The following is a 72,089-nucleotide window of genomic DNA, read 5'->3' as shown; positions in this document are numbered from 1 at the left end:
AGAAAATTATAAAAGAAAATATACAGAATAGCACGGCAAAGAAGCAGGAAGTAGGAGGATGTTAAAAACACAAAATATACATTTGCTACGATGACCTTTGGTCTCTTGGACACAGGCATGGGCCTTGCAGCACTGTGAAGTTGGGGACGGGAGTAGCACACATGGCTATTAGGCTAGGATTACTGCATGAGTACTGCAGGGATTAGTTAATTTTTTAAAAAATTACAGTACAAAATACTTAGCATTCATTTAGTGCTCTCTGCAGTTCCCTTCAGAATCAACTTACTGTAGAATAGTTTCTGTGTAGTGTACGCTACCTCATTTTCATTTCCTCCATAAGCCACTTTATTCTTACATTTCTCTGCCATCATCAGAGACCTGGCACCCTCATTTCTACTCTAGGAGAAAGACTTTTCTACAGGAGGATTCACAGCCCCTGTTCCACTTTTATATACATTTCAACAATGTGTATATTCATTGGAGACAATTTAGAAAATACAGAAATCAAAGCAAAATTTTAAAATTACCTTTAGTTCCTCTACCTAGATATAAATACTGGTGATATTTTAGTGTTTTTCCTTTCTGGAGATTTTTTTTATACATACAGATAGGTACATATAGATATACATTTAAAAAATAATAATTGGGATTGAACTATATACATTATATTACCATTTGCTGTTTTCCTTCAACAGTGTATTATTACCACTTTCTTATGTCATAATATTATTTTAATTATCTCAAAAATCCTTTGTCTAAAGTACCACAGTTTATTTAAATCATTCACTAGTATGGATATTTTTGTCACCTACAGTGTTACCTACAAAAAGAAAAGTATATTGTGAATTTATGTATATTTGTGTTTGTATATATATAGCATGTGTGTATCTTCTAGTAAGGTGAAATGCTACTTAGCTTAGATAACTATATTGGAGTAACTAGTTGCTTTAATAAAGGAAAACTAAAATTGCAATGACTTAACAATATAGAGTTTTCTTTTTTGATCCTGTAGCTGTCCAATGAGGGATTCCTGGTCAGGGATGACTTTCCTCAATGGAGTGATTTAAGGATTCAGGCTCTTCCATCTCATGGCTAGGAATTATCTAGTGCCTCATCATTGAATCCATCTGGCAGGGATACAGGGAAAAGATAAGCATGATGGAGGCACAATTTCATGTTTCATCAGGTGGAACTCAGTCACATGGTTGACTGAACTACAAGGGAATATGGGGAAATATAGTCAGGAACTGCTGCCATGGTGACCAAAATGGATAAACCTGGGTAGATTAATATAGCAGATTCATGGAATAAAAAGCCCCGTGCTGACTTTATTGACAGAAGAGACCAGTTACAGTCATTAACAATGACATTCCCATGTGCACATTGAAGTTGAAATTTTGTATTTTAATTAGGGCAATTTAACTTCTCTGAAGGCTTTCCACCCAGGTATTTGCAAATAAATAATAGGACTTTTTTATACTAATTTTATACTTAAGAATATCTTTCCTTTCAATATATTACATTTATGTGATAATGAAAAGATGTTAAATGCCTAGTTAAAATAATTAATCCTGTATAGAACATGACTTTTCATTTGACAACACTCAGTTCATTTATCTACTGTGTTGCCTAGAATAATACTCAGGCAGGTAAATTGTCAGGTTCGTTGAACATCTATGAAAGCTGTCCTTAGATTTCTTAGATGTGTTTCCTTTTGTTCTCTTGTAGAAGACAACCCATTGCTTGACAATGATATATTTAAGGCCAACTTGTTGAAGTTTGAATGGCTTTATATTTTTCCTCCTTTTGCATTAAGTGAAAGTTCAATAGTGTGCCAATATGATTGTTAAATAATCTTGGAAATACCTTTTAGGAGATCCAGTGAGATTTTCATAGAATTTGCAATACCAAACCTACTCTTCCCAGAGAAGAGATATTCTCAGCTTCAGCATATTCTGATTACATTGGAAGACTTAGGAAGAATGGAGTACAATTTCAAGAGACAAAACATTGATTCTTTCTCTAAGAGTCTCTTGCTTCACTTATTATGCCATTTTGTATACCCAAGCTGAACTATGGTAGACAGAGAAAAGACAGTTTAGCTTTCCTTCAGATCTTTAAGTGTGTCAAATAGAAGGAGCTACTTAAATTCAAAGCATGATTTTGAGTTATTTTGTGGCACATGGTAATATATGTGTATTAAATGCCATGGTGTTCATTGAGAGCTTTGTTATTATTTTGTGAGCAACAACAATGTTGCTCAACCATGGAATAGACATTGATGTTTGATTCATTGAAAGCAAAGGAGGCTCTGATAATAAACCCTTCAATAGGGTTATTGCCTGAACATTAAACAATAGGTAAAGAGAAGAGCTGACCCCCACTGGGAAACTTGGAGCCGGTATTACACTATTACTAATAGAGAAAGAGTCTTATCATGGCTTTCAGATCTTCAACAAACATGCTGAGCAGCCATGCACCAACAAGCTCCATAAATATGAATAGATAGTTGGAATAAGGTTAGAATAAGGAAGATAAAGAAAGACAAATAAAAATGAGGTGAGAAAGAATGTACTAAGATATTTTAATGCATTTTGAGGGATAAATGAGGTTAAAAGAAAAAGAAGTCCTTCCCAAAACTACTGCTGAGATGTTAAAAACAAACCTTTTCATCTTCTCACCCTGGTTGCAAGCCTCCAATTCTTTTCCCCTCAAAAAATGTTTTATTTCTGGCACTTTAAACAAAACAGCCTCTTGATACACATAAGTGGCCCACTCTACATACATTCCAGAAAATAGTCACCTCTCCCCAAATCCTTGTTGTTGTTGTTAATTCAGTGTTAAACTGTGATACACATCAGACTGAATTGTTTTACAAAAGTTATGCCTTAACTGCTTAGCAGGATTCCTGAAAGCACAAACTTCTATCTGGACCTGTCTTGAGTGTTACCTGGGATTGAAAATCCTTTTATATTTTAAATGGTAAAAGACTTTCAGTGATTGCTAATAAGCAGTTACACACTGAGGAGAGATATGTAACAAGAATGCATTAATACTATGAAACCCTTCAGCTTTACACTGAAACACATCATAAAACTAATTCTGAGATTAGTTTTATGATGTGTTTAAAACCATATTTCATGCTTTATGATTTTGAAAGATGCCTTAGAGCTTCTTGGCTTGGAATTTGTGGCTTTTCCTCATAAATTCAATATTCTGTATCTGTTCACTCTCTCCCTGTTCTGCAAGCTGTAATTCTGCATCCCTCCCTTTGGTTTAATTGTCTAGACCAGAACTAGAATATAGCACCCTGGTAGCTATCTGTTATTATGGTTTTCAAAGCACAAGTTGAGTCTCATATCCTCAGCCTGATCTGATGATTCCATGATGATCCTTCTCTGACTTTTAATTTTCTTTCTTCATTCATCAAATATTTATTGAATGCCTACTATGAGACAGACACTATTTTCAGCCTTGGAGATACAGCAGTAAACAAACAGGTACTGCATACATCTCCCTAAAGATGACAACCTGAAACAAAATGCAGAACCCTGGCTCACAAAAAGCCATCTTTGCCAAGACTTCTTGTTTAATGGCCTTACCCATTCAAGAAAGGCATTCTCAGGCCCATGGAATGGAGTGTGCACACCTGAAGCATTGGCCCCTGTGCCCTCCTGCAGTTGTTTATTCATTCCTTCTAATTGGCCCCTAATAGTGGAGGCTCAAATGTACCCTGGCAGAGGCAGCTGAGAAGGTGGTGACTGCTTAATGGGTCATTGCATATTCTAGGAGATATTTTCCATGGTTGCACTGGTGACGGTTTTTGAGGTTGAGTGGGCTGGACTCACTATTGCTGATGACCAACTTGCTGTCAAGAGAGGAGCTTGATGGCTATTGGCTTTTCTCTCTGAATGTGTCTTTACTCTCCTTTTCAACTCTTCTTTCAACTGCTATTTCTTTTGCATTCTTATTTTCCTAAGAGAGAGTGTTTTTCACTCTGTTAGTTGCTTTCTAGTATATATTGTCCCAGTTGGGTTGATTTTGGAGCAGGGCCACCTCAACCTATAAACTGGTTGCCTTTGGTCAGTGAACCAGTTTTTGTTTCATTTCAGCTCTGGTCACATGACACAAAGCATGTCAAGATATATTAAAAGATCCACCTTTTGTTACTCTGCTCAGAAGGAACCAGGATCCTGTAAGGTATTTAGAGTGTTAGTCTTTTGTTACACAGGACTTCCAGCTTCTCTCTCAGAGGGTGGGTTCAGGATAGCAAAATAGAAACAGGCATATTCTTGTACATTAAGGAGTTGAATTAATAAATGCATCTTTTATGAGATTTGTGAAGATCCTTAATAAATAGTAGGGCCTTGATGGGTGTAAGATAAAATGAAAGAGCTGGAAATATCTAATGATATTACTGTGGAACAATACTTATCCCCAAAACCCTCTTTTAAATCAATCGAATATGTACACATGATTTTTGAATGGGAACAGAAGTAGCAAAAGACTTAAAGGTCTAGAATACCACAGAAATGATCGTCCCCAAAAGAAGCAATAAGATGCTGCCCCACTGAACCATTCTTTATCCTGTGCTTGTGATCTTCCAGCTGTGTCTTTTGTTTGTTGCAGTTCATACTGCTATTTCTGTATTTATCAATGCTAGACATTATTGGATTTGTATTATGGTATGTGGGAATCGATTCCTCTTAGTCTTTCTTTTGATTGGGGAGTTATATTAAATTCAACCATCCTTAAAGAACTTCAAATATTAAATTGCTGTAAGCCATTAAAACTTTAATATGCATGAGCCCTTCAAGTCTTTCCATATTCGACGGCTAGTTGAGAGCATTTTGGAGAAAGTTTGACATTCTCATAGAAAATAAGCCTAGCAGAGAGACACAGTAGAAATGAGAGGAAAATATGGTGATTTCTACTCTTTCATCTGATTGTTTTGGTGTTTACTGCCAAATCTCTAAATAACCTGTCACAATCTTGGACATAGTCGCAAGATCATAGTTAACTATAATAGGGGATAGGAAATACAGTTGTTAGCTGGTCACGTCACTCGGAATAAAATCTTGGTTCTACAGGAATGGAAGGAGAGAGTGCCAATTGAATAAGTGACCAGTGGTCACTTCCATGTCTGCGTAATTAAAAATTTTTTTCCTATTTTTAAAAATAATGGCATCTGATTTTTTAAAAGAAAAATGTTGGAGAATGCTAAAGAGATTGGAAAATGAAGATTTCTTTTTTGAACAAAATAGCTCTAGATTTCCTTTAAGAAAAACATTTTTTACATATGTAGAATACTACTTCTAGTTATATACTTATAAAGAGCTATAACACTTCAAAGTTGTTTCAGAAAATGTTATATAAGTTGATGGTCCTCACAGTCCTGGATTGTAGATTGGTGGGACAGAGATTGTGACCTTTATTATACAGATGATGAAACCCAAAAAACCCATTTGCCAACTGAATACCACTGAGTGAAAGAGTAAGTGTCTTCCCCAGGGTCACATGGCAATGCATTCTAATTCATTCTCTGGTTTTCCCATGTCATCACCATGTGCGAGCATTGTGGAAAGCAGCCACTCTTCCTGAAGGGCCTTGGCTGTGTTGGATTAGGGAAGAAAGTTGGGATGGTGCATGCATACATGGCAAATGTCAAAGTTGTTTGTTTTCTTCAGATGGTCTTCCTCTGAATCACTGCATGTTTGCCAAATAAGGCTGGAATCTGTTCACCTGCTATTTGGGACTCCCATTCACTGTAGTGTAGCAATAAATCTTGGCATCAAATCCTGTTGTACAGGTACTGTATGTTTTTGGGATCCACCATAAGGCTCGGCACCAACTTTGTAGTTATGGGCATTTGGCCATATAATTAGTAATGTAAAAGTTCAGGGCCTGGCCTCTGTGTTTTTACACATAAAGAGAGATCAACGAAGATCAAATTATTAAGAGTTGCAGATTGTTCAGTAATAGACCCAGTGAATACAAAAGTAAGTGGTTATGCAGAGTTTAGGGAAACTAAAAATACTGTGTACATTTTACACATTCAAGAGCCCTGCAATTCCTGTTTTCATTTAGTTGCTCACTTGAGTTGCATTTGCATTAGAGACCTTTTGGAAGACAGATCTAAAAAAGAACCAGTTCAGTCATAGTATTATGTCTAAAGGAAAATGTTTCCTAAAGCATGTTAATTTTTAACCCAAAACACCTAACTATTTACTTGGAAGAATTTTACCACTGTAACTATTTAAAAGTAAATTTTAAAGCCACACATCAAGCATCCAATTGACGTTTGTGCTGTACTAGGTTTTGACCACTAAACTAAAATTATTGACAATTTTCAAATATAAGACATCAGTAAATTTATACCATAAACACAATTGCACACCAGTAATCTAAGGAAATGAATCTTTGTCCTTCCAGTTCTAAATACATATGTTCCTATATACAACAGCAATTTATTTAGTCTCTCAATGTTTAATATCAGTAAAAGTACACCAAACACATAGTGCCAGAGGTATTTCCAGTGGTCTTTTCTTTCATGTTACATAGCTTTTGTATAAAATAAAACTTAACCTCTTTAAAAATAACTTTATTTTTATTGATAATTTCAAACATATATGAAAATAGGATAATACAATAGACACCCATGCACCTATCACCTAGCTCCAACAATGATAAATTCATGGCTTATCCTGTTTTACCTATACCTTTATCCCCTCCTCGTTCCAATTACTTTGAAGTAAATCCCAGACATCATGCCTTTCATCTGTAAATATTTTTAAAATCTAAAAGATAAGGGATGTCCCTTAAAAAATATAACCCCTATGGTAGATTACAGATGACCCCATATTTTTTACCACTCCTTCCATTGAGAAGTAGAGCCTAATCACCAATCATCTTTATTATTTCATAATTTTAAAAATATTTTGTTTTATGCAAGATCTAAAAAAGGCCCATACATGGCCATTAATTTTATATCTTGAATCTCAGTTGGCCATAGTGATTTGCTTGACCAGTAGTATGTGGCAGAAGTATCTTCCTGGTATCTATCAAGGTTAGGTCTTCAGAAGTCTTGCAGCTTCTATCTGAGTCTCTTGGGACACATTCTCTGAGAGCTCTGAGCTCCCATGTAAAGTCTGACAGCTTTGAAACTGCCACTCTGAACAGGCCATACATAGGTGCCCTGATCAAAAGTCTCAACTGAGCCCAGCTTGCTGTTCTGCCTCTGTAAGGCACCAAACATATAAATAAAATCATCTTGGACCCTCCTGATTTGCCCATTTGCCAACTGAATACCACTGAGTGATTTCAGATGGTGCCACATGGATCAGAAGAATGATACAGCTGAGGCTTGTCCAAATTCCTGGCCCCCAAAGTTGTAAAAGATTTAATACAAGAAAATCATTCTAAAATTCATATGGAACCACAAAAGACCCTGAATATCCAAAGCAATCCTGAGAAGGAAGAATAAAGCAGGGGGGATCTTGCTTCCCAACCTCAAGCTCTACTACAAAGCCACAGTGATCAAGACAATTTGGTACTGGCACAAGAACAGACCCATAGACCAATGGAACAGACTAGAAAGCCCTGATATAAACCCAAACATATATGGGCAATTAATATATGATAAAGGAGCCATGGACAGACAATGGGGAAACGACAGCCTCTTCAACAACTGGTGTTGGCAAAACTGGACAGCTACATGCAAGAGAATGAAACTGGATTATTGTTTAAACCCATACACAAAAGTAAACTTGAAATGGATCAAAGACCTGAATGTAAGTCATAAAACCATAAAACTCCTAGAAGACAACATAGGCAAAAATCTCCTGAACATAAGCATGAGCAACTTCTTCCTGAACGCATCTCCTCAAGCAAGGGAAACAAAAGGAAAAATGAACTCATGGGGCTACATCAAACTAAAAAGTTTCTGTATGGCAAAGGACACCATCAACAGAACAAAAAGGCATCCTACAGTATGGGAGAATGTATTTGTAAGTGACATATCCAACAAGGGGTTAACATTCAAAATATATTAAGAACTTACACACCTCAACAACCAAAAAGCAAATAACCCAATTAAAAAATGGGCAGAGGATATGAAAAGACAGTTCTCTAAAGAAGAAATTCAAATGGCCAACAGACACATGAAAAGATGCTCCGCATCACTAATCATCAGGGAAATGCAAATTAAAACCACAATCAGATATCACCTCACACCAGTAAGGATGGCCAGCATCGAAAAGACTAAGAACAACAAATGCTGGCGAGGATGCAGAGAAAGGGGAACCCTCCTACACTGCTGGTGGGAATGTAAGTTAGTTCAACCACTGTGGAAAGCAGTATGGATGTTCCTCAAAAAACTCAAAATAGAAATACCATTTGACCTGGGAATCTCACTCGTTGGAATTTACCCAAAGAATACAACTTCTCAGATTCAAAAAGACATATGCACCCCTATGTTTATTGAAGCACTTTTTACAATAGCCAAGATATGGAAGCAACCTAAGTGTCCATCAGTAGATGAATGGATAAAGAAGAGGTGGAACATATACACAATGGAATACTATTCAGCTATAAGAAAGAAACAAATCCTATCATTTGCAACAATATGGATGGAGCTGGAGGATATTCTGCTCAGTGAGATAAGCCATGCAGAGAAAGACAAGTGCCAAATGATTTCCCTCATTTGTGGAGTATAACAATGAAGAAAAACTGAAGGAACAAAATAGCAGCAGACTCAGAGAGACTCCAAGAAGGGACTAGTGGTTACCAAAGGGGAGGGGTGCGGGAGGGCGGGTGGGGAGGGAGGGAGAAGGGGATTGTGGGGTATTATGTTTAGTACACATGGTGTGGGAGATCACGGGAAGAACAGTGTAGCACAGAGAAGGCACATAGTAGATCTGTGGCATCTTACTACACTGATGGATAGTGACTGCATTGGGGTATGGGTGGGGACTTGATAATATGGGTAAATGTAGTAACCACATTGTTTTTTCATGTGAAACCTTCATAAGAGTGTATACCAATAATACCTTAATAAAAAAAAGATTTAATACAATGTTTGAAGTCACTAAGTTTGGTGTTATTTATTAAGCTGCCATAGACAAATGGGGAACGATCACAAGAATATTATCACTCCTAAAATAATTAGCAATAATTCCTTAAAATATAAACTTTCCAGTGTCCAAATCACAAATCACCTTTATTGCCTCATAATGTTTTAAATGTTTTGTTTTAACCAAGATCTAAATAAGGTCCATACATTATAATTAATTTTTATATCTCTAAATTTCTTTGAATCTATTAGTTACCTCTTCCTTTTAAATTATTTTTTTAAGAAACTGGATCATTGTCCTCAGAGTTTCCCACAATGTTGATTTTAGTATTGCTTAATATGCTCTTCTATCAGCCGAGTTTTCTGTAAATTGGTACTTAGATCTAGAGGCTTGATCAGTTTCAGGTTTGATGTGTGGGTAAGGCTGTCTCATAGGTCGTGGTGTATGCTTCCATCAGGAGGCATGTAATATCAGGTCATCTCTGATTTTGTAATATCAGCAGTCATTGACAATCATTGCCTCGATCCATTAGTTAATTTGTCTTTGCAAACTGGAGATTCTATCAGTTAGCTATTACTATATAAGAAAGGACCAAGGAATTTCAGTAGTATATAATAGCAAGTATTTATTTAGCTTGTTTACCATTGCTTTCACTTCATCTTGTTCACCAAAGCAAGTCATATGGCCAAAGGGACACTGAAGTCATGCCTTCAGGAAGAGTGAAGAGTCATGCTCCAGGCCAAAATCCTGTGTGTGACCTTTCAGGAGTGACCATAAGCAACTACAGGGCTTTTTCTGGAAAGCCTCACAGGAAGAAGCTGTGCTCCCTCCCCCTGCTAGAATTGGTGCAAGATACATTACAGACTCTGGAGATGTAGTTAAGGACTGAGGCCCTCCTCCCGCACCAGCCATGTTCTTACACATATCTACATTCCTAGCCCTGGAGCCTCCATTCAGAGTTCTTACTAATGGGGACCTCAGCTTGGGCACTTCCCAGGTGTATCCTCCAAGACCTCCTTATCAGGGCTTGGGCTGAGGCATTTTCCTCCACTTTGACTCAGCATTTTGTACTCTGATCCCTTCTTTCTTTCCTTCTTACCAGTTCCAGGGTCACAACAAGGCAGAGAAGTCTTTTGTTCAGGGTCCTTTAGAGATGTAATGATTTTCCCATCTGCAATGCATCCACCTGATCCTAGTTTAGTGCTACTTCATGGGGAACACTGGAACACTAGGGAGCTGGTGCCCTTATCTTTTGCCTCTTGCATGCATTGTTGCAGAAAGTGAAAAAGGCTTTATTGTTGATTTTAGTTTGGCTGTTGTCCTAATTGGTTGTTGTCCACCTTGACACCTGGTGGCTCAGAAGGAGGGCATCGCAAAATTACATAGAAAAGGGTGTGGATGCTGCAAGGAGCAAAGAATTGGTTCCGTAACACAAGAGTGATATTCCATTATTATTCTTCCCTTATTAATGAGCCAGAATACTTCTATAAAAGGAAATTTACTCATTTTTCAAAATAGTTGACACCTAGAAATTTGTAAAAAGTAATAAATTAGTTTTGTAAGATTTTTGAAAATTAAAAATAGATTTCACACGTTTTGTAATTCAAAATTGATTGCAATTACTATTCTAATTTTGCTCCAGTAATCCCATATTTTGCTAGTAGGAACTCTGTGATGTGCACCTGAATGCGTATTGTAAGTGCATATTATCCTGGATCATAGTCTAATTCTCCCTGCCTTTACCTTGTTTCCCCAGCTTGACTGTATAAGCAGGGAATATATTTTATTTTTCTCAAACAAATATCTATTGAATACATACATGTGCAAGTCCTGTGCTGTAGCACTGAAGATAGAGATGAATCCTATTCATTAAGAATTTGTTACTGGTCTAAATAATTGAAGAAGAATCAATTCCTTGATGTAGATGACTTAAAAATTTAATCCTTAAGAGTAGAATTTCAGCCTATGTAATTGTCCAGTAGACAAGATGTTTTTTTAGTCAGTTTCATTCCCTGTCATCTCAGATGACCCCTTGTGTTCAGGCACTATGCTACCCACGATGTGTAATGCCAAAGCTGAAAAGTGAGTGGATCTCCACCCAACTGTTCATCTGTTTCTCTACCCTCTCATATTCCTGGCCATTAAGAGCAGTGGTGAGCACACAGTCATTTTAGATTGGGTGGGTTTGGGAAAATTTATGTGAGGAGAAGACTGGGAACAACTCAGGAACATGTTCCAGGGAAAGGGAATGGCAAATGCAAAGGCTCTGTGGCAGGAAGGGCTAGGGATGATGGTGGGGCTACAGGAAATGGTGTGGCTGCAAACCTGTGAGGTGAAGGAAATGGCAGGAGATGTAGGTAGGAGTCAGTGTATTTAGGGCTTTGTAAGCCTCAATAAGAATACTGGATTGTTCAGTGGGATGGGAACTCTAGGCTGGTTTTGAATATGGGAGTGATGTGATTTGATTTCTTTCTTTGGATCATTCTAAGTGCAGTTTGGAAAAAAGACCATATAGGGCAAGCATTGAGGCAGATCCATAGGGGCACAGTTTTGGTAGTCAAGGTGACTGGTGGGTGCAGTTTGGACTATGATATAGGAGTAGAGTTTGTGGAGAGTGGCTAAACTCAAGACATACTCTGAATGTGGAGCTGGCAGAACTTGTTGATATACTTGGGCGTGAAGAAAAGAGGTGAATAAAGATTAACATTGCTCCACCCTCCAGGGGGACTGGTAGTCCCATTTACCGAGATGGTGAAAGTCTGGGAAAGGAGGAGATTTGGCACCCACTAATATTTGTTGAATGATCTAATGCATCAAATAATCAATAGCACTGCAAAACTGGGAATGATGAGTAGGCTATTTCTTTACTATAATGAGATGGTAAGAGTATATAATAGTTGGGAACTACTCTAGGTGATCATAGTCTCTAGGGTTTCAGGAATTAGGGGTATAGAAGCCTTTGAAGAAACACAGAGTATTTAGTAGTGCCACAGCAGAAGAAAAACTAGTGGTCTAAAGGACTAAAGGTCAAAAATTTTTAAAGGCTTGAGATAAGGGATGGAAAAAAGAGAATTAGACATTTTCCCCCAAGGCCTCTGACTTTTACCTTGACCATCTTCCTCCATTTATCTACTGCTTTAGAGATTCAAAGGGGAATGGAAAAGTAAATCTGTCCTTGACATCAGAGGAATAAGCAATGGACACCATTTCTTTAGCTGGAACGGGGAGGGAGAGAATCTCTCCATCCCAGTAGGCTTTCATACAAATGTAAGTTTGGGATATGCTGTCTAAGAAGAAAAGCACAACACTTCCTTAATTGGCTTAATTCCATCTCTAACATGAGCCTTACTGTAGCCACATAAGTAAGTCATGTTTATAGCAGATGGCAAAGGTATAATTTCCATTCAAAGAACCTGTCTTTCACTCTTTTTTTCTGTATGCATTCAAGCAACTGCCAAACCTAAGTTAATCTGCCTCAATATGTAACTTTTAAACTATTTATTTTGAAAACTTTAAACTTATAAAACAATTGCCAGGAATTGTACGATGAACTCTCATACACTCTTCCTCTAGATTATCTAATTGTTAGCAGTCTGCTATATTTACTTTATTATCTTCTCATTATATCTATATATCCATACATATGTATATACACATATATTATTATTACTACTATTTGTGTTGTTGAACTTTTTAAGTGTAAAGTGCATTCTCTTACATAACCAAACTGACCAAATCCAGTAAATATAACTTTGATACCTTATTACTATCTGATGAGTAGTCCATATTCAAATTGCACAGCTGTCTCAACAATAGCCTTTTATAGCCTATTTTTCTTCTGATCCATTGCATTGTTTGTCATCTTATGACATATATGATGCTCCCCCTCTCTTCCTATCTTTATAGTTGGAACCTTTATGTTAAGAAATGGGTCTCTCCTTATTTAAGTCACTAAGCACCAATTATTTAGCACCTGTTAAGTGGTTAGCATTATATTAGGCCATGGGAGGATATAAAAGAACTGGAGAAGAAATTTTCTATGGTGTCATCTCTTGGGAAGATAATATTTTCATTAATGAAGAGAGTAGACAATAGCTTCAAAGCTATACATAGTCAAGTATGAAATAAGGTGTATGTAAGTGCTCAAGGAATTTAGAGAAGGAAGGGAGAGAGAGAGAAGCACTGTAGAGTTGGGGTTAGCCTCCAGTTGTCTCTGTTTCGCTCTGCATTTCTCTACTGAATACTGAAGTAGGAGGTAATCTGGTCATGAAAGGTTTTTAAACTTCCCATGTGATTCTACTCTGGTCCCTAGGTTAAGAATCATTATAATAGAACCTGAAAACATAACAGTAAGCAAAGCCAGCTGTTCATCCTTGTGCATTCTTCTGATGTTGGCTGGACCTATTTCTGTTTGCAGATCTGAAATGTCTGCATTAACCTCAAAACACTTCATTCTAAGTGAGGATTCCCAGTAGATGGAATCCACCTGGGAGGATTTAGCTTACTGTTCAGTAGATCGGTGAGTAACACATTTCTACTCATTAGATGAAGGTATCTCAACCTCAGCACTACTGACATCTTTGTGTTGGGGCTCCTTTTGGCACTCTGGATATTCTTTGTTAGGGGGCTGTCCTGTGCATTAAAGGTGTTTAGCAGCATCCTTTGCCTCTACCTGTTAAGTACCAGTAGCACCTCCCCCAGAATGACAACCAAAAAATATCTCCAGACATTGCCAAATGTCATTTCCAAAATCAGCCTATTGACAATCACTGCATTAGACTGAGCTCCTTAGGGATAGGGGCCATTTCTGATTTACCTGTTATCGTATGGCAAGCACCATACCTGGCACAGAGAAGGTATGTTATAAAAAGCAAGCTAATGAATCAAAGCATGACATTTCTGCTGATTTGCTCCATATCCCTGCTATGTTTATACTGAGTTATCTCCACTACAGATTTTCCCAGGGATTGAACAAGGAAGGGTTGGGTTCACTATGTAATCTTTATGATGAAACTACATTTCAGCCAAAGTTTAAAGCCCTAGTTGGCCCATTGTAAAGCATAGACAGATAAATCCAACACAGTAAGTACTTACAGATCTTCCCCATTTATGATGGTGTTACCTCCCTATAAACCATTGCAAGTAAAATATCCTTAATCAAAATGCATTTAATACAGCTAACCTCCCAAACACCATCACCTAGCCTAGCCTACCTTACACATGCTCAGAACACTGACATTACTCTGCAGTTGGACACAATCATCTAATACAAAGCCTATTTTGTAATAACTTATTGAATACTGTATGTATACTGAACTGAAAGTGAAAAACAGAATGGCTGTATGGGTACAAAGTGGTTGTATCAGCTGTTGATGCCCGTCACGCAGCTCACTGCCACTGCCCAGCATCGCAAGAGAGGATCCTGCCACCTATGGCTGCCCTGCACAGAATCACAAGATTGTCATACCAGAGATCGCTAGCCCAGGAAAAGATCCAAATTCAAAGTGAGGTTTCTACTGAATGCATATCTCCTTCATACCATCATAAAGCTGAAAAATCAAAAGTCAAACTGTGGTAATAAGGTGGGGACTGTGGGTAGTTTCAGAAGACTTATTCATTTATTTAAGGGAAAAGATCACTGACAGTTTAAGTCTGGCAGGGAAGACAAAACTCACTGAAAACAGGAAAAGCCTGTGTGGAAGAGGGACTGGTTTAAATGCCCCTGAGGGAGTGACTGACTTGGTCTGTAAGAAAATTGAAGGAACAATCATGCTAAACTATCAAAGACTCCCTCTTAGCTGCAACAAATGTACATCGTGAAAAACAATCATAATGTATTTTTTTTCAGACAAGAGAGGCATGGGAAAATTGTGTTTGTAAAATCACCACATTTAAAATACTATCTTAATCTGGTGTGGAATGTTGGTAGAGGGGGAGGCTGTGTACAGTGGTTGGGGAGCAGGGGATGTATAGGAACTCTATACTTTTCACTCTTTCTGTGAACCTAAAACTACACTAAAAAAATAGTCTATTAAAGATTATTTTAACATTGGCTAAGATACTGATGCTGAGTAGTTCTCTGTTAGGGATAGTTCATCCCTCTAGGTTGCCCTAGTGGATACAGTCACTCTTAAGAAACCCAGTATGGCTCCTTCCTATGGGGTTCATTTCTGGTCCTTGAGAAACTCATCTTCATTTGCTCCTCCTGGAAGTACAGGCCATTTCCCTCTGAAATCTCTTCTTATCCTGCAGTCAGTGCAGCGAGCCTCCTGTGGGCTCTAGTGGAGTCCTCTCACCCTCAGACTCAGGCATCAATCCTTGTGATCTCTAAACTTGAGAGAACATGTTCCAAGACCTTGGAATGCTCACTTGAGTTGCCTGCCTCCCACCTTGCTTGGCTTGAGTTGGGGAGAAGCACACCTCCCAAATCCCTGTGGAAATGCTAATGGGAATATTTAGATCACATGACAATGCTCTTCAAACAAATTTTGAGTCCTCTTGTGGATCTTAGTCTACATATACAGCCTGGACACGAGTGGTATGCTGATGGGAAAATTGGATTAGGACATCTCCTCCATAAGTCCCTATAGTCTAAGACATCAACTTAGAATGTGACTGTCTTTGATACCTACTATTTGTTCTGTGTTTTGGGGCTTTTGCTTAAAGCAGGAGACAACAGGAAGTGTCACATCTAACCACCTGCTATATGTACCACAGCTTCAGTCTAAAATTTTTCAAATTTTCTCACTTGGGAGTTGAGGCAATCTAGGCTATACAGGAGCCACATGGGCTGAGGAGGGGTTTCAGAGACTCTGAGACTCAGGCTGGGTTGTTTACTTAGTGCCTAGAAGCAGATGGGAGCTTGGGTGTTGGTGCAAATGATAAGAGAGGAAAAGAGGCAAGTTGTATTAGGTAAGTAGTTTGGGTGTTAAGTATCAGGAGCAGAGGACAAGCCAAAGATGGGAGATAAGAGAACAAGTTGGAAGCTGAGGAGGTCAAGATCATGTTGGGAAGTGGATGTGGCTATCAGTCAGCTCCTCATTACCATGCTCTAGCCTGCTGGCATGGGCTGCTCAGCTGGCAGGGGGCTAGTCAGCTGGTTGAAGTCCCAGGGTGGATATGGATAGTGACACTGAAAATTCCTCAGGATCAGTTAGATGGGCCTTTTATTTTTTATCTAGTTCCTTGCCAAGCATGCTTTCAACAGTTACGATATAAAAGGAAATAGTATTTAAGTGAGAACATTTTCAAAATGAGCATCAATTTGGTGGACAACACAGTACAGAGCACTAAGGGGATACAAGCAAAGTGCATTTGGTATCAGTATTCTTTAGCTTAGCAAATACTCTAATTAGATAAGCAGTTTTGTCTGTAACATGATTTCCTTGAAGGCAGACTCTACGTCTTATGCAGTGTCCCCACAATACCACCACACTGGTAGACATCAAGTGGACACTCAATAATTTGTGATTTACTAAAAGTGGTTCTCTCTTATTTAAGAGCACCTAGGTTTCATCACATACAAAATAAAAGTCCAAACTTTGGCCTAGTTTTCAGAGCAGGCTGCAGCTTTCTCAGAACTTGCTTAATCTGTCTTATTTCCCATTGCTTCTCTACATACATGCTGTGCTCTGCCAAATCAGTGTTAGAGCTTCCTCTGGACACACCTTTTTCTGTCACTCATCTGGGGACCAGAATATGCCACTCCAAAAATGCCACTTTGGCATAAGGATTATTCTGAGCTTCAGGTAAATAGAGAACCAATAAATGGAGGTGAGCCTTTCCTTATCTGACTAAAAGCAGAAACTTCTGAAAAATGAGGACAGCCATAAATCCCCCTCTCTGGGGAACTTTTATGGCCATGAAAAAGTTAGAAGTTTATGGCACTTAAAGAGTGCATTCAAAGGTCTTGGCACATGCACTCTTGAATTTAAGGAGCATGAGGACTGGTGCCTAAGTCTGAGAGTGAAAGGATGAAGCTAGAGCCCACAGAAGGCTTGCTACTCTGAGTGCAGGATAAGAAATGCCAAGATGGACCTCCACAAATAAACCCATATTCCATCAGTTTCCCTCATATATTTACTTTTCCACACATTGTTGCTCTTGAAAGCCTAAAGGTCTTTTCCTTTATTTTGTTACTTCTCTACAAATAATTGCTGTTTTGTTAAGATGCTATATTACTCAAGTTCTAACCACCCCTTTGAGCTGCTCTTCATTGAGGTCTCTCCCAAATGATGTGTGCTGTACTCCTTAATACACTGCCTCCAGTTAATCTGTCTTTTGTCACTTTAATTTTACAGAGCCCTAGCAGGCTAAAAGGAAAAAGAATTCCCTATACTCATATTCTTTTACTTTCAGAAAAAAATCATTTCTCTCCCTAGCCCTATCAAAATCCCACCCATCCTTAAAATGAAGTTCAGATTCCACTGTTTCTAAAGCCTTCTCTGTCTACATCTACCTGAAGAGATCACACCCTTGGAACTCTGGTCCACACCCTCAAGGGCATGGTGAATGACCATCGATAGGCACTGTCTCAAGATACCTATTCTGAGATGTTGGGAACTTTTATTCAAATCTGTTATTTTGCTCCTCTAACCTGCCTATAAATTCTTTGAAATAGAGAACTCAAAGGCATGCAATAAACCCATAGTATCTTAGATATCTCAGAAACTTTCAAATGTATGACTTCCACTATCACATTTGATTTATCCCATAAAATGCAGTAAGGGTCACATTCAAAAGAAGTCTTTTATGTAATTTTTTTAAAAATTGTGAACCTCAATCCATTAAACCATGTTTTAGAAGCAAATAAAATTTATTGGGCTATGTGCCCAGCATTCTGATAGGTACTGCAGAGAATATGACAACACACAGTATACTTTGCAAGAGACAGAATATACTAAGGGACAATGGCCAGAACATATATAACATATAGAACATAGAACTCTGACCCACAACTTCTGCAGTAATCTGTCCAGAAAGGCAACCACAATTTCTCTGGCCAGGATGTGATCAGTAACTTTCAGTTTCCTTAGATTTTATTTTTTTATTTTTTTATTTTGGTCTTGTTAATATACAATCACACGAGCACCATTGTGGTTACTAGATTCTCCCCATTATCAAGTCCCCACCACATACTCCATTACAGTCACTGTCCATCAGTGTAGTAAGATGCTATAGTGTCACTACTTGTCTTCTCTGTGCTATACTGCCCTCTCAGATTCCTTAGTTTTGCTCCATTTCCAACTGAGGACCATCTAGAGAAAGGCAAACACTCACCCATAATAAACCAAGTATGATGCCTTACTTCTAGTTAGTCTTTCTCTAGCATCCCCATCCCAACAACCTCCAATCCAGTCATACTTGAAGGCTTTGCTTTTTGCTAAAGCTTTTTCATGCCCTTGCCTGCTTTTGAGTATGCCAAATACAAACAATGGTGGCTTACTGCCCTACTGTATATAGCAAGCTCTGAACAAGTATCCTTTGCTTGTTCTCACTGGGTGTTCATTTATTTGGGATTTACATAATTATTATAGGTTGTTTCAACTGTTAACTAATGATATAGTCATTCGTAATTTTACTAGGGCTTGAACCAGAATTGTGATCTTTGAGACTGGTGTACAGGAGAGTTAGATAGTAACTGTTCTGTACACACACACATGCAAATTTGATTTCATATTCATATTGTGGTATATGTACTTTACTGGGGAAATTATATTCTCTACATTTGGAATATTTTATTGAAGGCATCAAACAATAATGTCTGATGAGTCATAAGGGTCTTCTATAGAGAGATCTCAAAAGGACTTGAAGAGTGATCAGTTTTGAAGAGTAAAATGTAAATTAATAAACGATCAACCTTTTAAGCCTGGGAGACTAGAATAATAGTGGTATCAAGAAATGGAGACATGAGGAAGGAATTAGGTATAAGAAAAATCCTTGTTCTTGTGGAATTTATACTTGAAAATGTAGACAGTTGCAGTTTGGTGGGGATGAAAAGGTAAAGATAACTTACTTATAAGACTTATTCACCACATAGAGATAAGAGTTCAATTTATAAGATCAGAAGGCAGTTTTCCAAGACTTTGAAATTACTGAGCTCGGAATTAGCTTTGGGCAAGATATATACATGGGGACAAAAGAAAGGAATGCCTGAGGTCAGGATGTGCTACCACACAGAAACTACACCAGATTCTGCTATCATGGAGCAGTCCCGTGGAATTTCCTTTAAAGAGTACTGACAAAAAATGTTAGGGAGGATTAACCTAGTTGAAGACAATTGGCCTTGAATTGCTTCATTTATCACAGTATCACAGCATTGTTCTTGAGCAGGTACTCTTTAGCAGGAAATAGGTAGTAATAACGGTTAATTTGTATTTACATTAATTTACAAGGTATTATCATTTGCATTATTTAATTAAGAAATAGGTAACATGGCCACACATTTTTTATAGATGGAGAAATGGGGCAAAATTAAATAGAATAATCCTCAAGATTACAAATCGCAGTCAGATTTAGAACCCAGTTTTCCTGACCCTTAGATCCTGAGAGGTATTTATACTGTATTATTTTTTCAGTCTATGTACCATATATGTAGCATAAAATGTAGCTTACTGTGAGTCTGCAACCCTAAAGAACATAAAAGAAAGAAAAAATAATAAAACCAGTGCTGGAATATATTGATTAATAATCTGCAACTAAATTTTCCCTACATACTAATTTCAAGTACATAGCCATACTTTCAAGAAAAAAAGAGTCTACACACATTAACAAAATTAAATGAGAAAGGAAAAATCACTGCCGACACCACAGAAATACAAAGAACTATGAGAGAATACTATGAAAAATTATATGCTAACAAACTAGATAACCTAGAAGAAATGGACAACTTTCTAGAAAAATACAACCTTCCAAAGCTGACCCAGGAAGAAACAGAAAATATGAATAGACCAATTATCACCAACGAAATTGAACTGGTAATCAAAAAACTACCTAAGAACAAAATGCTGGTACCATAAAGTTTCACTGCTGAATTTTATCAAACATTTAGTGAAGACCTAATACCCATCCTCCTTAAAGTTTTCCAAAAAGTTGAAGGGAATACTCCCAAACTCATTCTACAAGGCAAGCATCACTCTATTACCTAAACCAGGCAAAGACACCACACACACACAAAAAAGAAAATTACAGACCAATATTCCTGATGGACATAGATGCAAAAATAATCAACAAAATATTAGCAAATCAAAATAAAAAATACATCAAAAAGATCATCCATTATGACAAAGTAGAATTTATTCCAGGGATGCAAGGATGGTACAACATTCGAAAATCCATCAACATCATTCACCACATCAACAAAAAGAAGGACAAAAACAATATGATCATCATAGATGCTGAAAAAGCATTCGACAAAATTCAACATCCACTCATTATAAAAACCCTCAACAAAATGGTTATAGAGGGCAAGTACCTCAACATAATAAAGGCCATATACGACAAACCCACAGCCAAGATTATACTTAACAGTGAGAAGCTGAAAGCTTATGCTTTAAGATTGGGAACAACACAAGGATGCCTACTCTCCCCACTTTTATTCAACATAGTTCTGGAGGTCCTAGTCACAGCAATCAGACAACACAAAGAAATAAAAGGCATCCAGATTGGTAAAGAAGAAGTTAAACTGGCCCTGTTTGCAGATGACATGATATTGTACATAAAAAAACCCTAAATAATCCACTCCAAAACTGCTAGATCTAATATCTGAATGGAGCAAAGTTGCAGGATACAAAATTAATACACAGAAATCTGTTGCATTCCTATACACTAACAATGAAATCGCAGAAAGAGAAATCAGGAAAACAATTCCATTCACAAATGCACCAAAAAGAATAAAAAACCTAGAAATAAACCTAACCAAGGAAGTGAAAGACCTATACTCTGAAAACTACAAGACACTCATGAGAGAAATTAAAGAAGATACAATAAATGGAAACATATCCCGTGCTCATGGATAGGAAGAATTAATATTGTCAAAATGACCATCCTGCTTAAAGCAATCTACAGAAGCAATTCCTATCAAAATACCATCAGCTTCAATGAACTAGAGAAAATAGTTCTAAAATTCATATAGAACCACAAAAGACCCCGAATAGCCAAAGCAATCCTGAGAAGGAAGAATAAAGCTGGGGGGATCTCGCTTCCCAACTTCAAGCTCTACTACAAAGCCACAGTGATCAAGACAATTTGGTACTGGCATAAAAACAGACCCATAGACCAATGGATCAGACTTGAGAGCCCAGATATAAACCCAAGCATATATGGTCAATTAATATATGATAAAGGAGCCATGGATATACAACGGGGAAATGACAGCCTCTTCAACAGCTGGTGTTGGCAAAACTGGACAGCTACATGCAAGAGAATGAAACTGGATTACTGTTTAACTGCAGACACAAAAGTAAACTCAAAATGGATCAAAGATCTAAATGTAAGTCATAAAACCATAAAACTCTTAGAAGAAAACATAGGCAAAAATCTCTTAAATATAAACATGAGCAACTTTTTCCTGAACACATCTCCTTGAGCAAGGGAAACTAAATATAAAATGAACAAATAGGACTACATCATACTAAAAAGTTTCTGTAGCGCAAAGAACACCATCAGTAGAACAAAAAGGCATCCTATAGTATGGGAGAATATATTTGTAAATGACATATCTGACAAGGGGTTGACATCCAAAATATATAAAGAACTCACATGCCTCAACACTCAAAAAGCAAATAACCATATTAAAAAATGGTCAGAGGATATGAACAGACATTTCTCCAAAGAAGAAATTCAGACAGCCGAGAGGCACATGAAAAGATGCTCCACATCACTAATTATCAGGGAAATGAAAATTAAAACTACAATGAGATACCACCTCACACCAGTTAGGATGGCCAACATAGAAAAGACTGGGAACAACAAATGCTGGTGAGGATGTGGAGAAAGGGGAGCCCTCCTACACTGCTGGTGGGAATGTGAACTAGTTCAACCACTGTGGAAAGCAGTATGGATGTTCCTCAAAAAACTAAATAGAAATACCATTTGACCCAGGAATTCCACTCTTAGGAATTTACCCTAAGAATGCAGGAGCCCAGTTTCAAAAAGACATGCACCCCTATGTTTATCACAGCACTATTTACAATAGCCAATAAATGGAAGAAACCTAAGTGTCCATCAGTAGATGAATGGATAAAGAAGATGTGGTACATATACACAATAGAATATTATACAGGCATAAGAAGAAAACAAATCCTACCATTTGCAATAACATGGATGGAGCTAGAGGGTATTATGCTCAGTGAAATAAGCCAGGCAGAGAAAGATAAGTATCAAATGACTTCACTCATCTGTGGAGCATAAGAACAAAGCAAAAACTGAAGGAACAAAACAGCAGCAGAACCCAAGAATGGACTAACGGTTGCCAAAGGGAAAGGGACTGGGGACGATGGGTGGGAAGGGAGGGAGAAAAGGGGAAAAAGGGGGCATTACGATTAGCACACATAATGTAGGGGGAACACGGGGAAGGCAGTATAGCACAGAGAAGACAAGGAGTGACTCCATAGCATCTTACTATGCTAATGGACAGTGACTGTAATGGGGTATGTGGTGGAGACTTGATAAGTGGGGGGAATCTAGTAACCACAATGTTGCTCATGTGATTGTATATTAATGATACCAAAATAAAAATAAATAAATAAATAAATGCATTGGTGGTAGACAGCATGATTTAAATTAAAGAACTCTAGTCTTTTTGTTTTCTAAATACAAATCAGGATATTTAGCCAAGCCCGTTTTTTATGGGCTATTCAAAAGTGAAAAAAACATAGTTTTAATAATAACTAACATTTGCGGAGCTCTTACTATATGATATGAATTAATCTAAATAAACCCTTCATATTTGTAAACTGTAATCCCGGTATATATATTTTTAAAAAGCAGATGAAGCTGGTACCGTTAATTTTTTAGATAAGCGCCAGGGGTGTGAAGTAGCTTTCCCTGCGGACACAGCTCTCATCTACACCAAAAAGTTTCCAGAAAGCAAAGGTTCTCCCAAGCCACTTTATTTTTTGGTCTCCCAAGAAAGGGACATCGAGCGTTTCGCGGCCCAGCTGTGAGAAATGGGAGTAGGTAGCTTTTGTTCTGGCGCGGGGCCACCTGGTGGCTGCCTCACCCCCCTCATCCTTCGCTCCGCTCCTGCCTCCTACGCCCGCTTCCCTTTTCCTCCACCGAGCCCTGCTTCACTTCTCCAGGCCTCCGCTCCTCCCGGAGTCACTACGCAGACTCCTAGCTCAGTGCCCTAAACCCGGCAGCACCTAGCCGGACGCGATTGAGTCTCCCTGGAAACGCGCCCACTCCGATCCACCGTCGTGCCGACGTGACGTAACCCGCGCGCCGCGACGGCGGGCTGACGGGCGGGGCCTCTTGGAAGGTTGGCCGGCCGGGAGGCCGGCCGGGGGTGGGGCCTAGTCTATGGTCCAAGCTCCGGGCCTCCGCGGCCATCGTTTTCTGCGCGGTCGGTTCCCCTCGCGGGCTCCACGCCCTCCCGGGCCGAGTGGAGCTGGGTGGCGTCGACAGCCTCGCCCCGAGGGGCACCGCGGCTGCAGGGGCTGGCCTTCCAGCGCAACGCAATGTCAGGCGTCGCCTCAGCTCTGTGAGTCCGAGGCCGCGGCCGTGGCGCGGGGCGGCGGCGGGTCCGGGCCTGATCCGCTCATGGTGCCGCCACGACACCATCGCGGGGCAGGAAGGCCAGGTAGGCAAGCAGGGGAGGGAGCCAGAACCGGGGCCGGGTGCCCTCGAACAGCTCCACCCCCAGCCCTTGGTGACAGCCGAGGTGCCTTGAAGGAACCGGTACGGTCTCTAGGAGCGGAGGGGTCCTGAAGGCTGACAGGGGCGTGCGAGGCAGTAGTGGAAGCTGCTCTAGCGCCGCCGCCTCTGGGTTTATCTCACTTCCACTCCGGGCGAGGCGTCACGGGCTTCATTTTTTTTTTCTTCCAAAGAAAGGAGAAGGAATCCCTCTAACAGCTGTTTTTCCCGCCCGCCTCCTTAATTACTACTATTCGATCTACAGCAACTAGATGTAGTGACGGGGGGCGGTGAGGTGTGGGGCCGTGGAGTATCCTTTCCCATTACCACGTGAGGTGATGGAAATGTGCCTCGAAGACTCACAACAAATCACTAACCTCAAAAAATCAAACTCTACCGGAGGAGGTCAGGGACACAAAAGACCCTTAGAAAACTAGGCTCGCGTCTAGGCACTGGCCCCGGGGATGGATATATGTTTTCTTTGATGCTGAATTTGTGCCAATTCAAGTTGCAACTAAAAGGATACCCTTTTTGTTGTTTCAGACAGTTTTCCTGTATATTTTAGGGAGGGAGAGGCGAATGGAGTTCTGTATTTAGGAAACTCGCAGGAGCTATCTTCCAGTAAACTACTCTTAATTATGCAGTTTGCTGAATTTATTTCCTGTGCCGTGTACTTTACTCTGAGCATAATCTGAAGCCTACAATGGGTAACATGAGAGTTTAGAGAAAAGTGTTGATTGTATTGAACACACTTTGATATTTTACTTTAATTTACGTTCATTTTAAAGATGATTAAAGATGTGATAAATCTTATTTTGAGTGGTCGATGTTTCCATAGGCAACATTTTGGGCTTGTTTTTAGGTGTGCTGAGTGCTTCACCTCCTTTTAGACTCAGATCTGCCAAGTTTTTAGGCATCGCTCTTGAAGATCTCAGAAAGGCCTTTAATATAAGGTAAATGTCATAACTTTTTATTTACTGCGTGACTTTCAAACTAAACCTTAGCTAACAAATGCCAGATGTTTCTGTTACATTAATTTTCTCACTTTTTTATGGTAATTTTTCAAAAATCCTCTCTAATGTGATCTGTATTTTCCAAAAAACAGACTGCAGATGGTGTGTGTATTTATCATGAACCGAATGAATTCCCAGAGCAGTGGTTTTGCTCAGCGCAGACGAATGATTCTTGGAATTGTTATTCTCCTACTTGTTGATGTGATATGGGTCGCATCCTCAGAACTTACTTCGGTATGTAATTCTTATTTAGGAATGATGTTGCATTAAAGTAATGTTACTGTTAATCTCCACTATCTCTAGTCATTATTATCCTGCTTCCTTAAAGCAGTATTTCTAATGTTGTTGAATTATTTATATTTTCTTTGATCCTGAATTTGTGCCAATTCAAGTTGCAACTAAAAGGATACCCTTTTTGTTGTTTCAGACAATTTTCCTGTATATTTTAGGGAGGGTTATTTAAAAAGCTGGACTATATGGGTATTTTCTTAAGCAAGTGTTTCTGTTGTCTTTTCCCTAAATTCAATTTCTTTTGCTATAAATACTGTTTTCTAGTGGAACAACCATTTAGGATGCAAAACCATTTGTTACCAGTTAGCAGAAAGTAAAAATGCTTTTGAACACATGAGCGAAAGTCATCAGAGTTTTCATGTACATGTCACTATTATGAACATGCATGGCTACATGCATATTTGTATGTTTGTTCATTCAAGCATTGTGAGTACAAGGTGATTGGTTTCAGTTAAATTTTATTTTGTCTTTATCAGGGACCTTTTGTAGTGTATTATTTTGAGTTCACAAGCTAGTTTTTCTTTCTATTTGTAAGGTTACTTTGATTAAATTATCTCTAAAAAGACAAGCAATTTTATTTTCAGAAACTACTGCTTTACAATTTACATGTTGCAACCTTAAGGCTAATAAAAGGAAACTAGCTTTTATTACATGAATTTAAGTGTCAGAAGAAATAGTGTGGTAACTGTTGGTCATCTCACATGATAGCTGAGTAGTAAATAGTTGATAGTGTCATTGTATCTAATGAATCAGTATACTTTTAGCTTTTTGGAATTAGGCTCTGGAATACAAAAGGACATTTTTTCACTCTTCTATAATCTTTTTTTTAGATTACCATTTTTTATTTTAGCCACAAAGAAATTTCTTTAATGTTGACAGGGAAATAAGCCTATATTTAAATTTTTATTTTAGTTTTCAATAGATAGTTTGGTTTTTATTTATCAGGTAATGAAATTCAGGACAAAAGATGACCTGATCAAATTATAATTTAGTAATCCATATCTAAGCAAAGTTAAAAAGAAAAACTTGTTCCTATTTTTGAAAAAAGTAAAATCTGTTAGGGAATATTTTATAATTTTTGTTTTCCAGCAGTGTATGTAATGTGCCTAATTATTGAGCAAATATGCTCATCAAGCTTTTGAAATAAATTACTTTTCAAAAAGAAAATTTATGGAAATTTTCTGACATACAAATTGGAGAAAATGGTATAATGAATCTTCATCTACCTAATAGTTACCAAATTTTGTCAATCTTATCAACCTCTCCCCATACATTTTTATTCTGGAGTATTTTAAAGTATATTCTAGCTATTTGACATGTCACTTACAGATTCTTTAATATTCACCTCAAACTGAAAAGGACTGTTCTAAAAATATAATCAATCATGCCATTAATTTATCTAACACAATTAATTGTAATTTCTTAAAATCATCTTTTACCTAGCCCAAATTCAAATTTATCTTTTAAGTCATATTTATTCAAGTATTTCCCTTTTCCCCTTATCATGCTATTGATTTGTTGGAGAAACTGGATCATTTTTCTTGTAGGATGTATAACGCTGTGCTAGTCCATTCAGGCTGCTATGAAAAGACCATCTAGACTGGGTGGCTCAAACAACAGACATTTATTTCTCACAGTCTGGGGCTGAAAAGTCCACGATGAAGTCTTTGGCAGATTTGGTGTCTGGTGAGGACCCACTTCTGGGATTTCATGCCGCCATCTTGTAGCAGCAACCTCACAAGGCAAAAGAGGCAGGAGAGCTCTCTGGGGTCTCTTTATAAAAGCACTAATTCCTTTCACGAGGCTTCTATCAACATGACCTAATCATCTTCCAAAGGCCCCACTCATAGTACATCACTTTGGGGATTAGGATTTTAGCATATGAATTTTAGGGGTACCCAAACATTCAGTCCATAATATACTCATTCTGGATTTGGCTAATTGCTTCCTTGAGGTGTCACTTAACTTGTTCTTCTTTTTCTCTTCATTCCTGTAAAATGGTAATTAGGTATAAAGTCTTGATTTGATTCAGGTTCAGTTTTGGGAAAAAATACCTTGGTAGTACTGGGTACTTCCTGTAACATCACAATATGACGCACGTAATGGCTGCACATCTTGCTTAGTCTGATGCCAATCCAAACACCATAAAGTTCTTCATCAACCTTTGGGTAATAGTGGGATATACCTATGATTTTTGTCAAGACAGAGTATTACATAGGGGTTGTAAAACGTTTTTTCTAAGGGTCATTCTTTCAGCAATTATTAGCTGGAATCCTTTAAAAGAGCTTTTCTGTTAACTGCTGTTTAGTTATCTTGAACCATGGTTCTAATAAGAAAGGTTGGATAAGTCTTGATTCTTTTCCTTTATTCATTTTACAGTAATATTGCTTAGCAACCTCCAGTAGTAACCATTGGATATCATTATACATTCTTGGACTTTTTTGGACTTTTGTATCTTTGATGTGTTTCAAACAATTGTAGTTATTCCTTTTGATGCTTAAGGACTATCTTTGACCAGTGGGAGCCCTTTCAGTTGACTGTAGGGTCCTTTCAGTATGACAGCTTTAATGTTTAGCGTACCTTTGCTTTCTGGCACAAGGTTCCCCAGGCTTGTCTGGTACTTTACCTGCTGTATACTTGGATCTGGCCATTTCTTTAAGAACCCATGGTTTCTTTTGGTGCAAAATGGTATGGACCACCATCTGGATTCTAGAGGTGCTCATTCCTCCTGTGTTATCATTTTTTCTAGGCCTTTCAGTGTACCTAACTAGATTTTTTTTTAAGGAATCAAAAATCTTAAGTTCATGCTGATTTTTCCAGTTTAAATAAAGATTACAGGTTTTTGTATAACTTCCTAATAACATTCAAAGTCATGCAGTTTTATCCAGCCTCTCCTCATGCTGTTTCTTCTCTTTGGGCTTTTTTTAGCCCTTTACATACAGCTCACGGATAGCTTCTCTTGAGGAAACTTTGATAACCTTCAAAATGGTCTGTCTCCCTTTGGTACTCCCATGGTCACCCCATATACCTCTATTATAGTACTTAGCACATATACTGGGTATTCTTCATATATATCTCCTCTCAAGAAAGTCTGTCTTATTTTGCCTTAGCCCCTAGCACAGTACTGCTGCACAATAGGTAGGTTTTTAATGAATGCTGAACAATATTTTTGTTCAGGTTTTGTTTGGGAATATTATCCTTTTATGCAAGCAAATACAATATTCAGAAATGATTCTAAAATATTTTTATAGTTTCTTTTGATCTTTCCCTTCCAAATGAACTTATTGAGTTAAAAATCATCTAATGGCTTTATTTTACGGGAGCTGAGTAATAAGGTTTAAAGTCATCTCATAGTTTCTGTAACTTTTTCCTCCACAGTATGTTTTTACTCAGTACAACAAACCATTCTTCAGCACCTTTGCAAAAACATCTATGTTTGTTCTATACCTTTTGGGCTTTATTATTTGGAAACCATGGAGACAACAGTGTACAAGAGGATTTCGAGGAAAGCATGCTGCTTTTGTAAGTTTTAAATTTTAAGTGTTTATTGGACATGTGTTTTTTTTTTCAAAGTTTAAAAATGGATTCGTTTCTTGGAAGGACAGTCAGATTTTAACTTATTTAAGTGAGTGAAGATACCATGATAATAAGAAGAACCTGCTCTTGTCCAAATTTTTAACTTTATTCTTCCAGTTAAGTTGGTATCAGAATATCCTATAAGGCATCAAAGTTACATAATCACTTTGTTTCCCTTACCTGATAACATCCTGAGTTGTTAAAAATTATTGAACTAGTTCAAACCAATCAATGTGGAGAAGTGAAAGTGAGAAATAAGAAATATATCTGGATGAGTATCATTAGTTGTATGGTTGAATGTAGAAACAAAGTAATTCAAAATATATTGAAAATAGCACATTTCAGGGCATGTTTCAGATGTTTGGCTAACCAAATTATATTATTTCATTGATGTAACATAACATGCTGATTCATAGTGTTGAAAGAAATGACAGTGTATATAATGATGTATTTTCCTTGTAGAAGTAGAAACAGAATTTTTGAGAATGAAGAATATAAAACTGTCTTTTACATTAATCCTTTTTCTTTTTTTCATTCTTCCTTTTTCTCTTAAAATTGTGGTTATATATGTAACACCAAATTTACCATTTTAACCATTTTTTCTGTATTTTTTATTGTAGTAAAATATATCTAAATAAAATATACCATTTAACCATTTTTAAATGCATTGTTCAGTAGCATTAAATACATTCACTTTGCTGTGCAACCATCACCACTGCCCATCTCCAGAACTTTTTCATCATCCCAAATAGAAACTCTGTACCCATTAAACAATAACTCCTATTCTCCTCTCCTCCCAGTGTCTGGTACCCACTTTACTCTCTGTTTCTGTTAATCTCTTTCTTTCATGTGTACTATTTTTTGTGGTTTAAAATAGTATTGTTTCTTTTCTTATCTAATGAATGAGTACATTCTATTTTTTACTTTGCAGAAGTAATACATGTGTATTATGGAAATACATATACACTGTAGTTTTAATGTAGTATTAATGTAGGAATGTTATATGTTTATAATATATGTATGTTGTTAAAAATTTAGAAAATACAGAGGAACAGAAAGAAGAAAATAATAAATTCTAGTGTGTGACTATTCTGTCACTTGCCAATAGTGGAGAGTGTGGCGTTGGGCAAGTTGTTTCGTGTCTTGAAACTTCAAGCAGGGTAGTAAGTAAAAGTCTGCTTAGAAAGCACTGGCAGGGTTCTCCAAGTAGGGGTCAGTTCCTGAGACCCACTTAGGGGATTCTTGGGGTCAACACTGTTATCATGATAATAAGATGTTTTTGTCCTTTTCATTAACCCACCCCTTCTTTCTCTGCTAGTCTGAAATGTTACAATAGTACTGTGAAAAGTCATCAGTTTTAGAGTTAGACTAAGGTTTGAATCCTGGCTCTGTTACTTAGATGAGACCTCTCAGCCTCAATTTCTTCATCAATAATATGAAATCAATAAAACCTACCTTGTGCAGTTGAGTACTTGGCATTAGCTACTATTACTACTACTAATAGTTGTGCTCTCAGAGGTCTGCTCTGGATTTTTATGCTATTCCTATGAGCTGCTACTAATACTTGTCTTACTTTATTATATGAGTTTAACTGAATTATATGTCCCACTGTCTGTAGTTTGCAGATGCTGAAGGTTACTTTGCTGCTTGCACAACAGATACAACTATGAATAGTTCTTTGGTAAGTGCTGTTTTTCTTGTCAGGAGTGGAGCGGGGGGAGTTGAGCCACAGTGGGAAGGACTAAAATAGCTTTGTAGCACCACAACTATATTAGGATATAGATATATCTCAATATTGGGTGCTCTCCATGAGAACTGTAATTTGGTAGTTGCCTGGGGCCTAGAAATAAGCAATTCAGCCACCTCTGGAGAGAAGGGGAAGAGGAAATTGATTAAGCAGTGAAAAAAATAAAGAACATCCTGTCCTTTGTTTCTTACCAACTTTTTCACTTCATGTTCACTATTATTATCACTTAGAAACAAATGTATTTGTTTGACATTGAGAATATAAAAGCAGATGGTTCATTTGTTCCACAAGTTTTTAAGAACACCTGGTATGTGTTAAACACTTGTTCTAGACTTTGGAAATACACTGTATTTTCTAGTGTGTGAGAATGTGTATTTGGGAAGGGGAAGAGACAAGTAATAAACAAAAAAGTAATTGACATAGTTACTTATTTTAAGCATTTATAATCTATTTGGAGAAAGAGAATGTAACATTCTGTTCTTACATCATCACCAAGTCATCTCTTTGAAATATTCCAAATGTTGCATTCCATCTGAGAAAAGTTTTAAAGTTATTCTAGAATTTAATACCAGTTTGTGGAGCACTAGCTTGGTGAGCTTATTGACAGTACAGGTTTTTGTTTGTTTGGCTTCTAGAACTACAGTTACATGCAGGGTAGGTATATACTTATTTGTTCACTGTGTGTTGTGAAGAGTTTATGAAGCTTAGAGAAAATGTCTTTTTTTCTCTGGGATCTTAAGCATCAACAAGATTACTATCAGTTGTCTCCATCAGTGTAGATAGCAGCCTACTCTTCCAACTACTCTTCTACTAAGTTTTATTATCATCAGTAAGATGATTATATCAAATAGTTCTAGGCTAAATGCTATAATGCAGAGTTCAATGTAACAGAGACAATGTCTATTTCCATATCCTATTGTCTCTTCAATTACTGAATATTTTTCATTGGCAGAGATCTATACTAGAAGTTAAATGAGAAATTAAAGAAATAAAAAACGTATTTTATGTTAATTTAAGAAACAGACCAGTTGGAAAATTTTGTCTTAAATATAGATCATCTGAAGAATGTTTGTAAAAACAATTGAGGAATTTAGAACTACTTAAAAATGTAGACCTTTAGAGCATGGTTAGGTAAACCTGGCTTTAATTCTGTTCTCTACCACTTGACTGTTTTCTATCTCAGCTTCTAGAAGAGTTCCTTTAAAATACCATTTTATAAGGTTGTTGCAAGGACTAATGAGAAATGTATGTTTAACTGCTTTGACTTGGTGCCAGTATGTAGTAAGAACTTATGAGTAGTAGCTGTTTTTTCTTATCTATTAATCCTATAAAGGTTTTTATGGGATTTTCTAATCTTAAGTAATAAGAGGACACAATTTGGCAAATATATATATATATATATATATATATATATATATATATATACACACATGTTATACACTTATTTGTTCATTGTGTGCTTTTTTCTTTAGACTATATGACTACTGGGGACAGAGACTCTGTCTTGTATTACCAGGATCTAGAACAGCTCCTGACATAGTAGGAGCTCAACATGTATTTGTTAAAAGAGTAAATGAAAAGGAGTAGGAGATAATCGATTAGCTGAACAGAGAGGTCTATTTTTTTTTTCTTTTTTTTTTTGAGAGGACATCTCTCATATTTATTGATCAAATGGTTGTTAACAACAATAAAATTCTGTATAGGGTACTCAATGCACAATCATTAATAAACCCCAAGCCTAATTCTCAACAGTCTCCAATCTTCTAAAGCATAACAAACAAGTTCTTACATGGTGAACAAGTTCTTACATAGTGAATAAGTTCTTACATGGTGAACAGTGCAAGGGCAGTCATATCAAAGAAACTTACGGTTTTGATCACGCATCATGAACTATAAACAATCAGGTCAAATATGATTATTCGTTTGATTTTCATACTTGATTTATATGTGAATGCCACATTTCTCCCTTATTATTATTATTATTATTTATTATTTTTAATAAAATGCTGAAGTGGTAGGTAGATACAAGATAAAGGTAGAAAACATAGTTTAGTGCTGTAAGAGGGCAAATGTAGATGATCAGGTGTGTGCCTATAGACTAAGTATTAATCCGAGCTAGACAAGGGCAACAAAACATTCACAGATGCAAAAGATTGCTCTCAAAACAGGGGGGGTGAGGTTCTAAGCCTCACCTCTGTTGATCCCCAATTTCTCACCTGATGGCCTCCCTGCGACTGTGCCTGTCTTAGGTTGTTCCTCCCTTGAGGAATCTTACCCGTCTCTGGCTAACCAGTCATCTCCCGGGGCCATACAGGGAAATGTAAAGTTGGTAAGTGAGAGAGAAGCCATATCGTTTGAAAACGTTAGCTTTTTACTTCTTTGCAGATTTATGCCCTGTGGCTTCTATGCCCACAATTTGTCTTGAGGTATCTTTAACACTTGGAAGAATTATGATACTCGGAAATTTCGATATGAGGCACGAATTATACTTAAGGGTTGTAATTAGGAAGAAGAAAAGCTATAGAAGTAGCAGACAGAAGAAAACATGGGAAGATTGATTATTTCTTTGACATATCTTCTTGTAGTGTAACAAGCATGTATAGGTTTTGAACTACTAATTAAATTGCATGCACACATTAACATAATAGGAATACAGCTACATAACCAAAGCAGACCTACAATTACCAGCCATATCCACTGAAACCAAGAAAACCAGTTAGGCACCCTAGGCATTTGTGAAAACTTATCAATGATATGATGGATATTGTCTAACTGAATTTGAATAGTTTGAGAAAAATCAGACAAATTAGAACAACACATTCCTGGGAACTGTTCACATCCCGTATGTTCTTTTAACAGTAGATAGTCTATAGTCGCAAGATTTTGGAGCACTGCAACTTGCACTTCTCCTAAATCTTGGTTGAGTTCCAACAGTATAGATCCAGTCAAATTTGTTGTTTTACTGTATGCACAGGCCAGCTTAGATATCTCCTTCTTCATTCCAATGGCAAGTCCAGGAACCGGTGGGATGAATGCAGCTACAACTGCAGCATCGCCTGGATCTTTGTTGAGGTTTTTTGATGATCATCTGCTGATGTGACTCTTCCAGAGAATTTTGATGTTGGAAGTTCTTCATATCGTATCTTAATTCATTTTCTGGGTAGCCAAATTAGGCTTTGATCCTCTGTATAAACACAAACAAACCCTTTGCCCACACTTTGATATGCCCTTTATACCATTGTGAAGAACTTATTGGAGATCACCACACAGGAACTGCTTTTTTTTTTTAAGAGAAAGGAATATTATCAGAAAAATGTACTTCCATAGCTGATCATCTGACATCCTTTAAATGATCAAAATTAAGGATATTTAAAGCATGCATTAATCGGTGATTTACAGTTAGTTTTATCCTATCAGGGAGTAATCCCCCTTTTCTTTTTTTTTTTTTGTTATCATTAATCCACAATTACATGAAGAATATTATGTTTACTAGGCTCTCCCCTATATCAGGTCCCCCCCACAAACTCCTTTACAGTCACTGTCCATCAGCATAGCAAAATGTTGTAGAGTCACTACTTGTCTTCTCTGTGTTGTACAGCCCTCCCCTTTCTCCCACCACCCCATTATGCATGCTAATCATAATACTCCCTTTCTTCTCCCCCCCCTTATACCTCCCTACCCACCCATCCTCCCCAGTCCTTTTCCCTTTGCTACCTGTTATCCATTCTTGGGTTCTGTGATTCTGCTGCTGTTTTGTTCCTTCAGTTTTTCCTTTGTTCTTATACTCCACATATGAGTGAAATCATTTGGTATTTCTTTTTCTCCTCTTGGCTTATTTCACTGAGCATAATAGCCTCTAGCTCCATCCATGTTGTTGCAAATGGTAGGATTTGTTTTCTTCTTATGGCTGAATAATATTCCATTGTGTATATGTACCACATCTTCTTTATCCATTCATCTATCGATGGACATTTAGGTTGCTTCCAATTCTTGGCTATTGTAAATAGTGCTGCGATAAACATAGGGGTACATTGGTCTTTCTCATACTTGATTGCTGCATTCTTAGGGTAAATTCCTAGGAGTGCAGTTCCTGGGTCAAATGGTATGTCTGTTTTGAGCATTTTGATGTACCTCCATACTGCTTTCCACAATGGTTGAACTAATTCACATTCCTACCAGCAGTGTAGGAGGGTTCCCCTTTCTCCACATCCTCGCCAACATTTGTTGTTGTTTGTCTTTTGGATGGTGGGCATCCTTGCTGGTGTGAGGTGATACCTCATTGTAGTTTTAATTTGCATTTCTCTGATAATTAGCGATGTGGAGCATCTTTTCATGTGTCTGTTGGCCATCTGTATTTCTTTTTTGGAGAACCGTCTGTTCAGTTCCTTTGCCCATTTTTTAATTGGGTTATTTGTTTTTTGTTTGTTGAGGCGTGTGAGCTCTTTATATATTCTGGATGTCAAGCCTTTATCGGATGTGTCATTTTCAAATATATTCTCCCATACTGTAGGGTTCCTTTTTGTTCTATTGATGGTGTCTTTTGCTGTACAGAAGCTTTTCAGCTTAATATATTCCCACTTACTCATTTTTGCTGTTGTTTTCCTTGCCCGGGGAGATAGTTCAAGAAGAGGTCACTCATGTTTATGTCTAAGAGGTTTTTGCCTATGTTTTCTTCCAAGAGTTTAATGGTTTCATGACTTACATTCAGGTCTTTGATCCATTTTGAGTTTACTTTTGTATATGGGGTTAGACAATGGTCCAGTTTCATTCTCCTACATGTAGCTGTCCAGTTTTGCCAGCACCATCTGTTGAAGAGACTGTCATTTCGCCATTGTATGTCCATGGCTCCTTTATCAAATATTAATTGACCATATATGTCTGGGTTAATGTCTGGATTCTCTAGTCTGTTCCATTGGTCTGTGGCTCTGCTCTTGTGCCAGTACCAAATTGTCTTGATTACTATGGCTTTGTAGTAGAGCTTGAAGTTGGTGAGTGATATCCCCCCTACTTTATTCTTCTTTCTCAGGATTGCTTTGGCTATTCGGTGTCTTTGGTGTTTCCATGTGAATTTTTGAACTATTTGTTCCAGTTCATTGAAGAATGTTGCTGGTAATTTGATAGGGATTGCATCAAATCTGTATATTGCTTTGGGCAGGATGGCCATTTTGACGATATTAATTCTTCCTAGCCACGAGCATGGGATGAGTTTCCATTTGTTAGTGTCCCCTTTAATTTCTCTTAAGAGTGACTTGTAGTTTTCAGGGTATAGGTCTTTCACTTCTTTGGTTAAGTTTATTCCTAGGTATTTTATTCTTTTTGATGCATTTGTGAATGGAGTTGTTTTCCTGATTTCTCTTTCTATTGGATCATTGTTCGTGTATAGGAAAGCCACAGATTTCTGTGTGTTGATTTTGTATCCTGCAACTTTGCTGTATTCCGATATCAGTTCTAGTAGTTTTGGGGTGGAGTCTTTAGGGTTTTTTATGTACAGTATCATGTCATCTGCAAATAGTGACAGTTTAACTTCTTCTTTACCAATCTGGATTCCTTGTATTTCTTTGTTTTGTCTGATTGCCGTGGCTAGGACTTCCAGTACTATGTTGAATAACAGTGGGGAGAGTGGGAATCCCTGTCTTGTTCCCGATCTCAGAGGAAAAGCTTTCAGCTTCTCACTGTTCAGTATGATGTTGGCTGTGGGTTTATCATATATGGCCTTTATTATGTTGAGGTACTTGCCCTCTATACCCATTTTGCTGAGAGTTTTTATCGTGAATGGATGTTAAATTTTGTCAAATGCTTTTTCTGCATCTATGGAGATGATCATGTGGTTTTTGTCTTTCTTTTTGTTGATGTGGTGGATGATGTTGATGGATTTTCGAATGTTGTACCATCCTTGCATCCCTGCGATGAATCCCACTTGGTCATGGTGTATGATCCTTTTGATATATTTTTGAATTCGGTTTGCTAATATTTTATTGAGTATTTTTGCATCTACATTCATCAGGGATATTGGTCTGTAATTTTCTTTTTTGGTGGGGTCTTTGCCTGGTTTTGGTATTAGGGTGATGTTGGCCAGAGAGGTCTATTTTTATGATATTTTAAATGTTAAACATCAGAATCTACCAGTGCTGTTCTGATACATTTCTAAACTTTAAACTGAAACTGATTCTTTTCTGTCATTGTACTTGTGTGGATCATTTGTTTCCCCTTGAAGTCTTAAAAATGCATTTTGGGATAATTTTGCTATATAACATGGTGGTAAACAGCCATGTTTTGAGTAGTATTCATGTCTACATAGCATCCATTTAAATTTTAGCTAATATATCAGCTGTTATTCTTGGCGTTATATTTGTTGCTATTTCTGTTACATTCCAGAGTGAACCTCTATATGTTCCTGTTAAATTTAATGATCTTCCAAGTGAAAAACCTGAGAACACAAACATACATACTGAAAAAAGTAAGCAAACTTAGAATTTTATAACTTAAAAAATGGGTGGACATTTTAGCTTCAGTCAAGCCACCCCCAAAATTAGTAATTCTGGATAGTGGGTTGACTGGGATTACCTGGCAATACTTCTTTTCCATGTGGTATTGGCTTGGCCTATAGTCTTCTGGAAGTTTTTATTAATTTAACTAGAAATAATTTCAAAATACCAGAAATATCTGTGGTTTCATTACATACATATTTTTAAACGAACAATATCATATCCTCTTAAATGAATTATGGGAGTTTTGCTGGTTCTGTGGATTGAGTAAAAGAATGACAGCTTCAATGTGAGGCACAGTGTTTATCCATAATACTCTCTTGCAAGTAATGGACCTTATAGAGGAATGTTCTGCATGCTTGACCAGGAAAATAATTCTTATAAATTGGGTATCCAGGAAGAAAAAAGTCCAAATAAAGTTTTCTATGAATAATACAATAATAATCATATTATAAACCTGAGCCAGGCAGTTGTGTATGTACACAATTGCAGAACCGTTGTTGGAATGTTGGTCGCAGTTCAAAAACTTTGAAACATTTTTATATATTCAAACATTTTTCCTGTTAACTCTTGAATAAGCAAAAATGCCCTGGGTTTTCTTTGTCCATCACAGATGGATTAAAAAATATGCATTTATTAGTATATTAAAGCTTTTGACTTTAGTCGGATGCAAGGGAAAATTTTTAATTATTTTGTGCTATGCTTTTCCTTCTAAGCTCCCAAAAAGTCCCGTGTAAGGTTCAGTAACATCATGGAGATTCGACAGCTTCCATCAAGCCATGCGTTGGAAGCTAAGTTGTCTCGCATGTCATATCCTACTGTGAAAGAACAAGAATCTTTGCTCAAAACTGTGGGGAAACTTACTGCAACTCAAGTAGCAAAAATTAGCTTTTTTTTTTGCTTTGTGGTAGGTGTTCTCTTTTTTTTAACTTGAATTTTAAGACAGTGTACATACCAACAAGATACTATTGACGTACAAGACTATTAGGTTGCTTAATCATGACTTGACATTCTGCTGTCTGGCATCATTGGGAAATTAGAGTATCAAGAGGAAGCAATGCTTGTCATACAGCAAAGAATGCTATGATGTATACAAGGGCTAATAAATGTCCAATAAGAGCTTATTGTATGTATTGATTTTATCAAATGAATATTTTTGCAGTTTTATGTTAAATTTATGTAAATGTCAAATATTTTAGTAAATACTCAGAGTAAACATTTCTGCAGAATTTCTTGTATTGACAGCTTCTCTATTATTTAGAAACTGAAAAATTGTCTAAAGTTTTCACAAAGCAATAAAGTATAGCAGTCAGAGGGAGTATACTATTTTGGGCTAAGCTAGGAGTAGGGATTGTCTGAGTTAGTGGAAACTCTGAAGTTTAGAATTTTAAAACTGAATTTCAGTATTCCTTCATTTATACCTTTGAAAGTAGCCTAATCCAAGGTTGTTTAGCATGAGATTTTAAGATACAAATTTATGCTGATCTTTCTTAAACAATAGGTATTGCAATGCTAATGTCAATAAGCCTTGCCATAAGGTTTTTTTACTTCACAATTTTGCCTCTCATACTTACTGCTTAGTCAGTCCATTTTTCTCTTTCCTCTGCCTGAATAATCTCTATCTGAGTGATACCCTGATTAATATATTCAACAGTGCAAATCGAAAAGTCTTTAGGACTTGTAGTATAATTACATATGTAATAAAATCAAAGGCTCATATATTTGGAGTATTCCAAGGGCTAATAAATGTCCAATTTATTAGTTGTGACTTCTGTTTGCTTATTTGAAATGAACATAAGGCAAGACTAAGATTAATTACATGTTACCTAATTTCTAAAGGAGACTCGAGGTGGAGCATAATAAAAACACCTATATAGTAAGAGTAAAAAACAAAAGGGAAAAGTTAGAGCCAGACTAAACAGGTAATGTGTGTGTGTGTTGGAGGAGGAGGAGGGTTTGAAAGCTGGCTGTGGAAGGAGATGATTATATTAGTAACTTTGATTTAAAGGAAGAAACCTACTTGAGGTGGGCACACAATTCATCTCTAGGCAAAATAGCAGAAAGGCAAAAAGGAAAACCTCCTGAGTTACACAGCTTATTGTTAAAAGGAAATACCTCTTTTCTTAGGATGAAGCAAACTTTTTCCTAACCTAAAACTCAGAAAATGTATTACATATGTTCTTATTATAATAAAGCAGTATTCTGTATAGCAGATTTATAGATAAATGTGTGCAGATAATAGCTTTTTAAATCTTTGAGGAAATATACATACCATAAAATTTAACACTTTAACCCATTTTTAAGTGCATAGTTCAGTGGCATTAAGTATATTCACGTTGTGCTACCATTACTATCCATCAGCAGAACTTACCTCATCTTGCAAAACTGCAGCTCTGTACCCATGAAATGATAAGTCCCTTTTCACACATCGTGCAGCCCTGACAGCCACCATTATGCTTTCTGTCTCTATGAATTTGCCTACTCTATGTATCTCTTATGAGTGGAATCATACAATATTTTACTTTTTGTGACTGGCTTATTTCTCTTAGCATAATATCTTCAAGATTTATCCTTGTAGCATGTGTCAGAATTTCCTTCCTTTTTAAGGATGAATACTATTCCAGTGTATGGATGTATCACACTTTGTTTATCCACTCATCTGTTGATGTACACTTGGTTGCTCCACTTTTAATAATCTTTAAAAAAAATCAATCTTAAATAAGTTTAAAGAACAGAGAGTTATATTAGTCTTTAGTAAAGGTATTTTTGTAGAGAGTCAGAGTAATATAGCCCAGGCTATAGCTTTTTGGAAACCTAACTTAATAGAGTGCTAAGCTTCAGTAATATTCAGTAGAAATATAGTGTGAGTTTCAAATGCAGGTTACATATGTATTTTTTATTTTTCTACTAACTACAGTAAGAAAAAAGAGAAAAGTGCATTTTAATACTATATTTTTATTTAACCCACTACATGTAAAATATTTCAATGTTATCAATATAAAATCATTGATGAGGTAGCTTACATTTTTTATACTATAATCTTTTAAACATTTCATTTCAATTACTCTGTATTTCAACTTCTAGCTCATTTCAATTTCAGTTTTTATTTCAATTTAAATTGCTAAATATTTCAATTCAGACTAGCCACATTTCAGTTTCTCAGTAGCCACATGTGGCTAGTGGCCAATGTATTGGGCAGTGCAGGTCAAAGGAGTTAATAATTACCATAGTATGCCAATTCTTGAATATCTTATGTCTCATTAGGACTTATGGTGTTTTAATTTCTTTCTATAAAATATACAGGTCACTTAGGCTTTACCAAAAATGCCTTTTATGATAATTTTGAAATGAATTAGCACTCATGAAATATTGTAGAAATTATTTATGATAGATTAATAGTAAGTGTATACTCACTCAACTCTAATTATGAGGGGAAACATTGTAAGGATAATCTTTATTGAAGGATAATTGAAATGGGTCTTCTGTGATAGGGTGCCATGGGTTTGAGAGCCAGAGAATGGAGAAAGGTGGAGAATAGAGAGGTCTTTCTGGAAAGAGTTCATAGCTAATGATGAATTCTTATAATCTTTGAATGACTGCCATTTAAGTGATACATTTTTATTTATCTTGCATTATCAGAGACCAGTGAGACTGTTTGGAAAATGAGCACAGTATTTAAGTATAAAAGTGGTAAGAAAAGTGGGTCAAGAAAACTAATTATCACCTTATATGCATTATTATATCTCCAAAAGATAATTAAGGGCAGAATCTTCTGCTTCTTTTCTAGCACTTCAACTCTAAGCAGATTGTGACTCCTATTGCCATATATGTTTGTTGCCCATATATGTTTGATTATTTCATCAGTTGCTACCTCATTTTCTTGTCCAGAAAGTCAAGTAATATAGAAAGTCAAGTGGCATTTCTAGGAAATCAGAGGACTACAGATAGAATCAGAATCACTTTGCCATAGTTTTGCTCCATCTTTACCCTTGAGTACCATGTAGACTGAATGGAGACTACTAGACTCAGCTGTTACCTTCTAGCACTTCTCTAAGATCATGTGTCTAGGCTGCTCCTTTGAAATGTAAATGCTAATAATTATACCATTCACTCAACTACAAGGTCTGAGAGAGATCAAGAGATGTCCATTTCTTAATAAACAAAACTCATTCTTCAGTGGAATATGATTATCTAATTAATCTAAGTAACAGAGAGACCAAAAACAGACAAGCAGATAATTTACTTTGGCACAGCAATCTGGTATATACACATTAGTGATACTCATGCACATATGCACCAGGAGGCATGCTAGAATGTCCACAGTAGCATTGTTGGGAATAGTCAAAAAGTATCCATCCACAGAAAAATAGATGAGTTATGATAATATGCATTAGAATATCTGATAGCAGTGAAAATAAATGAACTTTGTGGACACATATACACCCTCAGACTTTGGCAAAAGAAAAATCTTATTTCTTATACCTTAAGGTAGGCACAGGGTTGAGAATATAAGAATATCCTGGCCTAGATGAGCAAAAGAAAACAAAAGAAAAAAAATTCTTATGCCTGGAAAACTTCTGTTAATTAATATCCAGAATTATGAGAACTCTTTGTATTGTGTCAAACTGAGAATCAAAGAAGCAATCACAATTAGCCCATAAATTCACAGTTGTCATTGGACATTTTTAAATTTCCAAGTGAACATAGCCTTTTATCTCTCAGCCTGCCTAGCTGCTTTGATCTATCCCCGTAGGCATCATCTTATCTAATATATTTCTCATCAGGTTATATTCATCTGTACATATTTTAACATTTGAGAATTTTCCCAAATTTAAATATGATTTAGATAAGTTTAATAGAATGCTTATATTGCTTGGATAAGGCAAATTTTAAAGTTGGTTTGGTATTCAATTTTACCCTCATTTAAAAACATGAATGTTAATTTTTAGACAAGTATTGTTAATTTCTTAAGGGAAATTGGATAACAGATATCTTAGGTCTAATTATAAATGTCCTCTTTTTGGGTCTGTGATTTTTTTCAACACAAAGCAGCATTTATAACCTCATGATGAAATGTTTAGGGAGAGAAAAAAATGTTATAAATTGTAATGACAGATATAAATATATAGTTCATTAGGTTTCACTGTGTTTTCTTTTTCTTTAGTGGTTTTTGGCAAATTTGTCCTATCAAGAAGCACTTTCAGACACACAAGTTGCTATAGTTAATATTTTGTCCTCAACTTCTGGTAAGAAATTTGTTTTCAAAACCTACATTAGAAATCAAGACCTATTTTTGATACATATATTCAAATACACACATTTTTATCTTATTATAAATTACTACATTTGTTCTAATGTACATTAGTGTATTGTAACAGTTTTTATAGTTTTGTGTCACAGCCTTGTGCTATTTACATTCCTTCAATTACAGTATTTTTTATACAATAATAAAAGTTTTATAGGCTGGCTTTTTGTTATTATAGTTGTCCTTTCTTTTACATATTCTTCCTACAGACCTTTTTCTAGACCCTTGGGCTAAATGTATTTGCTTACTTCAGAAACATGATTTGCCCTATGAAAGGTGTTTTATTTTAAAAATTGACTCACCTTCCAAATTTGGAAGAGAAAAAAGTATGTTTGAAGTATAAAAATAACTTTAGCACACATGGTTGATTATGATGAGGTAAGAATATTATTCTGCCCAATTTAGCTCTCTTACTAGTTTCAAATAAATAGGACCATCCTTGATCTATACTGTTAGAATAAACATGGTTCAGTTTAGAGGCTGTTTTTGACAGTATCTAAGTTAATGTATCTTTTTTTCATCTTTTCTCCCCATAGGACTTTTTACCTTAATCCTTGCTGCAGTGTTTCCAAGTAACAGTGGAGATAGATTTACTCTCTCTAAACTGTTAGCAGTAATTTTAAGGTAAGAAGATACATAGCTGGTTTACTCTGCTTAAAAATAACATGTTTAAAAAATTTCTAGTAGTGACCTAGTGACATAGGATAATTTATGTTATATAGGCAAAGATAGTTTATATTATATAGAATAAAAGAAAGTTTTAAGTGGACATTGGCTTCTCGCCCTTGTAGCACACATCCTTGCCTAGTTTTCCAAACCTTCTGGGAAGGGTAACTGGAATAAGGGCCCTAAGGCAGTTTTGGTTCCCCTTCATGTGACTTTAGACCCTGCTAAGCATTCTATTGATGTTCACATTTAACTTGGCAGCTTACGCTTCATAACCTCCCAAGTTCCTATTTCCTTTTCCTAAATCAGATTCTACATTTTGTTTTTCTTTTGGTTTTTCGCTTCTCCTACTTCTAGAAATCAAGCATGCTGTCTTCTTTGATTGTCTCAGCCTTAAGTAATCTTTAAGTATAATTCATCTGCAATTTTATATTACTGTATAACATCAGTATTGTTAATAATAACATTTCCATCTTTTATTTTTATTTGACTTTGTGTATCTTTGTCTTCCCTTCCCTACTGAATTATAAACCCTTGAAGGCCAAACCCTTGTTTTATACTTATTTGTGTCACCAAAGGGCTACCATTGGGCTTTGCTCTCTGACAGTACTAAAAAAATATGTGTTGATTTTGATAAAGCGATTGTTTTTGTGAGGGAAAATTAGAAATCAGAGAAGGTAGCAGAATGATTTAATGGAGAGAGTAGTGTTTCTTAGCTGTCAGAGCTGCGTTTGAATCAGTGTTCTGCTTTTTGCCTCTGTAAGTTCCCTTATACTCTCTAGGTAAAGGAGGTCTTAGGTTAAAAAATGATGACAGTAACATCTACTTTACAGTCTTGTTTTAAAATTTGGAATGAATGTATATAAAGGGTGATTATCATAGAAATTGGTACTCAGTAATCCTGTAAGTGGTAGCTCTTTATTATTAAGTGTTTTCCTCTTTTAGATAAAAGGGTAAGTTGACCATGGTGGTTTCCATGGGTAGTCTGGTTGACCCAGCTTATTTACTATTTAGCCTTTATGGCCACTGGAAATTTATTCTTTTGCATGATTGGCTAATGTTCTAGCCAAACATATTTTTGTATTAGGGAAATACAATGTATTTGTATTTGGGAAGTAAATGAGGGTTTATTCAAATTTATTCAGAATTTCTGCTAATTTCTGACTTCTCTTTGCACTATCTTCTTTCTTTTAAATTGAAGAGTAACGGACACACAATATATTAGTTTTAGGTGTGCAACATAGTGATTCAACATTAATATGCATTAGGAAGTGACCACCACTATAAATCTAGTTACCATCTGTCACCATACAAAGTTGTTACATATTATTAATTATATTCCCTATGCTGTACATTGCACCCCCATGCTTACTTGTTTAGTAATTGGAAGTTTGTACCTTTTACGTCCTTCCCTATTTTGCCCATCCTCCCAATGCCCTCCACTCGTACAAGCACCAGATTGTTCTCTGTGTCTGTGAGTCTGTTTCTGCTTTGGATTTTTTTTGTTCACTTATTTTTTATATTCCACATACAAATAAAATCATATAGTATTTGTCTTTATCTAACTTAGCATAATACCCTCTAGATCCATCCATGTTGCTGCAGATATCAAGATTTCATTTCTCTTATGGCTGAGTAATACTCCATTGTATATTTGTTCTATATCTTCTTTATCCATTCATCTATTAATACATACTTGGGTTGCTTCCATAACTTGGCTATTGTAAATAATGCTGCAGTGAACTTAGGGATGCATATATCTTTTCAAATTGATGTTTTCTTTTCTTCATATAAATACCCAGTAGTGGAATTACTGGATCATATGGTAGTTCTACTTTTAATTTTTTGGGAAACTCTATACAGAGGAAACTCCAACCAAAGTGTCAGTGCCATTTTGTTTGTGCTATCTTAATAAAGAAAGGTTTGAAAAAGAAGGAAATGGATATAAAACGCTGAGGATGGACGTATTTTGACAGAGTGCAGTAAAATAGATCTAGAATATGGGTTGGCAAACTAAGATGAGCTGGCTTTCTGTTTTTGTAAATAAGGTTTTGTTGGAACACAGCCACTCTCATTTACCGCATATTGTCTGTGGTTGGTTTAGTACTGCAATGGTACAGTTTGGTTGGAATAGAAACCATATAGTGCATTAGCCTTAAAAATTTGTCTCTTTGAGGAAAAGTGCTTGACCTGTAGTCTAGAAACATAGATTAGATTTTTTTTGTATATTTATTATATGTTCTTAAGAATACTGTATTAAACATTGTTTAATACTTTTTTTGAAATGGCCTTATACAGTGAGACTCAGCTTCTGAGGTTATTAAAAGAATCTGACATTGCAGTAGTCTTGAAGGAAATCTGATAAGCTAAAAGGTCTTATTTCATCAACTGAGATACAACAGAGAGGATGGCCTCAATCTGAACTACCTGGAATCCAATTCCACCTCCTATCATTACTAGTTTTGCTATCTTGGGCAAATTTCTTGGCTCTCTGTATCACAGTTTCCTCATCTGTAAATTGGGAATAATAATAGGGTTTGTCTCAAAGGATTATTATGAAGATTAAATGAGTTAAAGCTTCTAAAATGCTTGAAATAATGTTTGGTGCACCATAGGTGCCCAATATTTTTAGCCTTTATTTTTATCATCTAAATGGAATTAAAATATCTGGTTTCTAGTGTATTGTGGGTGCTCAGTAAATAATAGCTAAATCTGAATTTGAGCAATGATTATTTAGCTGAAAATTCTGATGATTTAATTAAAAGATATGAATATTTAATGTAAGGACTAGATTTGACTTGTGATGGTATAATTCCATAAAGGAAAAAAAATTCATTTTAAATATTCCTTTCCCAGTGTGACCTGATTTTTCTAATCAGTAGGTGAAAGAATTAGACTGATTTTTTTTTAAATCAGCAGTATTTCATATGCTTGAAAAATATATGCAACTTATAAGATGCATAGAAATAATAAGCTCCATGAGGACAGCAAACAGATATGAGGACATATCTGTCTTGTTCATTGCTGTAACCCAGTGCTTAGCTCAATAAATAACAATTGAATGAATGGATTCTGATTTCTCTACATCATTAATTCAATCTTATTTTTATCCATTAAGATAATGGGATTATTTAAATATTTGAAGATAGTTTTACTGTTAATTTAGGTTTTACTAATAAGCAAGCATAAATGCCATTGCTAGGTTTATATGAGTTTAATATATTCCAAAAGTAAGATTGAAAGAGGGATGGCAAGTTGTTTAATTCTTCCCTCATTGAAAGGCAGTAGATAGCATAGTAGGTTATTAAACACTGGACTCTGGAGGCAGACTGCTTGCATTTTAATCCCAGCTGTTGTATTTCAGTCAGGTTACTTCATTTCTTTGTGCATTAGTTTTCTCATGTAAAACAGGAATGGTAATACTAATAATATGTTCTTTTTAAGGTAATACTGTATATTTTATGAGAATTAAATGAGTCAATACCAATTTACCACTTACACTATACTGATAATATTGCTAGAAATTAATAAAATCACCAAATTATTTGAATGTTTTAATTTTACCCAAATTTGAGATTAGTTTTGATTGATTACTTGTAAATAATTCATATCTTCGCCATTGGCCTTTTTAAGGAATTTAGTATTTTGCTCGTCAGTAATGCTGTTATTCTCATAGCATTGGAGGTATTGTGCTGGTAAACCTGTCAGGGTCTGAAGAGTCTGCTGGAAGAGATACAATAGGTAAGTATCTGATTCTGCATTCTTTCTGTTAGGATAAACAAGAAAGTTTTGTGCTTACCGTCATGTGTGTCTGTGTGCATGCACATATGCACACAGAAGGTGGGCACCAGTTGGGCCTTTTTTATTTTCACTCTCCTTTGGAAATAATGTAGAAACAGTTCAAAAACAGTTCACAAAATTCTCATATAGCTTTCACCCAGATTTTCCGTTAACTGTGTGCATGATTGTAGTATAGTTACAAAAACCAGGAATTAGCATTGATTATAATAATTACTAGTCTGTATATCCTTTTCAAATTCTACCATTTTTTCCACTTGTGTGTTTTTTTTCGGTCTAAGACCACTGATTGCATTTAGTTGTCATGTCTCCATAGTTTTTTTAATCTGAAACTCTCCCTCAGTCATTAGTCTTTTGCAACCTTAACCCTTTTGAAAGATACTCTCCACTTTTGTAGAGTGTCTCTCATGGGTTTATATGATACTTCCTTATGGTTAAATTTGTGTTGTGCATTATTGGTGAGAATACCATGGAAGTGATACTGTCTCCTGATCAGCACATCATATCAGAAGGCACATGATGTTGATTTGTCACATTACCAATAACATTAATTTTAAGGTGGTGTGTGCCAGGTTGCTCCAGTATAGTCACTAAATTTCCACTTGTAAGTAAGAAGCGTCTTATAGGGAGATATTGTGAGACTAACAAGTATCCTGTTCCTGTTATACTTGAATCCACTAATTTTGTCATTCATTGTGATTCTTGCAGTTATTAGTATGGTGAACATTTGGTTTTTGATCCATTGTTTAGGTTAAGAAAAACAAAGGTAATCAGAACCCAGTGTAATGACTTCCCGCTGGATCCTTTAGGTATTTGACATTGAATAGAACAATGCATTCTAAACTATCCCAGGTTACTGCCCAGTAAGTTGTGTCTTGAACTGCATCACCTCTTTCTCACCCAGAGCAGCTTTGTACATGTTAAACAATATATGTGTTTGTTATGTATGTGTGAGATTTTGTTGATAGGCTTTCCCTTTGCTTTAAAAAAAAAATTTAAGATAATTTAAGAAATAGATCTAGTAAAACTTTGAACTTTAGGATTATTCATTAAAGTATTGAATGTGTTCACTTGGCAGACAGCATGTTATTTTGCTGTTTTTAAAGGTTAAATGTTTTTGAGAAAGAGTTAATGCATTAAAGAGAATCAGTGTTTGTTATGTGTGTGCTGTGAACCTTGTGTTATGTTAGATATTTCGGAACATTAAAAAATACAAATTGTGTTTTTGCAGTTTTTAAGTTCTTGATTGTAATCTTTATATGAGATTTGCAAAGTGAAGCCACTAGATAATAAAATAACACAGTATTTAACCATAGTAAATATTAAATTGTCCAAAATAGAAGACAAGTAGGATGGACATTGAGTGGAGAAGAAAGAGGATCCTTAATGGCAGAGATGGGACTTAAACATAGCTTTGAAGATGGTAGTGGAATATATATTAAAAAAGATATACAGTGATGGGAAGAACTGTATAAGCAACAGCTTAGAGATGGGGAGATTTGTTAATTTGGACACTGTTGGGTGTGAAAATTGTTTATGCAGAGGATGATAGGAAATATTTATTTCAAAATGAAAAAACAGTGTTGCTTATATATGAATTTTACTATTATGTATATCAAGTATTTGACGAGCTCTTTGAGGTGGATGTTTTTACATTTATTTGTTTACACTTTAAACTCCTCCCCTATACTCTTGGGGGACATTGATGGGGTGAGCTACACTTCATCTTTTCATATTCATGTACTCATTTTTTAAAATAGTATCTGATATATTGTTAGATTTTAAATAAGTGTATGCCGAATGAGTTAATGAGCAAGTGCTTTAAATCATTATGTTGATTTTTACAGGTTCCATTTGGTCTCTTGTTGGAGCCATGCTCTATGCTGTCTATATTGTTATGATTAAGAGAAAAGTAGACAGAGAAGATAAGTTGGATATTCCAATGTTCTTTGGTAAGAATATGTTTAACTTGTGAGACTGTTGACTCTGAATGAACAGTTTTGGTTTTTGGGGGGAATAGGAAAGAACTCTTCTTCCCCCTCCTTATGATTCTTTAAAACCATCAGATTTTAAAGATTTTGAAGCCCAATCTCAATGTTTTCCTATTACCTTATGCTGCATAGTGTGTACCTGTGAGGGAATGCACACTGCCTCAATGTGAGATAAAGAAATGCCTTCGAATGCCTTTTTCATGTTAATATCTTCAGCCCGGGAATCAGCTATTCCCCTCGCTTATATGACAGAATTAGGCTGCTGTAAACATATGAGAGGATACCTGTTGTATTGCACATTTTGCTATTTTTGAATTGTGGGAAGCATGGAATTGGGGAAATTGCCCCCAAATGATAAGTAAAATGCCACTCTAGTTTATGTCCTTATTTTCATTAAAAATTATGGGCTATTTACAATAGCCAAGATATGGAAGCAACCTAAGTGTCCATTGATAGATGAATGGGTAAAGAAGATGGGATATACACCCACAGACACACACAGTGTAATATTACTATAAAAAAGAATGAAATCTTACTGTTTTGTGACAACATGGATGGACTTTGAAGGTATTATGCTAAATGAAGTAAGTCAGAGAGAGAAAGGCAAATACCTTATGATTTATTTTATTACTAGATGCCTTAAATTGGATTTGCTAGAGGCAGGGTATAAGATGGATTTGGTATGGGTGATTTATTGAGGAGGTGCTCTGCAGGAAGAACTGGCAAGGGAATGGGAGAAGCAGGGGAAAGAAGGGGAAAGCTCCACATGGTCTCAGGTACAGTTAAGATTTGGCCCAGTTCATGGCACATGGGGCAGGAGGAAGAGGGGAAGCAGGAGCAGGTAATATGTCTATGTACACCTCAGAGATTTCCTGGCCTTGAGCCTTTAGGATTTCAGTCATGAGGAGTGGCCTTGTGAATCCCACACCATCATTAGTTAGCTGCAGGAGTGTCGGATGAGCAGGGGCGGGAACTTCCTGGGAAAGGCTGAGACTTGTTTGTTCTCCAAGACAGGTCTTCAGAGAAAGTGGGTGAGAGTCTTTAGCAGCAGACAGAGTGAGTGCTTCAGTCCTGTTAAAATTTAAATAGTCGTCATAAAAACTAGTTTATTGTTTAGCAGCAAATATAAAATATGTATCTACTGTAATTTATGAAAGCTCTATAGTTACCTCGTGGATGTGGTAGTGGATCTCTGATGTTAACTGTAAAAAGTACAATAAAAATCACTATAAAATTGTAATTTTTTTCTTTATAGTCTTTATAATCACATGTATATAATCATATATAAACCTAATTTCTGTAATCATAGCTAGCCTTTATTAGCTGTTTACTCTGTGCCAAGTACTGTGCTACATTTTTTTAAAATGTTCCATCTTCCCAGTAGCCTATTTAAATACTATTTTATACTTACAGATTGGAAAACTGAGTCTTAAAAGAGGTTCTGCATCCTGCCTAAGGTTTACACTGTTAGTAAATGGTAGAGCTGGGATCAGAACCTAGGGCAGTCAGACTGCAGAGCACATACTTCTAACTGTTTAATGTTATAGCTTTCATTTACAGTAGTCAGTCTGTGCTTAGTTCATATGTTGAATAGCTATTTGTGTATGTATGTTATCTCACCAGCTAGCTTAGGAGCTCTGGAAGGGCCAGAACCTTTCTCTAGATGTTTTAGACGTAAAAATAAGTTAAATCAGAGAGCAAACCGTCTAATTCCTTGTAATTGATTTAGGCTGAATATACATATGCACACACATGCACCAATTATTACTTTAAGGTCTAGGGCACTGTATTACTAGGAGCTCAGGTTAACAACCCTTCTTTTTCAATTGTTTTTAAGTTGTTTATTGCACAGTGGTTGCTCCATGCAGTGTGAATAATTGAGCTTTGAAGACTCAGTGATCACCAGTTGCTTGATACATTTTTTCTGATAGTGAGCTGTCCACAAGACTGACTTTGAAAAATAAACAGAGGTCCCAATTAAGGAAACCTGTTGGAGCCCTTTATGCAAAATCTAATGTTTTCTGGTTATAGAGCTATAAGTTTGGAAAATTTAAATAAATCACAATTACTAATTTTTGTCTCTTTTATACATATTTAGGTTTTGTAGGTCTGTTTAATCTGCTGCTCTTGTGGCCAGGTTTCTTTTTACTTCATTATACTGGATTTGAGGACTTTGAGTTTCCCAATAAAGTAGTATTAATGTGCATTATTATTAATGGCCTTATTGGAACGGTTCTCTCAGAGTTCCTGTGGTTGTGGTATGTACTATTACCTATGATTTATTAGTCATCAATTTATGGACTTTGGATAGTTTAAGCATTTATATTTCTTCTGTCTTCTGATGTCCCCTTCTGTACACCTTCCCACCCCATACACTTAACAGTTTAATACAGTAACGCCATTAGAGCAAGAACTTTGTTTTTGTTTTTTAACTTCTCTGTACCCGTTATATGGAAGAGTGCCTTACATATAGAAGGAGCTCAACAAATACTTGTTGAATCATTATGAATGGTCTAAATTTGTGAGAGTGTTTTAGAAAGTAGGGTGTCATACAAATGAAATGTGTCATTATCTAATGGACATCCAAGCTTATGAGATGTATGTATGTCCTAAATATGAATAATGTAAGTTCTAAGTGAGAATATAGGGTACTTTCCTTACATGCTTATTTAAGAGACTTTGGAATGTATGTGTGGTTGTTCATAGACTTTTTGTTTTGTTTATTCTGTGGAGTTTTCATACGGGTGAGCCAGATAAGGAAACCCTAACCTCTGATTCATTTAAGATGTTAACATACTTTGAAATGTTATTATATCAAATATGTTGGTGATGTGTGGTAATAGTTTGAAAACAGAATCATGTATGGAGTTTAAGAAACCTTTCAAATATAGAGCTTGATACTTAGTCCTGTTTCCATCTGATAGGAACTTAAAATGAAACACAAGTTGTACTTAAACTGCTAAATTAGTTTTATTATATGCCAATTAAGGCTAGTGACTAGTTTTTCCTTGCAAAAACTGCAACAAAAATATCCATTTCCATGTAGTCTTCCTTAATGCTCTGCCAATACTTCTGTTCCCTCTCCAGTTAAGAAAATATCTCTGTTTTCTTGATGTCCTCCACACTTGCTTCCTTCCATTTAGTACTTAAAGATTTATTGTAGAATTTATGTGCTTAACCTTTGCTGATCTAAAACTCTTTGATATCAGAATCCATTAAGTGACTCACTTTTCTATCTTTCATTACAAGTACTTTAGGTAATTTTTTTAATAAAAAAAATTTTTTAACCAAAAACTGTTACATATTTTATTTTATATATTACAATATGTCATACACTCTTTTCTTATCACTTTTATTATTTATCTTTCCTCTTGATTTAGTTCTGGGCAGATAGAACTACTTACTGCAAGTGTTTTGATTGAACTTAGTTGAACTATGAGGAATTATTGTTCTTTAGCCATTTTTTACTACAGTTTCATATGGTTCAATCCAATGAACCATATATTTTAAATAATCATGCACTTACTGTATTTCAATACATTTATATTCTCTAGTTCTCTAGGTTTAGTTTAAATTAGAAATGTCAAAGCAAGGAGTTTGTCCATATTTGAAATAAATAATTCACATCTTCAGGTATTATGCTAGAGAAAGGTTTAGTATGGTCCTTATTACGTTGTTATTACGTTGAGACTCATAATAAACATGGACTGTACCCCCTACAAGTATTAGTACTCATCTTTATTGAACACTAGTAATATGTTTAATAAACATGCAAAAGTTTCAGTATGTTCACTAGAATTTACTGTAGACTTTGGGGATGATCAAACATAAGCTGTGACGTGTAGTCTGTTATGCAAGCTTTTTGAGTTTGCTCCCTTGGAAAATTTTGTACTTAAAGTAATAGTGAATAACATGTTTGGAATATTTTATTCTCTTTTTATTTGATGTTTTTAAAATTACAAGAATAAATATGTACAAAAGAGTTTACAATGAAAAGGAAATCTATCTCCCTTTATAGCATATTTCCATTCCTTTTCCTAGAGGCAACTACCGTTAACTGCTAAACCTTTTACAAAATTTTCTGTACATATAGAGGTATGTTAACAATCTCTTAATTTCTCCCGTTTGTTTTATTTTTAATACACAAGCAGGAGCATACTATGGATATTATTCCATATCTTTTTTCCACACAAATTGTCTTGTAAATTTTTACATATCCACACTTCGATTTAATCCATTTTTTAAAAGCCTGAGTCCTTCTGATCCACTATGTTCTAAGCCCTTATTACATACCAATCCTATTGAGAGACATTTTAAGCTTCCAGTCTTTTGCTTTGCAAATAATACAGCACTGAATATCCTTATATATGTCTTTGCATATATGTGTAAGGGTACTATAGGATAAATGCTGAGTTCAACATGTGGACTTTAGATTTTGACAGAGAATTGTAAAGTCCTTCTCCACAGAGGGAACACAGTTTATATTCTCAACTGTGTGTATTAGTGTTTATTGTGGAGTAATTAAATTGGACACTCAAAGTCATACATTAGGAGACAAAGCTGTGTTCATCCTTACCTAGTGTAGATTTTTCAAGACTTCAAGAAGGTTTATTTTTCAGATATACTTCTACACTCAAGCGTTTTAAGAGTACTTATGGTAACAACTTAGCAGCAGTAAGTGAATCAATAATGAAACAAACATATCCCTTAAATGCTAGGTGTTATTGGTAACAAAACCAAGATAGAAAGTATATCTCTATATATTTTTTATCTTTTTAAATCATAAAAAAATTAAAATTTAAATCAGAAATCATAATCTTTGTATGATGATTCTTTTTAGGGAAGCAAGGTTATTGCATGCTTAAGCATAAATAGAACAGTGAACTTCAGTATATTTAATCAAGTGCTGAGTAGTAAACTACGGATTTACAAGTGCAGTAGTGAATTTTTTTTTGTACATTAAACAAGTGTACTTGTCACTTGCTTATTTAAAAAATTTTTAAGTGCACTGTTCAGTCCATGTACAGTACTAATAGTACAAATGTTAGAAGATAGAATCCAGTCCTGTCTCAGCATTTCCTGGAGCATATCCCTGAAATGCTAATACATGAAAACAGGATTTAGCCATCAACTAATTGGGAAAAACTGTTAAATCAAACAGGTTTTTTAAATACTTCGTCTCAGACTTTTTGTAATTGTACTTTGTATTATAAGTCTCTAAGAACATACGCTGCATTGAAAAAAAAAATTTGACCCCTGAACCCTCTTTTCACAGAGTTGTTCATGAGAAGTGGAAACCACTAGTACTTGTGTTCTTGTTACTTGCGTCATCCTTAGTGGACTGATTGTCTAGCCTCTGTTGAATACTTTGAGTGACACTTTGTCAAGATAGTCTCTCTTATTGCAGGACAGCATTATTAATTCTAACAAATACTGAAGTAGAATTTACTAGCCTATAATTTCCAGGGGTCTGTAGTCCTAACTATATACATTATAGTTTTATCTTGACCTGTAACTCATTTTCTTCTTTAACACCCAAGTTAGTAGTCTTTATAAATGGCTTATCTGGTTGGTATAAATGCTTGCCTTCCTGAATTATTTCCTTCAACTAAACAAAATTATATGCAGATTGATATTTCAGAATTTGATAGCAAGATTGGAAGTTCAAGGTGAAAATAAAATGAGGAACTTACATGTTGGTTAGGATGATTCCTCAAAAAATGAAAAGCTACAGGAAATATCCTTAAAAAATACTTAGCTCTTTCTTTTCAATACTAGCTACCAAAAGAGCAACACACATCTAAGGACTAATTTTAGTTTTCATGAGGGTGAGATACTTTTTGCTTTGTTGACAGACTCAACATGCTGGCTTATCACTTTCTTAAAAGTGTATGTTGTGTGAGGTATTGTACTTCAATTTTAATAAAGTTGTTTGCTTTGCTAGCTAAGTATCATCACCAAACTATATGAACTCTTCTGATAGTTTTATAGAAAAATGTTAATGAAATATAAAGCTCTACATCCAGAGTATCTGTAAGCAGATCTTGAAAATAGCATAAAGTATTTTGAAATTTTTGTACTAATATATTTGGATTTTTAGTATTTGAAGATAAACTTTGAGCCATCCTCATAACTTTATTATTTATGTCTGAGTCCATCCTAAGTTTTTTCTTTGCTCCTGATTTTTCATACCTATATTGTAGGATAGTCTTTGATCAGTCTTTTTTCCTTTGGTTCATTTACTTTTTCAATATAGAAATGCCTGTTTTCTTTTTTTCCTTTTTAGGGGCTGCTTCCTTACCTCATCGTTGATAGGCACACTTGCACTAAGTCTTACAATACCTCTGTCCATAATAGCTGACATGTGTATGCAAAAGGTAAGGCAAACTATTTATTAGATATTTTAGGTATATTACTAAAACAGATGTAATGAAAGTTAATAAGGGATGTGAATAAATTGTGAAGGATCTGACCATGAATAACACTTGATGCTTTTTTTCTCCTGAGGTGCTTTACTACATAGAGATATAAAAAGTGTCAAAGAAGTGGATATCTTGCTTTTTTAGCTTTTCAACTTTTTTCTTAATTTCTAAGTTAAGAGTAGTATCTTTATATGCAGTTCCCCAGTTTTGGAAATTATCTTGTTCCAGATGTCTTTTGGTAAGTCGGCGGTATGGAATAGGGGATATATTTTATCATATAAATAGTAGTGTTTTGATTTCTAAGATAAACTCCAAAGATTGCCTAACACTATGCGAATACTTATAGACTATATGCGAGCCGCACTAGTAGTGTTTCTCGGCAAACGCTCATTTCCATTGGGACTCAGAGCACAGGCTTTTCTCTAAAGTTATGGCTGGATTCAGGGATTCTTGCAATAAATATTGGTAATGATAACTAGACAGTAAAGAGAATCTGAGTGTCCCTCCCAGCAGCCAAAGGGAGAAGTTCCTTCAGTACTCCCAGGGGTAACAGAGAAAAGAGGTGTGCCATTGCCTAATGCTTATGTAAGGTAGTTACTTATCACTTAGTTCAATATTTGTTAGCTTTTAAATCTAAGTATTAAGTAAAACATTGTGTGTGTGGTGGTGGTGGGGTGGGGTTAGTTTAATAACATTTGAAGAGGAAATACTTGAAAATCCAAAGGCTTATGATGTGTAGAAGTTATAATCAGATTTTTAAAACTTTTTAGGTCTTTGTGCAATTTTTAGGAGAAAGGCGAAATATTCTCTGATAGGTTTTAAAAGATGGATTTAAAAAACAATTCTGTGCTAATATTTAACTTTGTCTTATGGTTCAGTAAACTCTTATTTATTTGTCATGATTAAAAATGGAGATCTTTTCCTTAATTGAGAATTATGTCATATACCATGCACTTTTCAAACAGTGCAAATATTGTAAAATATATGTAACACTAATACTATACATCATTAGATTCTTTATAGTTTTAAATAATATCCAGGTCCTTCTACATCTCAGGGTCATAATCTTGACTGTCAATTAAAATTATTCTAGTAAAACTGGGAAATGCTGCTTATTGGATGATTTTGGTAGCCTGCTGTGTAAATGTACTTTGCTGGACTGATATTTTGAAAATAGCTTTTGCAAATTTGAAAAAGTAAAATTGAGTTAATTTTAGGAGCTATCACAAGGGATCTAGTTTAAGAAATGTGTGATTTGTTCGCAAAAATTTTAAGGTGAAGGCAAAACACAAGAAAAGGGAAAATATATGTACATGTAATTTATGAAAAACATAACCAGTCTTCACATCTAGAACTAAGCAGCCAGCTAAATGAGTAGGCTGGGCCTTTGGTGGGGATAGGGTAGGAAGATACCGTCTAGAGAAGGGAGCAAGGTATACCTTAGAGCTGTCACAGAAACATGATAGGAGAAACCTACTTGCATGGGAGTTTTTGATTATAGTAGGCAACCGTATTTATATATAGTTTCTGAAATTTTAGCATTTATCAACATTATTGTGCTTAAAACAAACTAATTATTTTAACCTATTTATAATTGATATTTTATATAATAGAAAGCATCCACCATTATATTCAGATATATTCAGCAATTACACAATTTTTTGTCTATGTAGGAAATTTTCTTCACTAATAAGTGTCTTCATCTTAAAAAATTGTCTTCATAGCTTGTTGGAAATCAAATTAGAAGTTTTTTGTTTGGCAACACACAAGTAACTACACTGTTAAAAGTGAGCTTTAAAAGTCATCTAGTGTTTTACCTATCTTTATAAAGTTTGCTTTCATTCAGTTATAAAATATGGTTAGTTGAATACTCATGAAATCATTCTGTCAACTCTACATTTTAAACTCTCATCAGTCATAAGTTTGTCATATTTTCCTGGTCTTGGGTCATTAAAATGCATCATAGTTTTTCTAGATTATTAATTATCCTGGCAAATATTCCAAGAATGTTACACCACTAATTTGATAACAGTGTGGAAGCTTTTAGTTTCTCTTGCCTTCTGCTCTGTCCTAGGTGTTCTTATGGTTACTCAGCCTGTGTGTGTGTGTGTGTGTGTGTGTGTGTGTGTGTGTGTGTGTGTGTGCGCGCGCACCATATAAGCAGGATGTATGTGTTAGAAGTTGTCAGTGATTATTCTTGTGTTTCATGTGAGTCCCTCATAGAAGCATTATTCTGACAAAACCCCTTTACTTTGACTAATGGTGCTATGATATGGAATAGCATATGTTTTGCACCAGAGGGAGTCTTGCCTGTGATTCTTTTCTGATGAAGTTACAAAAATAGATGCAAAATACTTTTTCAAACAGTACAGTTAACTGACTTAGAAAAATAGATAAAGCCCCTAAAAGTTTAAAAATACAACATAAATTTTCATGCAGAGAACATTTAAAAATATTTTGTATGGCAACCAAGACTAACCTGGGCAGGAGATAGCCAGCAAACTATTTTTTATGTAGACCAAACACAGAATGTTGTTCTATAATAAATATGTAGCACACAGGTTATCCATTTAGATTTACCAAATACTTCTTTGGAGTAGAATCCAGTAATGAGAGGAAACCCAGGTGAATTTTGTTACAGTTATTTCCAATAAAATTACTGCATTCACATTACTGTCATCTCCCAAAGCGTTTTACAGTCTAAAACAGTCTAAAACCCAAATCTAATGCAGAAACACAGGAAGTGCTCAGCGTTTGGTGTCCCAGCCAGCATTTTTCATGTCAAGGTCCCATGCCAGAAAACAGCCTCCTATAGAGCCAGGCAGGTAACATAAGCACCATGACTGGGCTGTTTAGAACACTCTTTGGGCCTATTTATGCTTATGAAGTCATGATAATATATTTAGAAGCACTACTTCTAGTATAACCTCACTGCTCAGAGTATGATCAGGAAACTTCAACAATGTTTGCAAAAGTTAAAATCACCACTCCTCTTGCCTCTGCACTGATAGGAAACCTCTTCTTTTGTTGGTACCAGAGTCATGATGGGTACAGATTTATTTCTCAAGTAGGCAGTTACATAAGCTAGGGCTCTACAAGTCTAAGAAGAAATTACTTTTTTAGATGGCAGCCCTCTAAAACCACTTTTTTTAGTCTGAAGAAAAATAAAGGATACATTTCACTGTCAATTCAAAAACTATAATACAACGAAGTTTCAGTATTTAAATAAAAATCTGCACATCATTGTCCAAAAGTTTTTAAAGCTTGGAAATTAAAGTATGACACAATTAACTGCATACCTGGAAATTAAAGCACAACACAATTAACTGCATGATTCAGTTAGCCCTCTCTACCCCATGACTGTAATCAGATGCGAAGAGCAGTTATCAGACACTAGAGGAGAGGACTTTGGAATCGGAGGGAGCAGGGGAGTGAGTGTTGTGGCAAAGGCAGACCCTGGGCACAGGGAGGTAAGTCAGAGGTGAGAGGAGTCCAAGACAGACATTTCTTCCAACTCCTGTCAAAGACTGGCCCTCTAGCCAAGTCAGGAAGGCATAATCCTCTTCCAGTCTCTCCTCTTCCTCTAGTTCTCCTGCCCTTAACTCCCTGTCCTTGATATAAACAAGTAATGTTAACTCTAATGGTGCACAGTCAATTAAGCCACATTAGCTGAGAACCTGGTAATTTTTAAATTTCCAGGCCTTTAAAAACATTTGGAGTTTCAAGTTACCAACAAAATTTAATGTGCCATTAATAAGCTGCCTTTGCTACTGTTCTAATGTAACCATCTTTGGTTTGTTTTGGGGCTGAGTCATGAAAAAGGATTTCTATCACTAAAAATAAAGGGAGAAAAGTGAGAACCCTTTTGAGGTTCTAATATGTGAAATATCAGAAATGATGAAAGTATAACCCTAGCTGAGAAATGTAATTTCATTCTTTGCAGACTTAATTAAAGCCAACAAGATTTAAAGTCAAAAGGCAGTAACATTCTAGATGGCATGTAGAAACCTGCTTTCTTGTTCTTAAATCATCTATGCAAACATACGGAACTCCTGACAGGGACCAAAAGATAAGCTTAAAACATGAATTGTGGAATATTTTAGCTGTTACATAGAGGGCTTTTCTTTGCTTGTGATTACAAACCTTTAAAAAAAAAAAAAACTTAAGGCAAGCACAGATTTTCTGTTTTAAAGATAGGAGTTGCTATTTTCATCACTCTTGAAAGCAAACCATCAGTGTGTTGCAGCTAAGTCCCAGTAGTCATGCAGTGGGAGCTTCTTTGACAAGTGTTTTTTATCCTTAGTTGGATCTAGATGGCAAAGGTAAACTGGTGAAAGGGAAGAATTTTTTTTTGGTAACTTTATGGTATCTTACTCTTGATAAAATGATGGATTAGAAGGTCAGACCTGGTGATGGCTGAGAGCTCTTTTCCAGCTCACATTTCTTAGTAAAAGCATTCTTCTTTGTAGTCTTTATTTTACTTAGTTGTGATTTCCTTTTGAATATTTTTCATTTGTTACCAGGTAACCAACTTAGTTTTAAGAGTCAGGATTAGAATTTGTTGCAAATTAGTAATAAAAGGCTTACAAAAGTTGCACTTTAGAGTTTTAATCTGTTTTTAGTAATCTTCAGAAAAGAGCCATGCATAGTAACATCACAGTTGATCATACTGTTCTTAAAATGTGAGTTTTTAAAAATAACTTCAGAAACTGAAAGGTAGGGATCAGCTTGAAAATAGGCAGTAATCAGTAGCGGAGAAATGGGCAACATGTTGTGTAAGACGAAAGCTTAAAGTTTCCTAGTTCTGCTCTCATACATACTTGTGTAATAAAAGAAAAGCATGCCTCCTGGCTTTCCTTAGGCAGTTTTGCAGCAGATCGGTATTTTTGTTGGTAACTTAAGTGAATCACATAAGTCTTGAATACTTATATTTAATAATTATATACTTAATAATATATTGCCAATGCTTAGTACTATCTTTCTGGTGTTTTAATTTATTCCTACAAGTTTTCACAAATGGGAAACTTACATTAAAGAGGAAAACTGTCTTAATGATAACTGTGGGGTTTTTATTTTTATTTTTAGGTGCAGTTTTCTTGGTTATTTTTTGCAGGCGCTATTCCTGTATTTTTTTCGTTTTTTATTGCAACTCTCCTGTGCCATTATAATAATTGGGATCCTGTGATGGTGGGAATCAGAAGAATTTTTGCCTTTATATGCAGAAAACATCGAATTCAGAGGTAGGTTTATTGCCAATATAAATTTTTAAAAAATAATATTTGCTAAATAAGCTAGGAATCATATCACACTAGCCTAGCTTTTAGAGATTTTGTTAAGAATTATTGAAAGATTATAATTTATATATGTATTATGCCAGATAAAATAAACTCTTCAGACTCTGGGTGATAAGATAGTTTGGTCACAACTACTTTAAAAATGTTTTGATTCACAGGTAAAACCAAAGTGCTATTGCTTTACAATAAAGAATTTAAGTGTAGAAAGCTAACTTAATTGGCTTGAACAAAATTTATAATAACATAACATTGCCTCAAATTTTCTTTTTCAATTTCTTTCTTTTTAAGAGAGTTTTGACTTCTCAGCTTTGAAGAGCCAGTGAAACAGATAATTTTCAAATCACTTACAAAGTTTTCTTTAACTCCTTAACTGTTGCCTTTTTTTAAGGGTTCCAGAAGACAGTGAGCAATGTGAGAGTCTCATTCCTATGCATGGTGTTTCTCAGGAAGATGGAGCTAATTAGCTGTTGTTTGTAGTCCAGGTTTGTATGTTAGTTGGCATTAGTGTTGAATAAGGATAATTTCTGTAATGCTCAAATACATAACTGATTTTCCATAATTAGTTGTTTGATAGGCAACACAGCCTAAAGGCTGAGGGAGTCAAACTCTGAAGTGAAACTTTTGGGTTCAAGTTCCAACTTCTTCATGTACTAGCTGTGCAACCTTATGCAAGGTTCTAACCTTTCTGTTACTGTTTTCTTACTTGTGAAATAGGAGTACAATAGATCCTCCCTCATAAAATGTTAGAAGTATTAACTATTTGATAAGTTTAAAGTACGTAAATGCCTGACTCAAATTAAGTGATCCCAAGTTTTAACTATTAATTTTATTCATGCCAAGGACCATTGTTTTACTTAATGATATACTTTAGAAAGGTATAAAAATATAAAGTGAGTATAAAAGTAAGAAAAAATGTATTGCTGTAGTATATATATGGCCTCTTCTTTATGGATGTGTGTATATTGTCCATGACTGGCACAATGTATATCCTAATTCTCTGACTGCTTTTTCACTTAACAATATTTCAAGAATATTTATCAGTTTTTTCTAATTTTAAGAAGTATTATCTTTTATACTTCTGACATGACAAAGGAATACATGATATTTTGTATTTCACTGAATGAATGCATGAAATACATCCAACATATATCTTTAGCATGTACAAAGTGATGATGTATTTATTTAGAATGAGAGATAATAATAAATTACTGAATTGCTGGAGATTCAGGTCCCTTTCTTCTGAGACAACTTTGGGCAATTGAAATGTTTCCTAATTGTAACTGGGCTTCCCCTCTTCACAGGAACAACTCCTGTCAACTCCTTGCACTTTCATTGGCTTTGAAGCTTAAGTTTCATTATCTGCATGGTAAAATCACCTCTAGCCCAAGGCTAATTGTCTTGGTTTTGTATTTTCCTTTGGTCATTTTTTATTCTAGTTTTTACTGCTATGATGGTTGCACATGCACATCGTTCAAAGAGTTGAAGACTTTTTGTACAATGCAGTTGGCCCCTTCCCTGCACTTCCATCCCACTTTCATTCTGTTTCCACTGTGAGGAATCCCTCTAAACCCTTAGCCATTTGTTCTGATATTTTCCTCCCTATCTCTAAATACTGTGCTTACACTTCTATTTCTTGACTTCCTGGGTTTAGGCATCTTCAGCTGGGTTTCCCACTGTGTTAGATGAGGATAGATTACTTCCTAGTTTCCCCCTCTTCCCTCACCACCCTATGTGTCTGCTTTCCAATCCTGTATCATTCCTGCCTCCTTGCCATCCCAGTATAGACATTGCATAATTTTGGACAAATGTATGAGTGTTTACTTTGTTCTAGGCTACATAAATGTTGCATTTACCTGAGCCATGTAGGATTGTGCCTGAAATTTTCCCACTCCAGAGATCCTCCGTTACTACCCCTTTCAGGGAGTAAACGTCAAAGCTTTGGGGGAAAAAGGAACTTAACCAGCTGTGAAAAGTGAAGGGAGGGCATCTGAATGTGTAACTGCTGTTTCTGTAAACTTTGTATGAATCTTCCCTTTTTTATTGTTTCTTCACCCCTCCTTATAGAGCTATCTGGTTGTATTTCTCACTGCTAGCTAAGAGTTAGCTGCTTTTTTCTTGTTTCTGCTCTTCCCTTTGTCCATGTGGTTTATTCCTTTACAAAAAAAGTCCCTTTATTGTCTTTTTACAGAGGGTTTGGGGACAGAGCAGAACTATGTATTTATTTGCCATCTTTAAATTTTTTACATAATAAAAATGATTAAAGTTATAGTATATGCATTTTGCCTCCCCACTGGGCTATACACTATTCCCTTACTCACACTCATACCCACTCCCACCCAGGCAAGGACTTGGTACTTTTTTTAGAAGTGAGATAAAGGGAAGATAATAAAGACTGAAGAAGGTGAACTATGAGAGAGTGAAGTAGGACAGGGTGGGCAGGAGTCTTTGTTTCAGCAGGGGTAATAGTGGAATATACCATGAATGCAACTGTTATTACATGATCTTGAAATAGTATTGGATGTCACCTTTTGACATTCATGAGTTCTAGTACTCACATCAAGTTCAAGTATACAGTTATTAAGTATATATACTGGGTTTGATGTATATTTCAATGCTGAGATAATTTTTTAAAACATGAACTTTAGAAAATTAAAGCTATGACAATTGTAATCTGATTTTGTATTTGTTTTTGTTTTTAGCTTGATGGTGGAACATTATAGAGCGAAGAGACAATCTCTGGCAAGTTTTTATAGAAAAATGTTTCAGTGCCTCGTCTGAAAAAAAACAGTTTCAGTTCTTTGAAACTTTAAAATATATTTTCCTCCTATCTGTTTTCTTCATTTTCATAATGAAGTACTTTGTTATGTAGCTGTGTACATAATCACTAGAGTTAAAGGAATTTCCAGTCTACAGTCTATGTAAAGGACCAACCTGCCTTACACATCTCAAGGAATTCAGCTGATGAAATAATTTGAACTAATCAAGGAATAAAAACCTAATGTTCTGGAGATTTTATTTTCACATATTATTTGTTAAATGCTGGACTATATTATGAAAATGTTTTCAAGAAATCATTTAAGTATATAAATCAGTGTTTCTTACATGTAAAATGCTAAAATAAGCTGCCTATAATAGGTATGGATTATATTTTTGAGTTTTATTGAATATTGCAAATAACATAGAACAGATGTTTAATTTATGCACCAACTATGTTCATGCAAATTTAGTGGGACTTTAAAAAGATTTATTTGGGAAAATATCTGGTTCACTTACACTACATATACTGTGTTATCCTTTCATAGCATTAGGTGCCTTGTATTTTAAATCTGTGACAAACTATGATAAATTTTTAAAGGGGAAGTATTGTAAAATGAAGAATTATGTATTTCTAAAGGCTGTATTGCTGTAAATTTAATTGATAAAGCTCTGCTTAATTAGAGTTTTGAAGAAATACTCTCTCTTCAATTAAGACGTTTTCATAATGGAATGATTTAAATTGAAGTGACAAAGAGTATTATTAAAATAAAATGTTTATATATATGTATTTGTGTGTTATAGATCTATTGATTGGTTTCTTATTTTTTTAATACATAAATATGCCAAATTACTCTAGACTGGATTCCTCTTTTTTAAATAATTACAGTTTTCCTAAATAAAGTTTTAGTGATTATGACACCAAAGAAGGAAGGTCAAGAAATTCTGCCTTAAAAATTACTTTGAATTTTTCCTCTATGAAGCTTAAACTAAACATAAAATTCTTCTAATTGCAACTGGTAAACTGAGGTCTTACATGTATTTATTGTACGAATACTCCTGGACTCTATTCACTGTAGATGTCAGTGGGTGGACATAGGCCTCAGGTTCATCCAGCTTTTGATTAATCAGAACCCATTTCCTTGTCAAGTTTTGTAAGAATAGTTTAATTTCTCTTCAAAATATCTTAACAAATCTGGTTTTTAAAAATTCTCTATGGAGTATTTAGCTTCAGTTTGTACTACCTTCTTAAAAAACTTTGGTGGTGTTTTAGAGAGAAGGGGTGGAAGATGGCGGCGTGAGTAGAGCAGCGGAAATCTCCTCCCAAAACCCCATATATCTGTGAAAATATAACAAAGACAACCCTTCCTAGAATAAAGACCAGAGGACACAGGACAATATCCAGACCACATCCGCACCTGAGAGAACCCAGCGCCTCGCGAAGGGGGTAAGATACAAGCCCCGGCCCCGCGGGAGCCGAGCGCCCCTCACCCCAGCTCCCAGCGGGAGAAGAGCAGGCAGAGCGGGAGGGAGACGGAGCCCAGGACTGCCGAGCACCCAGCCCCCGCCATCCGGGCCAGAGTGCAGGGCCCTGGATACTAGGAAATCAGGGCAGCAAGAACAGTGAGCGGGCACCGGAGGCCGGGCGACAGAGGACATAAGAAAAGCGCGCGACCATTTTTTTTTTTTTTTTTTTTTTGCTGTTTTGTTTTGGTGAGCGCTTTTTGGAAGTCTTAAAGGGATAGGGACCCCAATACTAGGGAAACAGGGCAGCAAGACCGGTGAGCAGATGCCTGAGGCTGGCGCCAGAGAATAAAGAAAAATGAGCGGCCACCTTTTTTTTTTTTTTTTAATTTAATTTAATTTTTTTTTTTTTTGTGGTCATTGTTTTGTTTTGGCGGGTGCTTTTTGGAAGTCTTAAAGGGGCAGGGCGGGACACTTAATCCAGAGGTAAGGAATCCGGGGATCTCTGGGCACCCTAACCCCTGGGCTGCAGGGAGCAGGGAGGCCCCTTAGGGAGATAAATAGCCTCCAGGCTGCTCCCGCTCCAACGCGACTCCACCACTTTGGAGCAGAGGTCCGAACCAGGCCACGCCCACAGCAACAGCGGAGATAAACTCCATAGCAACCGGGCAGGAAGCAGAAGCCCTGTCTGCGCGCAGCTACCCAGCACAAGCCACTAGAGGTCGCTGTTCTCCCAGGAGAGGAGGGCCACAAACCAAAAAGAAGGGAAGTTCTTCCAGCCGTCACTCGTCCCAGCTCTGCAAACTATTCCTATCACCATGAAAAGGCAAAGCTACAGGCAGACAAAGATCACAGAGACAACACCAGAGAAGGAGACAGACCTAACCAGTCTTCCTGACAAAGAATTCAAAATAAAAATCATAAACATGCTGACAGAGATGCAGAGAAATACGCAAGAGATATGGGATGAAGTCCGGAGGGAGATCAAAGATGCCAGAAAGGAGATTGCAGAAATGAAACAAACTCTGGAAGGGTTTATAAGCAGAATGGATAGGATGCAAGAGGCCATTGATGGAATTGAAACCAGAGAACAGGAATGCATAGAAGCTGACATAGAGATAAAAGGATCTCCAGGAATGAAACGATGTTAAAAGAACTGGGTGACCAATCCAAAAGGAACAATATGCGTATTATAGGGGTTCCAGAAGAAGAAGAGAGAGGAAAAGAGATGGAAAGTAACTTAGAAGAAATAATTGCTGAAAACTTCCCTAAACTGGGGGAGGAAATAATCGAACAGACCACGGAAATACACAGAACCCCCAACAGAAAGGATCCAAGGAGGACAACACCAAGACACATAATAATAAAAATGGCAAAGATCAAGGACAAAGAATGAGTTTTAAAGGCAGCTAGAGAGAAAAAGGTCACCTATAAAGGAAAACCCATCAGGATAACATCAGACTTCTCGACAAAAACCCTACAGGCAAGAAGAGAATGGCATGATATATTTAATACAATGAAACAGAAGGGCCTTGAACCAAGGATACTGTATCCAGCACGACTATCATTTAAATATGACGGTGGGATTAAACAATTCCCAGACAAACAAAAGCTGAGGGAATTTGCTTCCCACAAACCACCTCTACAGAACATCTTACAGGGACTGCTCTAGATGGGAACACTCCTAGAAAGAGCACAGCACAAAACACCCAACATATGAAGAATGGAGGAGGAGGAATAAGAAGGGAGAGAACAAAAGAATCTCCAGACAGTGTATATAACAGCTCAATAAGCGAGCTAAGTTAGGCAGTAAGATACTAAAGAGGCTAACCTTGAACCTTTGGTAACCACGAATTTAAAGCTTGCAATGGCAATAAGTACATATCTTTCAATAGTCACCCTAGATGTTAATGGGCTGAATGCACCAATCAAAAGACACAGAGTAATAGAATGGATAAAAAAGCAAGACACATCTATATGCTTGAGAAACTCACCTCAAACCCAAAGACATGTACAGACTAAAAGTCAAGGGATGGAAAAACATATTTCAAGCAAACAACAGCGAGAAGAAAGCAGGGGTTGCAGTACTAATATCAGACAAAATAGACTTCAAAACAAAGAAAGTAACAGATAAAGAAGGACACTACATAATGATAAAGGGCTCAGTCCAACAAGAGGATATAACCATTCTAAATATATATGCACCCAACACAGGAGCACCAGCATATGTGAAACAAATACTAACAGAACTAAAGGGGGAAATAGACTGCAATGCATTCATTCTAGGAGACTTCAACACACCACTCACCCCAAAGGATAGATCCACTGGGCAGAAAATAAGTAAGGACACGGAAGCACTGAATAACACAGTAGAGTAGATGGACCTAATAGACATCTATAGAACTCAACATCCAAAAGCAACAGGATATACATTCTTCTCAAGTGCACATGGAACATTCTCCAGAATAGACCACATACTAGGCCACAAAAAGAGCCTCAGAAAATTCCAAAAGATTGAAATCCTAACAACTAACTTTTCAGACCACAAAGGCATAAAACTAGAAATAAACTGTTCAAAGAAAGCAAAGAGGCTCACAAACACATGGAGGCTTAACAACACGCTCCTAAATAATCAATGGATCAATGACCAAATCAAAATGGAGATCCAGCAATATATGGAAACAAACGACAACAAAAACACTAAGCCCCAACTACTGTGGGGCACAGCAAAAGCAGTCTAAAAGAGGAAAGTATATAGCAATCCAAGCATATTTAAAAAAGGAAGAACAATCCCAAATGAATGGTCTAATGTCACAATTATCAAAATTGGAAAAAGAAGAAAAAATGAGGCCTAAGGTCAGCAGAAGGAGGGACATAATAAAGATCAGAGAAGAAATAAATAAAATTGAGAAGAATAAAACAATAGCAAAAATCAATGAAACCGAGAGCTGGTTCTTCGAGAAAATAAACAAAATAGATAAGCCTCTAGCGAGAATTATTAAGAAAAGAGAGTCAACACAAATCAACAGTATCAGAAACGAGAAAGGAAAAATCACGACGGACCCCACAGAAATACAAAGAATTATTAGAGAATACTATGAAAACCTATATGCTAAGAAGCTGGGAAACCTAGGAGAAATGGACAACTTCCTAGAAAAATACAACCTTCCAAGATTGACCCAGGAAGAAACAGAAAATCTAAACAGACCAATTACCAGCAACGAAATTGAAGCAGTAATCAAAAAAATACCAAAGAACAAAACCCCCGGGCCAGATGGATTTACCTCGGAATTTTATCAGACATACAGGGAAGACATAATACCCATTCTCCTTAGAGTTTTGAAAAAAATGGAGGAGGGGATACTCCCAAACTCATTCTATGAAGCTAACATCATCCTAATACCAAAACCAGGCAAAGACCCCACCAAAAAAGAAAACTACAGACCAATATCCCTGATGAACGTAGATGCAAAAATACTCAACAAAATATTAGCAAACCAAATTCAAAAATACATCAAAAGGATCATACACCATGACCAAGTGGGATTCATCCCAGGGATGCAAGGATGGTACAACATTCGGAAGTCCATCAACATCATCCACCACATCAACAAAAAGAAAGACAAAAACCACATGATCATCTCCATAGATGCTGAAAAAGCATTTGACAAAGTTCAACATCCATTCATGATAAAAACTCTCAGCAAAATGGGAATAGAGGGCAAGTACCTCAACATAATAAAGGCCATCTATGATAAACCCACAGCCAACATTATATTGAACAGCGAGAAGCTGAAAGCATTTCCTCTGAGATCGGGAACTAGACAGGGATACCCACTCTCTCCACTGTTATTTAACATAGTACTGGAGGTCCTAGCCACGGCAATCAGAAAAAACAAAGAAATACAAGGAATCCAGATTGGTAAAGAAGAAGTTAAACTGTCACTATTTGCAGATGACATGATACTGTACATAAAAAACCCTAAAGACTCCACCCCAAAACTACTAGAACTGATATCGGAATACAGCAAAGTTGCAGGATACAAAATCAACACACAGAAATCTGTGGCTTTCCTATACACGAACAATGAACCAATAGAAAGAGAAATCAGGAAAACAAGTCCATTCACAATTGCATCAAAAAAAAAAAAATACCTAGTAATAAACCTAACCAAGGAAGTGAAAGACTTATACTCTGAAAACTACAAGTCACTCTTAAGAGAAATTAACGGGGACACTAACAGATGGAAACTCATCCCATGCTCGTGGCTAGGAAGAATTAATATCGTCAAAATGGCCATCCTGCCCAAAGCAATATACAGATTTGATACAATCCCTATGAAACTACCAGCAACATTCTTCAATGAACTGGAAGAAATAATTCAAAAATTCATATGGAAACACCAAAGACCCCGAATAGCCAAAGCAATCCTGAGAAAGAAGAATAAAGTAGGGGGGATCTCACTCCCCAACTTCAAGCTCTACTATAAAGCCATAGTAATCAAGACAATTTGGTACTGGCACAAGAGCAGAGCCACAGACCAATGGAACAGACTAGAGAATCCAGACATTAACCCAGACATATATGGTCAATTAATATTTGATAAAGGAGCCATGGGCATACAATGGCGAAATGACAGTCTCTTCAACAGATGGTGCTGGCAAAACTGGACAGCTACATGTAGGAGAATGAAACTGGACCATTGTCTAACCCCATATACAAAAGTAAACTCAAAATGGATCAAAGACCTGAATGTAAGTCATGAAACCATTAAACTCTTGGAAGAAAACATAGGCAGAAACCTCTTAGACATAAACATGAGTGACCTCTTCTTGAACATATCTCCCCGGGCAAGGAAAACAACAGCAAAAATGAGTAAGTGGGACTATATTAAGCTGAAAAGCTTCTGTACAGCAAAAGACACCATCAATAGAACAAAAAGGAACCCTACATACAGTATGGGAGAATATATTTGAAAATGACACATCCGATAAAGGCTTGACATCCAGAATATATAAAGAGCTCACACGCCTCAACAAACAAAAAACAAATAACCCAATTAAAAAATGGGCAGAGGAACTGAACAGACAGTTCTCCAAAAAAGAAATACAGATGGCCAACAGACACATGAAAAGATGCTCCACATTGCTAATTATCAAAGAAATGCAAATTAAAACTACAATGAGGTATCACCTCACACCAGTAAGGATGGCTGCCATCCAAAAGACAAACAACAACAAATGTTGGCGAGGCTGTGGAGAAAGGGGAACCCTCCTACACTGCTGGTGGGAATGTAAGTTAGTTCAACCATTGTGGAAAGCAGTATGGAGGTACATCAAAATGCTCAAAACAGGCCTACCATTTGACCCAGGAATTGCACTCCTAGGAATTTACCCTAAGAATGCAGCAATCAAGTATGAGAAAGATCAGTGCACCCCTATGTTTATCGCAGCACTATTTACAATAGCCAAGAATTGGAAGCAACCTAAATGTCCATCGATAGATGAATGGATAAAGAAGAAGTGGTACATATACACAATGGAATACTACTCGGCCATAAGAAAAGGGCAAATACAACCATTTGCAGCAACATGGATGGAGCTGGAGGGTATTATGCTCAGTGAAACAAGCCAAGCAGAGAAAGAGAAATACCAAATGATTTCACTTATCTGTGGAATATAAGAACAAAGGAAAAACTGAAGGAACAAAATAGCAGCAGAATCACAGAACTCAAGAATGGACTAACAGGTACCAAAGGGAAAGCGGCTGGGGAGGATGGGTGGGTAGGGAGGGATAAAGGGGGGGAGAAGTAGGGGGGTATTAAGATTAGCATGCATGGGTGGGTAGGAGAAAAGGGAGGGCTGTACAACACAGAGAAGGCAAGTAGTGATTCTACAACATTTTGCTATGCTGATGGACAGTGACTGTAAAGGGGTTTATAGGGGGGACCTGGTATAGGGGAGTGCCTAGTAAACATAATATTCGTCATGTAGGTGTAGATTAGTGATACCAAAAAAAAAAAAATGGGCAGTTCCTGTGTGGTAACCTCCAATGAGTTCTACACAAGAGTATAAAGGGCATATAAAAGTGTAGGCAAAGGGTCTGTTTGTGTTTATACAGAGAATCAAAGCCTAATTGGGCTACCCCGAAAATGAACTAAGATACGATATGAAAAAGAACTTCCAACATCAGCACTCTCTGGAAGACTCATGCCAGAAGATGATCATCAAAAAACCCCAACAAGGTCCATGCACTGCTACAGCTGTAGATGCACTCATACCACCAGTTCCTGGACTTGCCATGGGAATGAGGAAGGAGATATCTAAGCTGGCCTGTGCATACTGTAAAACAACAAATTTGACTGGATCTATACTGTTGGAACTCAATCAAGAATTAGGAGAAGTGCAAATTGTAGCGCTCCAAAATCTTACAACTACAGACTATTTACTGTTAAAAGAACATAAGGGATGTGAACATTCCCCAGGAATGGGTTGTTTTAATTTGTCTGATTTCTCTCAGACTGTTCAAGTTCAGTTGGACAATATCCACCATATCATAGATAAGTTTTCACAAATGTCTAAGGTGCCTAACTGGTTTTCTTGGTTTCACTGGAGATGGCTGGTAATTACGGATATGCTTTGGTTATGTAACTATACTCCTATTATGTTAATGTGTGTGCCCAATTTAAGTAGTCGCTTAAAACCTATACATGCTGAAGTTAACTCTACAAGAAGGAATGTCAAAGAAATAATCAATCTTCCCATGTTTTCTGCCGCCTGCTACTTCTATAGCTTTTCTTCTTCCTTCCTAATTACAACCCTTAAATAGAATTCGTGCCTCATATCAAATTTACCGAGTATCATAATTCTTCCAAGTGGTAAAGATACCTCAAGACAAATGCTGGGCATAGAAGCTACAGGGCATAAATATGCAAAGAAATAAAAAGCTAACCATTTCAAACAATAAGGCTTCTCTCTCACTTACCAACTTTACATTTCCCTGTATGGCCCCGGAAGATGACTGGTTAGCCAGAGACGGGTAAGATTCCTCAAGGGAGGAACAACCTAAGACAGGCACAGTCGCAGGGGGGTCATCAGGTGAGAAATTGGGGATCAACAGAGGTGAGGCTTAGAACCTCACCCCCCCTGTTCTGAGAGAAATCTTCTGCATACGTGGATGTCTTATTGCCCTTGTCTAGCTTGGATTAACACATAGTCTACAGGCACACACCTGATCATCTACATTTGCTCTCTTACAACACTAAACTATGTTTTCTACCTTTATCTTGTATCTACCTACCACTTCAGCATTTTATTAAAAATAATAATAATGAAGAGAGAAATGTGGTATCCACATAT

At 36.2% G+C, this 72,089-nt stretch overlaps 1 protein-coding gene across 3 annotated transcripts; it reads left to right on the top strand.

Moving 5' to 3' along the window:
- The first annotated feature begins 23,572 nt into the window (after positions 1-23,572).
- On the top strand, positions 23,573-64,056 carry SLC35F5 (solute carrier family 35 member F5). 3 transcript variants are annotated; one of them, XM_036886619.2, is made up of 16 exons: positions 23,577-23,871; positions 24,787-24,877; positions 25,030-25,171; positions 28,607-28,750; positions 30,423-30,485; positions 36,927-37,008; positions 37,753-37,943; positions 42,201-42,282; positions 42,878-42,965; positions 46,684-46,748; positions 48,653-48,757; positions 50,895-51,054; positions 55,083-55,173; positions 60,304-60,458; positions 60,901-60,994; positions 63,212-64,056. In XM_036886619.2, exons 1-15 carry the CDS (start codon positions 23,592-23,594, stop codon positions 60,974-60,976), a joined length of 1,815 nt encoding a protein of 604 aa, XP_036742514.2. In that variant the 5' UTR covers positions 23,577-23,591; the 3' UTR covers positions 60,977-60,994; positions 63,212-64,056. The 3 variants fall into 3 exon arrangements, with proteins under 3 accessions (XP_057361660.1, XP_057361659.1, XP_036742514.2); XM_057505676.1 differs by lacking the exons at positions 36,927-37,008; positions 37,753-37,943 and having other exon boundaries at positions 23,576-23,871; XM_057505677.1 differs by lacking the exons at positions 48,653-48,757; positions 50,895-51,054; positions 55,083-55,173; ... (1 more) ...; positions 60,901-60,994; positions 63,212-64,056 and adding an exon at positions 47,556-48,628 and having other exon boundaries at positions 23,573-23,871.
- The last annotated feature ends 8,033 nt before the right edge of the window (positions 64,057-72,089 follow it).

Source organism: Manis pentadactyla, chromosome 8 (assembly GCF_030020395.1).
Source record: "Manis pentadactyla isolate mManPen7 chromosome 8, mManPen7.hap1, whole genome shotgun sequence".
In the NCBI taxonomy this organism is placed as follows: Eukaryota; Metazoa; Chordata; class Mammalia; order Pholidota; family Manidae; genus Manis; species Manis pentadactyla.
The sequence above is the reverse complement of the archived record's forward strand: the minus strand, read 5'-3'. Positions and strand labels throughout refer to the sequence as shown.

Coding starts and splice junctions, on each gene's coding strand:
- SLC35F5 (XM_036886619.2), top strand. CDS start 23,592: ATGGTCCAAGCTCCGGGCCTCCGCGGCCATCGTTTTCTGCGCGGTCGG. Junction 42,283..42,877: donor TATTTTGTCCTCAACTTCTG/GTAAGAAATTTG, acceptor TTCTCCCCATAG/GACTTTTTACCTTAATCCTT. Junction 60,459..60,900: donor AGAAAACATCGAATTCAGAG/GTAGGTTTATTG, acceptor CCTTTTTTTAAG/GGTTCCAGAAGACAGTGAGC.